The sequence below is a fragment of the Papaver somniferum genome, chromosome 1, assembly GCF_003573695.1.
Source record: "Papaver somniferum cultivar HN1 chromosome 1, ASM357369v1, whole genome shotgun sequence".
In the NCBI taxonomy this organism is placed as follows: Eukaryota; Viridiplantae; Streptophyta; class Magnoliopsida; order Ranunculales; family Papaveraceae; genus Papaver; species Papaver somniferum.
In genome coordinates, this window is record NC_039358.1 from 14,076,910 (window position 1) to 14,148,998 (window position 72,089).

General features: G+C 39.0%; 2 protein-coding genes and 1 non-coding gene across 9 annotated transcripts; 2 read left to right on the plus strand and 1 right to left on the minus strand.

Annotated features, from left to right (window-relative positions):
• Nucleotides 1–4,385: 4,385 nt before the first annotated feature.
• LOC113279496 (auxin response factor 6-like) lies at nt 4,386–10,771 on the plus strand. 3 transcript variants are annotated; one of them, XM_026528203.1, is made up of 16 exons: nt 4,386–4,647; nt 4,999–5,464; nt 5,678–5,790; nt 5,995–6,093; nt 6,178–6,234; nt 6,320–6,475; nt 6,588–6,672; nt 6,942–7,032; nt 7,172–7,336; nt 7,434–7,556; nt 8,002–8,077; nt 8,199–8,346; nt 8,492–9,702; nt 9,849–10,039; nt 10,140–10,197; nt 10,288–10,771. In XM_026528203.1, exons 2-16 carry the CDS (start codon nt 5,416–5,418, stop codon nt 10,300–10,302), a joined length of 2,637 nt encoding a protein of 878 aa, XP_026383988.1. In that variant the 5' UTR covers nt 4,386–4,647; nt 4,999–5,415; the 3' UTR covers nt 10,303–10,771. The 3 variants fall into 3 exon arrangements, with proteins under 3 accessions (XP_026383988.1, XP_026383978.1, XP_026383983.1); XM_026528193.1 differs by lacking the exon at nt 10,140–10,197 and having other exon boundaries at nt 4,441–4,647; nt 10,288–10,769; XM_026528198.1 differs by lacking the exons at nt 4,386–4,647; nt 10,140–10,197 and adding an exon at nt 4,662–4,891 and having other exon boundaries at nt 10,288–10,769.
• A 21,546-nt stretch (nt 10,772–32,317) lies between these two features.
• LOC113279513 (putative hydrolase C777.06c) lies at nt 32,318–38,081 on the minus strand. 5 transcript variants are annotated; one of them, XR_003325666.1, is made up of 10 exons: nt 37,813–38,081; nt 36,777–36,912; nt 35,619–35,746; nt 35,260–35,407; nt 35,056–35,161; nt 34,696–34,754; nt 33,657–33,692; nt 33,461–33,570; nt 32,974–33,081; nt 32,318–32,823 (listed from the first exon to the last, which is right to left on the minus strand). XR_003325666.1 is itself a non-coding variant. In XM_026528210.1 (9 exons), the coding sequence occupies exons 1-9, from the start codon at nt 38,001–38,003 to the stop codon at nt 33,024–33,026; spliced, it is 972 nt and encodes a 323-aa protein (XP_026383995.1). In that variant the 5' UTR covers nt 38,004–38,081; the 3' UTR covers nt 32,318–33,023. The 5 variants fall into 5 exon arrangements, 1 of the variants encoding a protein (XP_026383995.1); XR_003325664.1 differs by having other exon boundaries at nt 32,318–32,827; XR_003325667.1 differs by having other exon boundaries at nt 32,945–33,081.
• An 11,044-nt stretch (nt 38,082–49,125) lies between these two features.
• On the plus strand, nt 49,126–49,229 carry LOC113341779. The gene has a single exon (XR_003356131.1). It is a non-coding gene; the product is annotated as a small nucleolar RNA R71 (small nucleolar RNA).
• The last annotated feature ends 22,860 nt before the right edge of the window (nt 49,230–72,089 follow it).

Below are 72,089 nucleotides of genomic sequence, written 5' to 3' on the forward strand. Positions count from 1 at the left end.
ATGATATGTTTCATGGGATATCTCTTCATAAACCCTCACGAGACATAAATCGTCCAATATGGTCGCCTATTGGTTTAAATTCTTGTTACACGTGCTCAGTGTAATCATTAATCATAACAAAATGAAAATAACTAATATCAATTATAGTAAAAAGCACATTACATCATGTTCTTCAAATTTAAACTCTTAAACTAAAAACAACAACACAGACTAATTATTAAAAAACACATTACATCAATTCATATTCAAACTCTTGATTAAACTAAAACATACAAACTCTTGATTAAACTAAAACATAACAACACCTATTTAGCCAATTCCATCGTTTGACATACAAGGCATTTCCAGTAACATTTTCCATATGTTTCTTTCCTACAAACTGGTGCATTTCCATAAAGAAATTATAACCGTTGGGCAAGAGTTATAAGAAATACATCATTTGCGCGCGCATTCTAAGAAATATAGATGTTGCACGCGTATTCTAAGAAATATAGCCGTTGGGAACGAGTTCTAAGAAAAATAGTCGTTAAGTGCAAAATAGAGGTTGGATTTTTTTCATATATAAGGAAGATAACCCAATGTTGTGTACAACCGAAATGTTTGAGGTGAAAATAAAAGGTAAACAATGATTCAATGACAACTTCATCATCAACTACAAATTCAATCGAAGAGATTCTTAGAAGATGCAAGCGAACAACCAAATCAATTTCTGGAATGGAAGAAGAGATATACAAAAGAAGCGGACAAGCAACTAAAAACACAACTACGTCTTCATCACTTACCAAATATATTAATGTGATGGATGAAGTGTTAAGCAAACAAAAAACTACAAAAGAAACCATATCATCGTCATCGGCTGCAACAAAATATGAAGAGAAACTCAAGCCAAAGAAACGAGGTCAAGAACAATTCCAATTGAGGGAAAGATTAAAGGATGTTGAGGAATATACCAAATGGGTTAGAAATTATTACATTGTGAAGGACCTTCCTGAATATCAACAAAATGCGAGTATATTTTGGATTCAAGTTGGTCGGGGTCCTTTCGTTAAACAGACGTAAGTCCAAGCAGCCATGCTATAGTTATGAACCAACCCATGTTTGTTCAGGGGAGATTCATGTTATGAATTTATGCCTCATGTACAATGATTTTCTCGCTAGACACAAAGGGGACAGGTTCGCGACACATGATGTATATACAACTTGAAAGGAGAGTTGTTTTATCATTTCGAAGCGGCATTAATCGTTGAATCTCGCACCAGGAAAAATAATAACATGTGATGTGTTCAGACCTATCGTCCACGATGTTAAGATGATTGGGCAAGGCATTACACGCTTTAATCGAATGATCAGTTGTAATTTATATTTTAAGTTATTAATGAACATTAATTTAATTAAAAAAAATATTAATTATAAACTGCTACTATTACATTAAACCACAACACAATATAGGTGATAAACACTTTAATATAATATTTTATTATAACAAATATCGAATTGTACTAACTACAGGGATTCTAATACCAAACATTCCACTAGCCTCAAAATGGTTGAACAAATATCCTCTTATTTGGATAAATTCATTCATCGCGGCCTCTCCGTCGTTATTGTTATTTTGTAAACACCTCCTGAATGTCTTGCAATTGTAATTGTCTGTGCTCGTCCTCGTAAACTCGGATACATTCTACTATTATTATTATTTATTACCGTTAAAACGCAATACGAACATTCTCCATATATGTGAGTAAAAACGATTCCCAGTTTCTATTAAGGTTGTTTGACGAATCCTCACAACTCTGCAAAGACTACTACCGAATACGTATCCTCTTTTAGTGTGTACGGTGGGTTTGGTGGAGGCATGGTTAGATTTTTAGAAGGAAGGAAGAAATATAAGAAGGATTGGTTTTATATTTTATAGAAAATGAATACAAAGTCTTTATATAGACAAAAAATGTAAAGACTCTAATATTTTATTAGTTTGAAAATTAAACAGTTGGTTACTCGAAATTCAAACCTTTTATTAATTCAAACAACAATTAAATTAATTTAAACAACACTTTTTTAATTAAGTTAACAACTATACTAACTAGAAATTTAGGACAACACTTTTAATTTAAACCTAGACTAAAAATTAAAAAACTGAACTTAATAAAAGAGAAAGCAATTTAAAATGAATTACATCATCATCTTCTGAATCTTCAACACTGATTATATGCATCCTCTTCAGAATATCCTTTTGCATGCGTCGATAATATTTTTTTTCATTGGGAGCTAACTTACTAAGGTCCATGGACATTATTGCATTATCTTGATCTAAATGCATTTGATAAGTCTGTTGTTGGAGCTTTTGCAAATTGAGTTGTTCTTCCACTCGATGACTCGGTTGTTGAATAGAAGCGCAAATTGTTTGGTATTGGGATTCTTGTACCACTTTCATTTCTTCCTTCCTTGATCGTGTTTCCTTAAAATACTCCAAAATATTTGCACTATGTTGATAGATCTTATTTTCTTCCATCTTAATCGAATATGTTACCTCATCACCTTCTCTAAATATACCTTTCTCGCGATCCTTCTTCTGTCTGGCTTGCATTTTGGCTTTTTTTGTTCCTATACGGCGAGCATTATACTTGTAATTCCAACGAGTCTCTCCGTTAGGCAGAACATATGTACCATCTTCGACTGATACAAAGTTTTGATGATTATCAAACAACTCACTATTTTGGGCAACAATGAGTTCATAATTAAATCCAGGGACCTTTTCTCTGAACATTTCAAACATCCATTATACTTGAATGTTTGTTCTATTTGTTCCTGAAATTGCTCCCGACCTTATTTTTTCTAAAATATTATGTAAGAAAATTTTTGTTTATTACTATTATCACCAAGTATATGGAAAAAGTTAACAAATTAATAGAACTTACCAAATCTTCGTGTGACACACCGCTCTTGGTTTGCCGATATATATCGTTAAGAATGGACACGAATTCTCTGACATCTTTTTTGATTGATTTCATCTTTGTTTTTAAGGCACCCCAATCTCTTACATTAGGACTGCCGTTGCGTTGGACAAAAATTTGGTGAATACATATCCAATATATAGATGTTTTTTGTTGCGCACCTACAATTTCATCACAACTCACATAAATATATACAACAGTAAGATCAATCTCTTCCCGCTGCACAAAATTATTAACCATTTTGAATCAAAATAAAATATAAGAAATTGAGCAGTAAAAGATAAAGGTAAAAATCAAAGAAGTATAGTAAGAACAAGAGAAATAAGAAATCAATTTATTTGGGGTGATTTGATTAGAGAATTAGAATTATATTTATAGAGGATTTTGAAAAAATGGTTGTTGGGATCCGACGGTGGAGAAGATAGAGATGTTATGAATGATGGATGGTTAGGATCGGGTATTAGAGAGGTATAAAAGAAAAAAGTTCAAACAAATTCTTTTACGTAAACGGAAACTCGGTTACCATGTAAAATATCACGGAAACTGAGTGTCCGCTTCAACTGCCAAACGAATACTCAGTTTCCGTTAAGCAAAATTTGACACGGAAACTCATTTCCTACTACCTGGTTCAGATCTGATCCAGTTTGAGTAGTAGGAAAGAAATATCCCTACAAAAATAGGGATATGAGAGACCACGCTAATTGGCAAATGATATTTTTCCATACATATGAGAAATAGGGAAGTAAAGAGGGCAGGGAAGCACAGACACAAACACGGGACATGGACACGACACAGATACAGGGGTCGGCAAAAATCTAAAATCATCAGGACACGGACAAATCTATATATAAATTAATAAAATGGTTTTATATACTAAGATCATTGTGTTACAGTATATCAAATACATTAATCACGCAAATATATGAAAAAGATTCAATTTCATGTTGTTAGGTTAGCTCACATATAAAAAAACTAACTATTATACTAATTTTCTTGACACACTAGATTACCAAACTACTAAAATGGAATGTAGATTTCTACACTTGTGTCGTGTCGGTGTCCTACACGCATCGTGTGTCCGTCACGCATCTGACGCGGACATGACATCAATACTGGTTATTGATGTTTCACTGAAAGAGGACACCATAATGCTTGGTCTTACCGTTTTTACGGTATAATATTTCACCAAATCATGTAAAAAGGCCACGTAAGAAAGGGTATAAAAATACTCTTACGGTTACCAGGCCATTTGGTCGTTCAAACCGAGTCAAAACTGGCCTTCTGATACCCTTCCGCAGGGCCGCCCTAAAAGTTTTGACGTAAACGAAGACACAACTTTGACTGACCACGTTTCCCCAAGCACATCCTCTATATTTCCTCCTCACATAATTTTGAATTTCGTACTCAAAAAATTAATTGTTATAATTACAAAGTACAGAAACTCGAAAAAAAAAATACAAAATGAAAAGAAAATTGAAACCCATGTTTTTGATTATAAAAACTGAAAAAGAAAGAGAGAAAAATAAGCTGCAAATAATAATAATAATGGTGGTTGATCTTTTGAGGGAGTAGAAGAAGAAGAGTGTGTGATAGAGAAAGAGACAGCAACAGCAGCTACAAATACAATCAATCATCTTACTACTGCTGTTACTATTCCTATAATAGAAAGCAGCTAACTTTAAGAAAAGATCAGGTTTGTGTTGAGATTTTTCTTTTCTTCTTCCTCCTCCTCAAAGTTTTCATTTTTAAGAAGAGGTTTAGTGTCAGAACTCAGAAATAAAGATCTGCAAATCAGAAATTTATTACTAGTATTTTGTTTTGCTTTAAAGTTTATTCTCCCTTCCTTCTTCTTCTTCTGTACATTTCTTTCTAGGATTAGGGTTTTTGCATTTCTGCCCTTCATCAATGTCTTGTTCTTTTTTTCAGTGTTAAGAAATGTAAGCTGAGATCCATATATTTATAGTTAAAAGATTCTCTCTGTCTCTCCCTCTTACATCATCATCACTCTCTTTTTAAGTTCTGGATTTTATTTTCTTTTCTTCAGGTGAAAGGGATTTTGATGTATGAAGAAGATTTAGGGGTTTTGTGAGTTGGAATGTGTGGGTTTTGAAGTGATTAATTAAAGGGTTTGGGTCTGGGTTTAAGAAGATCTGCTTATAAATGAGGTTAAAAACCATAATTTCGTCTAGTAGTACAGGTTTTGGTTGAAGATTGGTTTTTGAGAAGGGGGGGTTTTAGCTGCGGATGAAGGTTTTGGTGGAATCATTATCTGTATTCTTCTATTCTCTTGTGGATTGGTGGCGGTGATAAGTATCCATTTCACAAGATTAAACAAAAAAAAAGAAAGGAATTATTATTTAAGGGTGGAGGGAAAAATGGGTCTTTTACCTGATGGGGTTTTCTGATTAGCAAGTTTTTGGTGTTTGTTATTTATCTTGTTGAAAAGGGTTATACTCATCAAATGAGGATGTCGTCATCTGGTTTCGGTCAGCAGCAGACACAGGAAGGAGGTAAAGCAATTGATTAGCTTCCCAACATTTGGCATACTTGAAAATTCTTCACTGGGTATCTTTATCTTCCGGAATTTTGTACATAACTTGAAATAATTTGCTTCTTATGAAGTCTTAGAGACGGAAAAAAGGGTCACTGCAATATCCATGTCATAGTTCTTCTTTGTTTTGGATTTTTTTATTGCTATTTTTCACAATTGATCTTCATTTCAGGGGAGAAGAGATGTCTGAATTCTGAACTATGGCATGCATGCGCCGGGCCTCTTGTATCTTTACCTGCTCTTGGAAGCCGCGTGGTTTACTTCCCCCAGGGACATAGTGAGCAGGTTTGTGTGCACTTGTCGGTGATGTGGTGTAATTGATAAGCCTTTGTTCTTGACATGATTTCCTACTGGAGAATTATGTATTGGTATAAGTTGTAATATGCCTGTACAAGGACTCCCGACTTGTCAATTACGTCAAGTTATCTTATGGCTGAAGTGGATCTAACAAGATAGTTCTGCTAATTAATGTTTGTTGCTCTTGTGTAGGTTGCAGCATCAACCAACAAGGAAATTGAGTCTCATATCCCTAACTACCCAAGTTTACCTCCACAACTGATCTGTCAGCTTCACAATGTCACTATGCATGTAATGTTCAACCTAATTAATCCTCGTCTGGTCTTTCTTTTCCTTTGTTAAAGTTCCTAAGTATTGATTTTTAACAAAGTTCAGGCGGACGTGGAGACCGACGAAGTTTATGCACAAATGACCTTGCAACCGTTGAGCACGGTAATTTTGATTTCCTTAAATGTAGTTCTTAAGTTTACTGCTCGTGTGTGATTAACTCCCTCTGATTCTATCAACCTTTCTGCAGCAAGAGCAAAATGACTCATTTTTACCTGTAGAGTTGGGTTGCCCAAGCAAGCAGCCAACCAATTATTTCTGTAAAACATTGACTGCAAGTGACACGAGCACTCATGGAGGGTTTTCTGTTCCTCGTCGAGCAGCTGAAAAAGTCTTTCCTCCTTTGGTAGGTCATGCTAATCAGTAGCTTCACCCTCCACGTGCTTCACGTGATGTGTTCTTGTATGGCTGTGTGGTATAGCTTCTTACTTTTCTTCTTTTTTTTTTTCCTTCTCTAGGACTTCTCCCAGCAGCCTCCTGCCCAAGAATTGATTGCTAGAGACCTTCATGGTAATGACTGGAAATTCAGGCACATTTTCCGGGGTATGTATATCTTTTACTTTCTTCATTGTTTTGGTATTTTTGACTTATGTACCTGCCTCTCTCCCTCGCTCTAGTGTTTTTATGTAGATTTCTATTGTCCTATATTATCAAATAGGTCCGATCTTTTAACACTGAATCATCTAAAGATGCCAAAGATATTCAGGGATCAATTTTGCATGGAGAATGTTCCTTTACTTGTGATCAGCCACAAGGATACATTGTCACTATGAGTAGTAAGTTCTGATTTGTTTATTCCGTGCTGATTGCAGGTCAACCCAAGAGGCATCTTCTAACCACTGGGTGGAGTGTCTTTGTAAGTGCAAAAAGACTTGTCGCAGGGGATTCAGTACTTTTTATCTGGTAGGAAGATTTAGAATCCTGGTCTCCTTATGGATTACCCTGTTTCTTTTATTCCTTCTCACAAGGACTGGGGCAAGTTTTACCAAATTTTAAGTCAGTACTTGTTCACCTCAGATCAACCTTTTTATTCTTGCAACAGGAATGAAAAAAACCAGTTGCTTCTTGGGATCCGCCGTGCCAGTCGACCACAAACGGTGATGCCCTCATCTGTTTTATCAAGTGACAGTATGCACATTGGTCTTCTTGCTGCGGCAGCTCATGCGGCTGCGACTAACAGTCGCTTTACTATATTTTATAACCCCAGGTAGAAAGTTGTATCAGAGATTGATATCTATTTTCTTTCTTGAGTTTGTGATATATAGAACAGAGTCGTACTCATTATGAAAGTTATTTTCTTTCAGGGCTAGTCCAACCGAGTTTGTTATTCCTCTGACCAAGTATGCCAAAGCAGTATATCACACCCGCGTTTCTGTTGGTATGCGCTTCCGGATGCTATTTGAGACGGAGGAATCCAGTGTTCGTCGGTAAGTCCTGCTTGTTTGTCGCATGAGTTCAAATGTGTTCTTTGGGTATAAGACCGAGGCTTGATTTGGGTGGAACACCCATTCTGCTGCTTCTACATAGGATCAGTGTATCAGTGTAGTTATAAATTAGTTTTGGACCGATAACTGCTGCACATCTGCAATTTCTTTCAGACTTTCAAGAAAAGCTGTAGGTGACAAAATCTAAACTTGTAATCTAGCCATCATTTTACCATTGAGGTTTTCCCCGAACGGATATCTTTTGAAAGGTTAAAACATTCTTATGCTACTCCTCTCAGTATCAAGCTCAAGCTGACCACATACTTGTGGATATGGTGTGTGGGGGTACAAGCATTGTGTTTAAGTTGTAAGGGGTCTGTGGTTTTCTGTAAGTTTGTCGTCTTATGCACAGATCAGCACTCTAATCCCGCGGTTACTTTACGAACAGGTATATGGGCACAATTACTGGAATAAGTGACTTAGACCCCACTCGATGGCCGAATTCCCATTGGCGGTCTGTAAAGGTCTGTAGACACCCTTATGTATGTTCAGGGCATCCACCGGGATTTTGCTATGTGGATAACCGGATTCTAATCTGTATAAGAAAACTTATATCTTCTTAAAATTTCACTTCTGCCAATGTAGGTTGGTTGGGATGAGTCAACTGCAGGGGAGAGGCAACCTAGAGTATCACTGTGGGAGATTGAACCTTTAACAACGTTCCCTATGTATCCGTCGTCATTCCCGCTCAGACTTAAGCGTCCTTGGCCGGCAGGTCTACCTAATCCTCTTGGTATGCTTGTTTTTTGTGTGTTGGAGGCTTGAAAATCAACTACATCACTGTTGTTGTCCAATTCTGGGATTGTTATTAACTTGGCAAGAGAATGTGACATAATTTTGGGACTGTTATTCCCCATGACATAATTTTATTTTCGCAGGTGGTAGAGATGACAACGTGGGACTTAATTCTCCACTTATGTGGTACAGAGGAGACACTGGAGACAAGGGAATGGAATCTTTGAATTTCCAAGGGATTGGTGTGACACCATGGATACAGCCAAGACTTGATGCTTCCCTTTTGGGTCTGCAACCCGACGTTTACCAAGCAATGGCTGCTGCTGCCCTTCAGGAAATGAGAACAATGGATCCCTCTAAACAGGTTGATGAATCTCTTATGCAATTCTCACAATCCCAGAATGTCCCTGGATCTGCTTTAATGCAGAGGCAGATGTTGCAACCATCTCAAGCGTTTGTCCAAGGAATTCAGGAAAACCAGTTCCATACTCAGGCTCAGATGCAAGCCCTACTTCAGCAACAACTACTTCAGAGCCGCTCATTTAATGATCAGCAGCAGCAGCAACAACAACAACAGCAGCAACAACAGCAGCAGCAACAACAACAGCAGCAACAGCAACAGCAACTTCAGCAGCCACATCAGCAGCAGCAACAACAGTATCCTTCCCCACAACAACAGATCCCTAATGTTGTGTCTTCCCTGTCTCATCTAGTCTCGTCTCCTCAATCTCAGGCATCTATGCAGACCATCCGTTCAGTTAGCCAACAGCCAAATTATTCAGGGTTCGCTGGGAATCTGATAGCCACATCCAGTTTATCTCCCCTACACAGTCTTTTGGGTTCATTCTCCCAAACCGAAGCATCGCAACTTCTTAACATGCCAATTTCTAACCCTTTACCCCCTTCTGCTGCTACTTGGTTGCTGAGACAAGCTTCTGCTGACTCTTTGGTCCGTTCTGGAGCGGCAACTCAGTGTGATTTACCCCAGGTGGATCAGTTAGGAACACAGCAGGGGAACGCCTTGCACCATACACTCTCGTTGCCACCATTCTCTGATAGAGATAGTTCGGTGGACCAAGAAGGAAGTACAGATCCCCAAAACAATCTTCTGTTTGGAGTTAATATAGATTCGTCGTCTCTCCTTGCGCATAATGGGATGTCAAGCCTCAGAGGAGTTGGTAGTGAGTGTGAATCGACTAATGTGCCTTTTGCTTCTGCCAATTTTCTGAACACGACAAACACAGATTACCCTCTTAATCCGGATATGACTCCGTCCAGCTGTATAGATGAATCGGATTTTCTTCCTTCTCCAGAGAATGGGGACCAAGGGAACCCCCCGAGAACTTTTGTTAAGGTAAGCTGATTATAATGGTTTATCATAAAATGTCACTGTGAAGTGCCAACCGACTGAGTGATTCTGAATCATACTGGCTGGCAGGATCAAGATCAGCTCTTTTAATTGCCTCAATTAATTTTAGTTATTCTTTCTGATGTGTACAGGTTCATAAGTCGGGGTCCTTTGGGAGGTCGTTGGACATTACGAGGTTCAGCAGCTACTATGAGTTGCGAAGTGAACTTGCGTCCATGTTCGGCCTTGAAGGCCAGTTAGAGGACCCCCTGAGATCAGGCTGGCAGCTTGTATTTGTTGACCGGGAGAACGATGTTCTTCTGCTTGGCGATGACCCGTGGCAGTAAGTATTCTCTTCACCTTTTCCTTCAGGTTTTTGTGTCTGTTCTTATTCACCTTTTTGTTTACACATGAGCATTATAGCTTCTAGGAATTCTTTGTAGAGAACTGCGGATCCTACAGTTGCTCATTTTATCTTTAATGGTGCTAGAGCATTTCTGGGTAAGCTCTTGCTTGCATTGTAAGCTAAGAGTGAGTGCATGCCTGAATCCCGGTAACATGTGCTTAATTCCGCTTTTTTATTACTTCCAGGGAATTCGTAGATAGTGTTTGGTGTATCAAGATACTCTCGCCACAAGAGGTTCACCAGTTGGGCAGACAAGGCCTTGAAGTTCTGAACTTAGCCCAGAACTCGGTCCAGAAGCTAACCAGTGGTAATTGCGATGATCACGTAAGCCAACAGGATCCTAGAAATACTGGCAGCGGGATTACAGCTGTCGGATCATTAGACTACTAGAAGAAAAAGAGCTCCCAACAAGATTTACCCGTAATGATATGTCCAATACAAGCCTATTCTCCTCTGTATTAGTTAGGATGTCGTCCCAAACCCACTCTGCAGAATGGCAGGAGTATGAAGTAAGTCTTGCTTAATGCTTTTATATATAAGCTATATTTACTGTAATTATGATATCCGAGAACCACTGTTAACATCTGTATACAAATGACATATCATCTTAGGACTGTTTGTACCCGCTCAACTTATTTAATGTTTAGTTTTATATGTTATGTTATCTTATATCTTCCGACAGTGATCTGATGGATACAAGATCTTAGTTGTTTTCGTAGCAGACTTAGCAGAGAACCATCAGGTCCATATTCCATTCCTCGCAATATTACTTTAGTTCCACTGTGAAGTCATCTATCTAGTCTTCAAATCTGTAATTTCCTTCTCATGAGCTGTTGCCAATAAACACTTTGGGACCCAATTAGGTCCTTTGGATTAGTTAACTTTAAATACCATGTGAAAGAACATGGTTGCTAACGGGGGACCAGAATTACCAGGGTTATCGAGGATATAACTTTTTTGTATCATATGAAACTATACCCCCGGTAAGTACCCCTGGTAATTTCGATCCCCCATTAGCAGCCATGTGAAAGGAAAGGAGGTGGCATTATGATTTTTTGTTTGGTTAGCACTTATTAGATATCACTTGTAAGGATATATCTTACTTGAGGTCAAGTCTCTGCCTGCCTGTAGCTGTATGGAAGAATGTTAGGTGCTCACCAAACGTATTTCCATATTTGCATGAAATGTGATCTTGCTTTATTTCTCTTTTTTAACTTGTATATTGAGTGAGATATCTCTCCATATCTATGTGTCGTTTTCTTCCAATCAACTTTCTTTTTCAATCTATGAAATACAATTATTCTGTCGGTCCCAACTCCCAACGCACATGGAAATGGAAGTAAGATGGACCGGCAAGTCATGTTTTTCTTCCCTCATTTTTGTTTTGTTTTGTTTTGTTTTGGCCATTTATAGGTTATTTCCCCCAGCTATTTTATCCGCGAAGTAATTTTTACCATGAATTAAGTTGTAAATATTTTTGTGGGAGCCAGTGCTGTGCTTAGGAAGACCCCCCTCTGTTCTATACTTTTTCTAAGGTTGAAGAGGGCATTCAGCTGCCAGAAGTAAGAAGAGCACCGGTGTTTCTAGCTCGTGTTCTAAACTTCGCTTTATGACATTTGAGTCATTTGACCCCCCAAATTTTACCTATAATTCCAAATGTTGCATCGGGAACAAGAATTTGACAATTGATACAGAAAATACTTTGTGTCCTACCAAAATGATTTATGATATGCAAAAAGTGTAAATGGGCCTTTATATTGGAACTCAAAATTGCACATTGACTTGGTATTTTTCGAAGGCTGATTTAGGGCATACATGAATCTTTTAGGGCATACTGAATGAAGACAAAATAGGGATGTAAATATCAAATGCAATAACCTCTTAACCAAATAGTTTTTGTAATGGCAAATCTGCCCTTTTAGGATTAGTGTTAACTAATGATTAGTTATAATAATTTTGATTAGTGAGTAATGATTAATGATTAGTGATTAAGATATCAAATGCAATAACCTCTTAACCAAATATTTTTTGTAATGGCAAATCTGCCCTTTTAGGATTAGTGTTAACTAATGATTAGTTATAATAATTCTGATTAGTGAGTAATGATTAATGATTAGTGATTAAGATAATTTAGTTATATATGTTTGAGTAGATGAAATTTTTTGAAGAAGAAAATAAAAGTTTTTTTTTTTTGGAAGGGGAAGGGGAAAGTGAGAAAAAAGTTTGTATTTTGATTCAATGGATGAGGAAGGTCAATCTTCACCAAAAAAACCTAGGAAAATACACATCAACTACAACAATGATTCTCAAATGGCTTATTTCTTAGATTATGAGAATGATTTTTACACAAACTCAAGCTCAAACACAAACTCAAAATCAAAATGATGATTTTTATGAGCCAAATCCAGTTGACGAGTACATATATGAGGAACCCAATGCTTCTAATACACAGGTACACTTCTATGTCATGGTCAATCTCACTTCTATAGCTCCAAATTATCAAAAGTTTGGATTTTTGCTTCATGGTTCGGCGAACCAGGATCAGGTTCGGCTGACTTCTATCAGCCGAATCCACCAAATGATGAACGGTTCGGCTCATTATTTGGTTACAGCATGCGCCGAACCCAAATGATGAACGTTTCGGCTCACTGAATCTGTTTACAGCATGCGCCGAACCTATAATTTTCAATTCCAACCCTTTTGTTAGATCGTAGTTTGGCTTATATGAAAGTTTCATAGTAAGCCGAACAACATCCTAAACAGCCTGGAATGAAAATTATTATAGGTTCGACTTATATATTCAAAATCTTATAAGCCGAACATGATCTTGTAAATTTTTGGGTTAAAGTAATGTTATTGGTTCGGCATATATGGAGAACTTCTTATAAGCCGAAACCTCCTAATGTTCAAGGTTCGGCACATAATTTTGTTATCGTATGAGCCGATCATTAATTTGTTATTTGTTGGGTTAAAATTTTGTTCCATGTTCGTTATATATTGAGAATGTCGTATGCGCCGAAACCTTTAAATGTTCATGGTTCGACACAGAATATGATTGTCGAATGAGCCGAACATTTCTATTAAATTCCTTTTCTAGTATTTAACCTTGTGATATTCTTTGTAGATCGTGCTTTCCGGACCCGTAACCATGGAAAATCAACCTGTTCCAGTAGAGATAATTCACGAGGATACCAAGGATCACTTCCAAAATGATTTGGTACGTAAGAACTTGGTGTTTACCTTAATGTTGTAGGAATATTCCGAAGTTTTTCTTACTAATTATTTGTTTTTGAATGAATGTAGAGATGGAAAATTAAATCCGAAGCAGTGGCTTGGGCTGAGGAACACGCGATGAAGATAAATTGCGTACTAGTTAAAGGACGACAAAGCCGAGTGGATCGGTTTGAATTGATTTGTGAGCGAAGTGGAACTGGCGATAACAAGGCTAAAAAGGGTGATGTATATGTTGGGAAGACCGGGAGAAAGAATAGTACAAAAAAGACGAAGAAAACAAGTACCCTTTCAAGATCGTTTTCAACCTCAAGAACAAGAATAAGTCTTTGAACGAAGATGATGAATATTGGGTTATGAATAAAGAAATGGATTGTCGTCATAACCACCCACGTCCACGTGATCTTCATGGACATGCAAAAGTAGCGCTACTCAAACCCATCGAGATTCTAGAAGTGGATAAAATGACACAAGCACGTTTGCCACCGTCTAGGATTCTTAGTAAATTGAAGGAGGACGACAAGAATAACAAGTCGACCATGCAACTATCTACAATGCAAGAAATAAGATTAGAAGACTCAATTTTCAAGGTAGGATGGTGATGCAACAAGTGATGTGGTTAGGGGTGAAGCATAACTATGCTTGCCAAAAGAATTTGGATGAGTTTGTTCAAGTCACACACCTTTTTCTTGCCCACCCGGAATGCGTCCAATTGGCTCTATGCTTCCCACAAGTTCTTATATTGGATTGCACGTATAAGACTAACAAATATGAGATGCCGTTGTTGAACATTGTGGGGCATACGTCGACAAAGGCACCGTTCACCGTGGCTTTTTGTTTCATGAAAGACGAAAAGAAAGAAAGTTATGTTTGGGGGCTAGAACAATTGAAGTTAATCTTCGCGGAGGGTTCTCTTCCTAAAGTGTTTGTTTCCGATCAAGATTCATCGTTGATGTATGCTATTAACAAGGTATTTCCGGAAGCATTCAACTTTCTTTGTACGTTTCATATATGGTGCAATGTTAGGAAAAAATGCCAACCGTTAATTCAACCAATTAAGATGAAAGAATTAGAGATTATTGCTAAACTACCGGTGGAGATACGAGTAAAGAAAAAGAAGGAATTCTTGGAACAATATGAACATAATGAGATGTTGTGGGCTTCTTTCCAAGGCGAATGGGACGGTTTGGTATGGTCAATCACTGAGGATGTTTACGAAGAAAATGTAAAAATGCTTATTAACCATTGGAGGACCGACTACCCTGACGTCATTACTTACTTGCTGAAAGATGTGTTGGAACCTAGTTAAGAAAGGTTTGTGTCTTGTTTCACAAATCGACACAAACACTTCGACAACCAAGCCACTAGTACGGTAGAGTCGGCTCATTATCGGTTGAAGAAGAACCTTTTTGGATGTGTTGACACGTTTGCCACGGTATTTAATGCAATTGATGAATATTTCAAAAGTGATCTTGTTAGAATTAAAGCGGATTTCGAACATAACCTTATGTTCAAACACAAGAATTATAATAGTAAATGGATATGGGGATTAAGTCATAGAGTCTCCCATCTATGCATTGACAAATTGATGAAAGACGTAGAGTTGATTGAGATGTTAGGCGCCAACTTGAAGGAAGAATGTGTTTGTAAAATGAAAACATCTGTGGGACTTCCATGCCGCCACGACATACTTCGGAACAAGGATGGTATTATACCATTTGAGGATATTGATCATTTTTGGAAACAATTAAGCTTCGATGCCCTCCCAACCGAAGACAACGAGGATGATCTAGAAATTTGGGACACGACAAATGGGAAAAAGTTGGCGGAGATGTATAGGAAGATGTTCCGAGGTCAAAAACAAATCTTTTGGTACAACATGATGCCGGTCATGTATCCTTTCACCCAAGAAAATATTTTGGAACCGGAGAAGTGTGAACCGAAAGGTAGGAAGAATAAGAAAATGAATAATTTTCAAACTAGACAAGCCAACAAGAAACTATTGGCTACTCATAGGGATCCATACGGCGTTGACTACCATGATGCAAGATATGAGAAGGCAAAGAAGGAAATTGAGAAGGTGATGAAGGAGGAAGTAGTGAAAGTTCCAAAAAAACGTGGTCGTCCGAGTATTCCAAAAGCCGAAACAAGTAACAAAGAGGTCGATGAGAATGATTGTTCGTCACAAGCAAAGGATATTAAAGAGGATGTCAAGGGCGTAAGATTTATCCTTCACAAACTAACATAAAGGATAAAAGGACCGTACATGAAATTGGTAGGATGAGAGGGCCAAGAAGAGATAAGTCCAGTAACTATTTGAGGCCTATCAATTTTATATACGATAACTACTTGGAAGATCTATCGCCAATAATTCATGAGCATATTGTAACAATGGACGACGTAAACGGTGATGATAATTGTGGATATTACGTCACGGAGGAACAACTTGGTCCTTTTAAGGAAGGGAACAATCTGGTGCCCCATGAAAATGAAGTCAAGTATATTAGGCAACGATTTTTACAAACGCTACTCCGAAACAAAGATTTCTACAAGACAATGATGAGAGGAGGTCCAAGAGGAGATGCAGGGGTGGCAGCAGAATACATTACATTCGAACGTCGTATACATGGGGATTTCATAATCACCAAAGAACATTGGATGATGATTCCTGTTTGTGGGTTTTTAATAGCGGAGGCATTCGATTGCGTCGTACATTGTTTCGGGTGGACGGGTAGTAGTTTTACTTACGCGCCTCCAACAAGACCTTTCCATGATGGTGTAAAATATATAAGACTTGTTATTGGATATGTTCAAAGTTGTCATTTTATCGGCCTCAAACTTAGACCCGGTTTCCCATTACCACCCTTGATGAGTGAAGCATTTTGGCCTGGATTTGAAAAACATTATGCGATGGATTGGTGTGCAAATTATGCGACGGAAATGGATCTTTGGAATTCTTTGAATGTGCATCCCCCAAGTGGACAAGTAATTATGTTTTCAAGTGGTGAGGATGATAGCAAAGAGGTCAGTGACGAGGATGAGAAAGAGGTCAGTGAAGAGGATGAGGTTCGTTTAGGATCGTATATAACACAACCACTGGAATAAAACAATGGCCCATGATACGTATCTACCGGCATATCCTCATCCTGAACAACTTCATCTTCTTCATCTTCCTCCTCATATGGTTGAAAAACAACATCATCAACACCCAATGTGTCTAACCTCTCTCTCAAATTTGCCACTAGATGTGTTTTGTTCCTTTTCTTCGAGTCCTCGTACAAGTACCGTGCTGCAGTTGGCATTGTATCAACATAATGGACATCTTTCTCAAACACTTTGGCCAAGTTCAAAATTGGAAAATGGTCATATATCCACACATACATCCAAAGAACCACATTCAAAAATTAAAGGAATTGAAGTGATAGTAACAATTTTTACTTGGAAACATCAAAGAAAGAACAAAGTTCGCAAACTCAAAGAAAGGTTCGGCTTATATGGATCAAGTATTATAAGCCGAATCATATAAATAACAAGTTCGGCTTATACGATATTATGGTTATAAGCCGAACCATACTCTGAACTCCCAAAAGTTACCTGGAGCAAAGTGAAGTTTCCTCCGATGTTTGTACTTGTCAACCTAGACGCGGTTGCAAGTTGGTCCAGCAGGTAAGAGAGCGTAGCCGTTCCCCAAGCATACCTGTTAAAAGTTTCAAGATTTTTGACCAATTGGAGATAGTTCACATTTACCTTGTTTCCCGTAAGGTCGGGAAAGATGTCTCTACCAAGAGTGTAGAGCAAGTATGCAGTTCCAGTTTTCCTTACTTTGACGGGATCCATTACCAAGGAACCTTCCCGTACTCTCTCCTTTGTGTTCTCAAATTCCTTTTTCAAGTTAGTCAACTTGATCTTCTTGTTCTTCTTGTTTCTTCCACCGTCTATGAAAACGGAATCGACATCTCTAACGAATCGACAAAACTCCAACTCAGTTTTGTATGCATCCCAACCAAGAAATTCCCAGTACAAATTGTAGAGCTCATCCCAGCTCATGTCATAAAAATCATCCTTCACACTTCTACCCCTTGCTTTAAGGCCTGTAATCTTACTAGCCTCATCAAGAGTGATTGTCATCTCTCCAAAAGGTAACTGAAATGTGTAGTTTTCTGGACAGAATCTCTCGGGTAAAGGCAGAGGCCGACAAACTATCATATTCCTTGTGTCCATGCTTTATGGAAGGCCATAAAGCACTGGCTTGGACGTAAGCAATCACCTCAGGAACCTCTTCTTGAAGACTCCATTCCGCTGCCCTATGGTGTCTTAATACTCAGACTGCATGGTTGTGATCAGGAGTCTCGTATATTCTCTTCACCCAAGATTTGGCATAACCAATCAAAACATTTCCTCCGTATTCCGGAAGACCATGAGACAAACCATCTGATCGAGGTCTAATTACGTCATCTTCGACAGGAATGTGAAAACCAGTGACCCGTCGATCATCATCATCCTTTCTTTCTGGGGTTCTGCCACCTTCTTACCCTTCCTGTCTTTCTTAGGATTTGCCTGGGGTTGTGTTTCTTCTTGATGAACTTCTTGACGTTCAGCTTCTTCTTGTCTTCCAATTCTAACTTGTTCTGCTTCTTCTTCTAAGATGCCTCCTCTACCCCCCGCTCCCAATATTTTCTTACCACCTCCTCGAGGATTGGGAGTTTTTGAAGTAGAAGGTGTTACCTCCATCCTCTTCCTCCTATTAGCTGCATTAGTCCTGAAACAAGTATGAAAGTTATAAGTATGCTTCGAACAACAAAGGGATACAAACTATATGAAATATGGATTTCAAATGCCAAAAACTTGTCAACAAATAAGAAGGTTCGGCTTACCCTAAATAACACATATGAGCCGAACCAGGTCTTCAAATGTTCATTCTCTTACACAGAGAATGGTTCGGCTCATACTACAAAATAGTTAAGAGCCGAACCCGGTCTTCAAATTTTCATTCTCTTACACAGAGAATGGTTCGGCTCATAATACAAAATAGTTACGAGCCGAACCAAAATATTCGGCGCAACCCTAATACCATCGAATAAGCCGAATCTAGACTTATGAATAAGGAGTTGATCCAGAATATTTTCTCAAAGAAAGTCATCCCAGAAGGTGGGAGATATTCTTTTATGGATCATCCAACAGCTGGGGCAGAGGCATAGGAATCGTATTCACTTCGCTAGGAGAAGCAAAAGTGATTTATTGTTTTCGGTTACAAGTGATTGAGACTAGCCATATATATGAAATTGGAATATGTAAGGATAACAAGTGATTCTAAGATGGTGGTTAGGAATATTGAGGGAATATATAACGCAAGTGACCCCACAATGAATAAGTACCTGCAGCTCGTGAATGAGTATTCCCTCTGAATACCAAGTATAATCTGGAGACACATTTGCAGGAGAAACAATAGGCATGATGATGCAGCATTTATATCATCCATGATTGAAGACCCAAACGTCAAGTATGTCTGACTAGAACGCCTAATGCAACCTTCTATAAGCAAAGGAGATGAAGATATGAACGTAATGATCCTTGATGATGACGAAGAAAGGGGTGAATCCAGCAGCGAGGATTGGCGGACATCACTTCATAAATATTTGGAGAAAGGAGACTTGCCACGTGACAGATTTGAGGAACACAAGGTAAAAAGAAAAGCAACAAACTATGAGCTACGAGAAGGTGTGCTATATTAGAGATCTTACTTGGGTCCTCTGTTAAGGTGTTTGTCACAAAAGGAATGTGTTGAGACACTAGTAATCATAGTGGAACCTGATCATTAGCGCATAAATCTAAGGCACATGGTATTCTTGGCCAGGTATGCACGAAGACGTGAATAATATCACCACCAGATGCGAAGCATGTCAAAGATTCGGAAAATAAATTCACACACCTTCCACAAAATTAAATTCCATACTAAATGTATGGCCATTTGCAATGTGGGGTGTTGATATCGTGGGACCTTTCACCTGGTTCGAATCAGCGAAGATATCTAATCATAGCAACAGACTATTTGACCAAGTAGGTTGAGGCAAAAGCTCTGCAACCATTCGTGATAGTGATGTTTTTGACTTTATCTTCGAGTACATAATATGCAGATTTAGAGTTCAGGTGAAAATCATTTATGATAATAGGAAACAGTTCGAAGGGGAGAATATGGCAATGTTATTTTATACATTCAAGATACAGTCTTGAAAGTCGACTCCGCTTTACCCACCAAGGAATGGGAAGTCGGAGGCCACGAATAAAACCACAACCACTACCTTGAAGAAGAAATTGGACGGACATCATAAGGCATGGTGTGAGCAGATCCCAAATTTTTTGTGGTCATACAGAACTACCAAACGAGATGCTACAGGAATGTCACCTTTTTTCTTAACCTATGGAATGAAGGCAGTACTTCCCACTGAAGTGATTATCCTTACAACCAAACGAGAAGCATGGGTAAAGTAACTGAACTCTGACTTAATTCTCGCGAAGTTGGATGACCTGGAGGAGAACCAAGAAACTGCACTACAACACATGACAAACTATCATCAAAGTTTATCTCAGGAATACAACAGAAGGGTGAAGGAGCGAAATTTTGAACCAGGTGAATTGGTACTGCGAGAGATCCCACCTTATCAAAATGGGACAAGAGGAAATTGGAGCCTACATGGGAAGGTCCTTATGTGGTGAAACGGGTGGTGGGAAACAGAACTTACGAACTCGTAAACTGCGAAGGAAAGAGAACTGATAATGAAGGCAACCCAAATACCCAATATATGGAGAAGCACCGAGGCAAGATCGCAGATTAGACCACCCTTGGGATCCAGTTTATATAAAGAAGTATTACCCCTGAATAAATATTGCAGTTTGGAAAAAATAAATAATGAGGAGATGTAATCGAAAGTACTTAATGAAATATTTTCTCTCAAATATCCAAGAGAAAATTGCGTCATGAAACTCAAAACAAATAAACAATCAACTGAGCGAAATAAGACCTCTTCAACAGGCGAGTAAGGCCCCACTAGGAGGATGATAAGACCCACAAAATAAAATAAAACTTTGAAAACCTCTGCTAGAGAGGCTAGGTACCCGACAGATGGCGTGCACCTTATTTTGTACAAATTACAAGAGTCACACCTACGTAAAACGTAACGCACGTCACCTCGAGAAAACCCTAGAGATATTAAATAGGGGTAACGATAAGACCTATCCGCTGGGGGTTCCATAAATTATGGTGACCTTCGGTAAGGGGTGCAGAGTATAACCAGTACATCGACGTATTCAGTTGAGCTACGGGTTTCTGGGGCGTTTGAAGCGTTACCGGAAATTACCGTTTGGTAAGTCTTGGATACGATGCACTCGGTCCCAAAGAAACCCCACTGAGGGTGTGATCCCGTAACCGTGAGCCATATCGGCGAAGGGACAAGGGATCACGAAAACAACTGATTGTTGCATAACCGGATGGGAAGTGCTCAACATGCATGTTAGGGGTAACTTCCTTGAAGGGGATTTCAGGGGGAATATAAAAGGACGGCACCTTGCAGATTATGGAGTTGCGTGACCATAAAGAAGATAATATCATGAGTCTACTATTCACGGGAATAGTTAGGCTTGTCGTATTATCACAAATAGAAACCCGACGAGGAAAAGTACGAAGGATAAGGCGAGGTTGAGGGATCATCATTCGTAAGAGTGATGAGCACCAAAAACTTCGTCGAAAAGAACTAATACTCTGAGGCAAATAAAGTCTTATAAAACAGGGTGGGGTTAAATAAGACCTTAACTAGGAGGCACGGTAAGACCTCCTTAAGAAAACACATAACAAAATAACGAAAGGGAATAACAACAGTGGCATAAAAGGAATGGAGTAAAACATATAATGCACAAAATTATAACTAACATTGCAGGGAATGACAGGGAAGTAAACTAAGGCAAGGATATGTGGTGACGAAGAAGATTTGGCGAGGTAATACATGGTTGACGAACAAACAAAGATGATGGGGATGAACCCAAACGACAAATTGACTAGTAAGTAATAGATGAGGAGGTACAGGTATGCTTTGGAACTACTCAAAAGAATAGAGGCAAGTATGTACTTGAAATTTTTGTATTCTTTCAAGCACTTCCTCCACGTGAAATCTCATTACTCGCAAGCAAAAAACAGAGGCAAGTATATACTAGAGATAGATGTGATATTTTTTTCTTCCAAGAATGATCTTAACCTTACGAATGATAAAATATTAGTACCCATGAGTTACCCTGCACGCTATATTAGCTCTAAATTAGCTTTAGAGGAAAAACCTTAGGTAAGTAAATTCTAAGGCAAAATTAGGAACACCTGTACGAGTTACAGTAAACCTAACGTGTTAGACGCTAAGGACTTTGAAACGGGTTATGCGAAATTTATGCTCTAACCATATTAATTCCACTATCTCGTGTGCATGGTAGACAACCGAAAGAAGTGAAATTAAAGAAAACTAAATGAGTAAAATTGAAGCGCCAAAGATCCAAAATATTTTCCCCCAAGCTTGGGAGCGCCCAGTTTAAAGTATAAAAGAACAAAGCATCGCAACTAAGGACTCAAGATAATATCAACAAAGACAAGGAAAAGATGATAAAGATGGAGGAACCAGCTGCTGCAAAGGAACATCATCATTAGCTTCATCTTCGTCAACATTGGCATCTTAAGTTTCCGAGGAGGACTTGCAGCAGGAGGAAGTTGTTTTTGAGTCAATTCCCCAGAAGAAGAAGGCGTATCCTTCGGAGCTTCATCCTTAGCTACCTCTTCATCGAAAGCTCCTTCGTCATCTTCATCCTATCCATCCTCCGCATTTGTCACTGTTTTCTCATCATCCGTAGGCTCATCTTCGGAGAATTCCTCGAGCTCAAGAGGTATGCGTGGGAGACCTCGGCTATCTCAGAATTCGTCGAGGAGCTTTTGCTTAGAAGCTTCATCATTACGCCTAACCATCTTCGCACCCTTCTTTGCATTTATCATCATTTTGTCCAAGTCCTCGTTCAAGTACTTGACTTCGTCCTTAAGCTCGAGTTTTTCTTGACGAGGTCAGTTTTTTCCCGAGAAAGATGAAGGATCTGATTCTGCAAGCTAAGTTCAGAGTCTTCAGACGCTGCAAAGAAAAGAGATCAGTGAGAAGCTGAAAAACCCAAAACACTAAGTAAAATGCAAACATCAAAATGACTACCTTCCTTCTGAAGAATGGTAAAATTTAGCGTTTGTTGAATGTTCATATGCAAGTAATCTAGTCTCCAAATCTCGAGATTAGCAGCTTCCAGTTAGGAACATATCTCGGAATACGACTCGTCTCATCCTTTACCATGGCCAGACAGAGAAAAATCTTCATCAGTTACCCTTGCTAGGTTTTATCTGCTTCGTACTCGAGGGAGCATTAACTAATTTTTTCTGTTGAAAATTCTCCAAACGAGAAAAAAGGAATTTTACTTCTTCGTCTAAATTATATTTGGCTTTCTTCAACACATCCACTTCTTCGCGAGCTTTGCGAAGTTTGTCCTCGGTTTTATCATTTCTCTTAATTATCCGATTGTTATCCTCTTTCAGATGAGCAACCATATTCTTTGATCTAGAGTAGAGCCTCCTTAAAGATTTAATAACACGCTCATATTTCCTATACTCGAATCTCAAACCTTCGTTCTCGTCGTGTAACTGAAGGTCCAATCCCTCAGTATTCGTTAAGTTAAAGGTCAGCCGATCCATCTGCGAGCATAAAGACTCAATCTTCTCCTTCAAAATCTCATTCTCAGTGCCTAGGCTATCAAGATGGGTAGTTAAGTTTAGGTTCTCTGCTTGTATTTCTTCGACTAAATTCTTAGCTTCTTCGGCATCCATTTGTCGCTTTATACCACGAACTTGACGAAGAATACAGTAGAAAATAATGAAAAGAAAGAATTCAAGAAAAGGAAAAAATTGGGCAAGAAATCTTACAACGAATTTCTCCCGTCTTCGCCTCCAACTTGACGGAGTGACTCTTCTCATCAGCGAGTTCCTTTTCGATCTCTTGAATACGAGCTGTAGCACTAGCCATCCTCTCACGATAAGCCCTGGTCTCCACCATGTTGGCGAAGTGACGGTTGAATTCCTACGAAGAATACGAAGTAAAGGTGAGGAAAATTACAACACGAAGGAAAATATAGAAGAAAGCCCATAAGTTACCTGGGACATCATCGCCACATGCTGACGAATAGAAAGAGACAGGGAAGCGTTCTCCATAAAAGACCGACTGGCGCTAACGAAGGAGTCAGAGCTGAAGGAAACCAGTGAATCCAAATAAGGGGAATCGACAGCCTTATTCTGCTGAGAAGCAGTGTATGCATCCTTCAAAAAACCGAGATCGGGTTCATAAGCAGGATCCTCCGCCTCGAAGAGCTTTTTCTTGCCCTTCTTCTTATCTTTCTCTTTATCCTCCTATTTCTCATTCTCCTTCGGATCTTCCACACGAGGTTCAACGGGAGACTTCTCGCGAGATTTCACCACTTCGTCGACAGGAGGTATAACCGAAGAAGTAGTAGCGTCTTTCACGAAAGGCTCCTGGATCAAGTTCGCAGATGGCACAGACGAAAAGGGAGCGGGTTTAAGAGAAGGAACCCTAGTTTCCTTGACATTGTCCAGCTCATTCAAGTTCAACACCTTATGCTGACGCTTCGGAGGAGGTTGAACAGCAGAAGAACCAGCAGGAGCATTCTACGAAGAAAAGGTTCGAAAATGATACGAAAAAAAAGGGGGGGAATGAAGGCTAGCAAAATTACCGGAGTAGCGGCTGTAGGATCGGGAACGTCTCACGCTTCTTCGGGCAAGACTTTATTAACCCAGGAGTATGGGTGGGATACTGCAAACAAAGAAACATGATTATAACCTTATAATAACGAAATGAAAAGATTCAAGAAGGTGACGAATATTACCCTGAGAGGCATTTCGGACCAAACTAGTCTCCAAGGTTCGTAGGCATCTAAGTAACTATGCTTCGGAAGAGGACCGGTACGAGGCCGACCTTTGGAAACTAAGACCCAAACCCACGGACCTTCGATAACTAGTGGGAACATCATCCAGTCTTCGTCATTAGATCCACGAAGACGATCATTCTTCGAGTACCCGCTAGGATCTAAATCCACGAGTAAAGTTTTTGACTCCTCCACAGTGTTTCGAATAAAGAGGATGGCCCACTCTTGGTACTTCCATGTGGACAGGGTTTTGACCTATGTAGTCGATTTCGGCGGAGGATTTCGGTTCAAGAAAACACGATTTTGATAATTTCGGTCGGACAGTCTTTGCAAAAATTTCTGCCGGAAGCGTGTTTTTCGGTCGGAATTGGTTTATTTCGGCAGAAATTTTTCTTTTTCTTTTTATAAATTGAGTGGACTAATCTCACGTACAAAAATTAAACAGATTCATTCACTCACCAGTATTATTGTTTGTTGTTGTGTTTGAATTTCTCGACTTAAAATTATTATTTGGTGTTGATGATGAGGAAGGTGAACAACCAGATTTACTAATACCATGTTTCTTTTAAGTGATTATCGATACGAGGATATAAAATATGAAACCGAGATTTTAAAACAGAATTTCCCCGAGACAAAGTTATACCAGTATCTCGGTCTCGACCGAGACAATCGAAAATCCGAAATTGACTACCTTGGTTTTGACACTATAATTCTCCTCGAAAGAGTCGACAGTGTAATTAGCATGGTCATACGGCTTCGCGAACTGAGAACTAAGGACCGACCTTCGCCCTTGGAGCGACGAACGAATTCGCTTAGAATGCGAATGGGATTCCCACTCAGTTGGAAAACCCCACAATTAATTCTCTCCATGGCTTCGTGAAAGAAAGGGTTCTCAGGATCGTATAGAGGAGAAGTTAACCCAGCCCTCATTTGCCCGAGTGTGATAATAACCCTTGAAGATGACCAAGTTTCCATGGAGATCCATCTGTAGTTTAGCTCCATATTCTTTTCAGCTGTGATTGGGTGCTCGACAGAAAAATCTACCACCGGAGAAAGTGTGAGCCCTATTCTACTCAGTTCACTTTGGAATTCCTCAAAACTCCATGATGCAGATGGTGAAGGGTTTCTTTTTGGAGCCATAATGATCGTAAAATGAAGATACTATGAAAGGAGAATAAGATGGAGGAAGTGATGTTTCTGTGAGAAGCTGAGGAAGAAAAGATGTTAGCAGAGAAGAATAAAATTTTAGCAGAAGGAAGATGAAAAAGATGAGAAACTTACAGGGGGTTAGTCCTCGAGTGATTTCGGGGGAGTTGAGTGTATTTTAAATCTCAGGGATTTTGAGAGAGTTTGAGAGAGTGTAGGGAGTTTGAGAGAGTTTTGTGTTTTTGAGTTCAGGGAGTTTGGGGGAGTGTAGGGAGTTTGAGAGAGTTTATTAGAGGGAGTTTGGGGGAGTTTGAGAGAGTTCACTCCTAACTCATTCTCTTTTAAGAAACAATAAACCCTTATTTGCAAATAACATTGATCTTTAATCAAAAGAAAAAAATAAATGAAAGTGATCATATCTCTGTATCAATAGTATGTTATTTTGTGCAACGAGATAATTTTTTTTCCCTTCAATTTAACGGTCTCCATACAATTCTAACTCCCTTTGTTCACGAACATTTTCCCACATATCATCCGCTATACTCTTTCTCCATGCATTATCTTCTTGACGTTGTTGTTCTTGAGTTTGTTGTGTCAAAATTTCATCGTCATTTTCAAGCGTTGATGGATGGCTATCTTCCTCTTCCTCTTCCTCGACCGGAAACTCATCTAAACGGCATTCTTTTCGTAAGAAGTTGTGTAGGCATGCACAAGCTGTCATTATCTCCGCTTGCACCTGATACGGAAATGGAGGTTGAGACTTAAAGATCAAGAAACGAGACTTCACAACACCGAAAAATCTTTCAACTACATTCCTCAAAGAAGCATGACGCATGTTAAATAATTTTTCAGCCTTTTTCGCATGATTACCCGTACCAGAAAATTCTTTCAAATGATAACGTTGGCCACGAAATGGTGTTAAACAATATCTTCGGGTTTGCAAACCCACCATCCCCCAAGTAATATTTACCTGAATAAAACACAAAAAGAAAACTTCGTCAAGTAGAACCCAATATAACTTAACCAAAAAACTCAGAACTTCAGTCCATTTCTTTTTGTCATTGCGTCGTTAAGTATTTTCGAATCATGAGAAGACCCTTCCCATCCACTGAGCACGTATATGAACTCCAAGTCGAAGTTGCAAACCGCTAACACATTTTGAGATGTAATTCCATGTCGATTCCGATAAACGGCTGCATTTTTTTTCTCTACCATTGCTGAGATATGTGTACCGTCCATAGCTCCAATGCAATCCTTAAAGTAAGGATAAAATCGTGTACTCTCACGAATTTTAAATGGAGTTGCACTTGTTGGCTTAGCCATCATCCTCGGAGCTATAGAAATTAAAGTTCGCAACATCCTGTTGAAGATTTTACTAACTGTCCACCGAGAGCGACCAAATGTGTCACGTATTGTGCAATATCGTGTACTTTGGCCAACAACGAGTAAAAATGTACCAAGCATTTCTTCAATAGAAACCCATCTTGTATCACATAATGATGTAGTTTCTCTAATGATACAACATAGTTTTAGAAAAATATCAGGGTACATACTATAACTTCTTCGAAAGTCTTCTGGTTCTTGACGCAAAACTCTCCTTATATAGTTATATCCAAACAAAGTAACTGGGTGTCTCATTGGTCTTTCAATACGTTGACTTTGTATGTGTTGCAATTGCTTGATTATATCCATCATCCATGAATGCACCGCTGAAAGTATATTCAAAAATATGGATAGTTCAAATTCATTATTGCTGCTTACCTCTTCATCATCACTGCTTTCTTCTTCTGTATCAAAGGCTTCATCTTCACTATCAGTAGATAAATCCAAATCATACATGTTCACCTAAAAAGATGATAAAAGTACTTTTTTTTTATTAAAATCATCATTATTTCAAAAGCATAAAAGTATATGTATATAGAAAATAATCATATAGAATATAAAGTTCATAAATTCAATCATAATAACCATAAAGATGTCAACCCATAAAAATTAGTAGCAATCAATCCATAACAATAAGTTCTCAACTAGGAGAAAAGAAAAATTAAATACTAATAGTTATGAAGAAAAACGATCAAATGTTGTAACTCTAAAAGCCCATTAAACCTAATAGAAACTTGCAAAGATGACAGGTTTATGCTTTTAACTTTGAACCAATCCACAACTTTCTCTCTTCAGGAGTAAAACGTATGAATAAGTTCTTCTTGTGATTGTTGTCCAGCATTTCAATTACTTTCAGCTTATCTTCCAAAGAAATTTCATTCATGCCATAAACAAGATCCCATACTTGGTTATATTTCTTATCCTTATCAATTCTGCGCATTTCTTTTTCAATTTTGCGGTCTTCTTTCTCTTTCGCAATAAGAGCATGCATTGAATCAATAGAAGAAGCAATCGATGAACTGTTGGCAATCAATTTCTCTAGATAATCAGACTGCCTAGTAGGATTAGTTGATGTATAAGAGTCACCAATGTCACACCTTGGTCTTTTCTTTGGTGCCGTTTTTCTGCCAGAAATTTTCTTTGTGTTCATATCTTGAGTTTCATCTTTATCTTGTTCATCACTTTCCTCTAAGCCATATCCCACGTATGATACGTTAAAAGCATTATCATACTGCTCTCGTTGAGTATAATCAACATCGAAGTAATCATCTTGTTCATCTTCCTTATCACAGGTTCTAACACTTGCACCCTCATGGGTAAGATCAACTGTAACTTTTCCAGAAGCACATTTATTCCCAAAAACAATAAGCAAGTCACCATAGTCTTTACCATTATCTTCCCTTAAGTTAGTTTGGTTTGGATGGCTCTGTTAACATACAAAAAATAAATAAAGGATAAAGCATGAATTAGAACTCTGCACAAAATAGAAGAAAAAAATATCAAATTCAGTTTTCAGTAAGTAACACACACATACCTCAAAGTAATTGTTCCACATCTCGTCGGATCCAGTAATCATCTTGTTAGCATCATCCCAACCGAATTCAGAAGTACAAGATTTAAACAAATCCTGGTATTGACCAAATCTAGTCTTCAGCCATCTATGTTTCCCTTTATAGTTCTCAAAAGATTTGTCACAACCACATGCTTGGTTAAGTTTTGGAAGTATCTCCTCTTCCACTATTCTCTTAGTAAAACATCCACTAGTGTCTTTCTTCTTCTCAAGTGTAGCTTCTACCAACAGTTCCAATAATTTCTCAGTCTCTCGAGTTGTCCATTGTTTGTAATTCGTAGTTACTTCCGTTTCCGGTTCCGTATACTTATTCTTCCTAACATTCTTTTTCTTCTTGTTGTTTTCAGCAGGTTGGCTGGATTTTTCCATTCTATGGTGTGACATGTTAGCTACATTAGTACTTAGACTAATACTACAACTTAACAAAGCAAGGATAGTAATAACACCAAACAGTCTAATGTAAATATGATAAAAAAATGTGATACTAGATTACACAGTACTAAGATGCAGAGCTACTTAGCCAAATTGTTAATCAAAGAAAATCCCTTAGCAACTCCTTGCAACAAAAGCACCGTATGAATTGGCTAAAACACGCCAATACGGAATGAAGTACGCCACTGTATTGAACTTTGGCATATAGAATAGAATAGAAGTATGTGTCTAAATAAGAGGACTTAACAAGTGATAGTGATTCTCAATGACACCCATGCAAATTACCAAGCCAATTAATGCATGATGACATAACAAATTATGAAGATAGTTGTAGAGGAATTTTGTTTCACCGAAACACAGTTTCAGATTGTCCAATCTTTGCAGTACTAATACTTACCTGATCCTCTTGAAATTTTTACGGTACACTTACAACTCAATATTCCACAACATACTCAAAAATCATAGCATTCCAACGGTTCATTAAAGAGATACATTACTCAGAACCCGACTACTTTCAATACGTGCATACAGAATTCAGTTCCGGATTTCTCACACTTTGGTGTACCTAAAGTGATCAGAACTTCATGAAATTTCTAAAATAGGAAACCTTAATATATACAAACATCATACTAAAATTTAAGCTTTGTCCGATAAGCGGAGAATGAGATAACAACAAACGTGACCTGATCCGCGTGAAAATTTTACTGTACTTCTATAACAAGGTAAAATACTACATACTCAAATTTCATCATATTCCAACGGTTGAATTTAAAGATATCATTATAACAAAAGCACCGTATGAATTGGCTAAAACACGCCAATACGGAATGAAGTACGCCACTGTATTGAACTTTGGCATATAGAATATAAGAGAATTATGTGTCTAAATAAGATGACTTAACAAGTGATAGTGATTCTCAATGACATCCATGCAAAGTACCAAGCCAATTAATGCATGATGACATAACAAATTATGAAGATAGCTGTAAAAGAATTCTGTTTCACCGAAATACAGTTTCAGATTGTCCAATCTTTGCAGTACTAATACTTACCTGATCCTCTTTAAATTTTTATGGTACACTTACAACTCAATATTCCACAACACACTCAAAAATCATAGCATTCCAACGGTTCATTAAAGAGATACATTACTCAGAACCCGACTACTTTTAATACGTGCATACAAAATTCAGTTCCGGATTTCTCACACTTTGGTGTACTTATAGTGATCATAACTTCATGAAATTTCTACAGTAGGTAACCTTCATATATACAAACATCATACTAAAATTTCAGCTTTGTCCGATAAGCGGAGAATGAGATAAATAGGAATCAGTCCCCTATTCGGGATTTAAACTCAGCAGACCATAGTCATATATTGTGCAAGCTTTGAAGTAGCAAACGTGACCTGATCCGAGTGACAATTTTACTGTACTTCTATAACAAGGTCAACTACGACATACTCAAATTTCATCATATTCCAACGGTTGAATTTAAAGATATCATTATAATCAAATCATGCAATTTCTTACCAAGATCTTTTGAACCACAAATTAGGGTTTTGACAGAGAGAGAGTACCCACAAAAAAAAAGCTATACACACAATCAAAATAAACAATCATGGAGATCAAAGATATGAAAAACAATCAAAATAGTACACAAATCAAACTATTATAAACAATCATGGAGATCAAAGAAGAAAAAAAAACATACCTGGAAAAAAACGTTTCCTCTTCTTTCTCCTATGGTTTTCTACGCACCAAACTCCTTCCCAAATCTCTACTCTTTTGAGAGATTTGTTGTGAGACCAAAATACACTAAAAACTCCTTCGAACTCCCCAAAGCAACCAACTCCCTATTATTGTAGGATTTTATGACTAACAGGGAGTTCAAGAGCTTTTTTTAAACTCCCCAGCGACTAACAGGTGTTTTCTAGAGAGTTTAGGAGACTCCTCTATACTCCCCCACGACTAACGGAGATTTGGAGAGACTCCCTCAAACTCCCTCAGGACTAACAGGAGAAAACCTAAATACATTAAAATCTCTCGAACTCTCCCACGACTAACCCCCTGTTAGGTTGTTTCTCTTCCCCTTCGGTGATTATTTATAGCACTCAGAAGAACGACCGGCTGAGACAAGTGGGAAGAATTAGAACCGGTGGTAGCCAGCTATAGAAAGAAGAAAAGAGTACGTGGATAAAAGGAAGACGAGAATTACGGAAATGTGGCGGTTAGAAACCCTTTCAAATTCTCTTTTACCTCTCTTCCTTCCAGAGAAAAGATAAAAGGCAAAATGTAGCAGCGGAAAATACACTCCTTCCACGTGTATCCACGTTGAGCCATGAAATCGACGAAATGTATCTCGAAGATATTATCACCAACTTAGGAGATAAAGCATTTATTAGGAGTTAAATCAACTATTAGAAAAACTTTAACAAAAATTAGATATGCGAAGTAAAGAAAAGGATCGTGAAATCAGATATGCGAAGATATATCTAGAGGAAAGTCCGCGAAAAATAGGTAAGAAGTACGTAAAGATCCGGTGAAGGAGTTGATTCGTCAGTCCCGACGAAGAAGAGATGGCGAATACGAAGTAAGATGAAATAAGGGGCGAAGATAAATTGTTGAGCAAGAAAACTGGACAGTTGTACCGAAAAGTCACCGGAATCATCGGTGAAAGAGAAGGAAGTGCTTTTTCCAATATTGGATTGACGAAGATCACATGCAACACATGACTATCCACGAAATAAAATGAGTTATATCCCACTTTTTTATTTGCCTATAAAAGGAGACCTCAGGACAACTTAAAGGGGTTGAGTTATTTTGTATTGTGAGGAGATATATTATCTAAGTGTTACAGAATTCATATTAGGGTTTGAACTTTAGCTTTGTATCACTTCAATTCCTTTCATAATAATAAGAATTCTGGTTTATTTTGATGTCTTAATTATTTCCATATTACTTTATGGAGTGTACTGTGGGATTTTTTGCAGTTACATCCTCAAAGTCTGTCTCGTTACCAGAATTTTCTATGTGACGAAGAATGTGCATTGTGATCTGAAATCTACCTGATGATTTTCTAAACCACGTTGTGATCCAAAATTAGTATCGTATCCCCAAAATTAGCCAGATTTAACTTGCATATTTTCCAATGAGTCCGAAGTATGCTTACTGACCTCACTTAGCTAAATTTTGGCCTCGTGATTCTATGTTTGACTTACCCGCTCGGAATATCATGTGGCCCAAACCTATATACGGTAAAACTGTTCTAAAATAATACTCGTCAAAATAATAATACTCGTCAAAATAATAATATCTCCAAAGTAATAAAATTCTTTAGTCCCAACTACGCTTGCACAAACTAAATTTTTTTTCGGTTAAAATAATAATTTTTCTAAAGTAATAATTTTTCTTGTTCTCAAACTATTATTTTAGAAATATTTTACTGTATAATGAGTCAAAAAATTTACCTCACGATAAAATTTTTGTTATGTGATACAAAAGGTTAGAGTTCAGTTAGACTCATAAATGAATGAGTAGTGTCTATACAAAATGAACAGAGAAGAGAGTAGAAAATCCATCTCTTAGCCCGACTCCGAATGATTCCAAATGTATTAACCAGGGCACAACTAGACTTGTTTATAGGAGAGAATTATAGAACACAAGGTATACCCTTTAAAATGTTACAGATATTTGGTGATTCTGATTTTTCTCTTCCTCGTTGGACAACTGAATGAAAAAGTAATTCAGTTCCTCTGAATTTAGACAGTTCAAGTTCAAAACTCTGGCTCTTCTCATACTGGTGTCATGAACCTTTCCCTAGCGGCTTTTAACAGATTATGTATGGTTTATAATGTTCAAATAATGTGAATACAACAATGATAGTATTGGTAAATGGCATAACTTCTCCGCTCCGGACAGAATGAATACTGCATCTGAAGACTCAACTAGAATTTCCACATCTGCCTACAAACACAATATTAAACAAAAGTTAATGTTGAATTTCTTATGCACATGTTTTTTTGCATGCGCCATTGTAATAATTTGTCAAAAGTAGCAGGTCCAGTTGTCATTGCTCTTAACCCAAACAGACTGTGTAGAAAAACGATAACCTCAAGAAGGGGTATATATTTGATACTTCAGAACCATTCCACTTAACACACTACAGCTGAATAGGTACTCTGAGACCATCATGAGCAAGCTGGACTGGTATCCCTTCCCTACACACAACCAGTTGACAAAAAAAATCACTTTGCATGAATTGACAAATTACTAACAATATTTTTGGATTTTCCCCTGCTGAGTTGCTTATCAAGAATTTAACTAAAGAAACAAACAGGAGCTCCTATTCATGGGTCCACCTTATCATGTAGTAAAAGTTATATGGAAACTAGCCCTTGGCAAGAAGCAGGGGTGGGGTCCAAGGATGTTAAGGATACTGCAGTCGTTGGTAGTGATGAAGTAGGCTGGTTTATGATCAAGGATTCTCGTGAAAGTCCAGTTATTAAAAGATATTGAGTCAATCAAGCAAACATAGTACACTTGTATTGTTTAGCATCAACTAGTGAGGATTAAAAAAACTGGATTTCATTGCTGTACCTTCTAGACCATTCAGCAAGAAACTCATTGTCCTTGTGATGATCAAACTCGTGGGTCATTCCAACTAACAGAGCTTGTTTTGGGCATATCCTCTTTATAGCTTCTAGTGTCTGAGAAAAGAAAGATATAAGAACTTAGCAAAACATTAAGTCTCCAACAAAGTAATTCACTGAAAGCTAAGTTTTGAAATATTAACCTGCGGGAAGCAAAAGTGTGTATTATGTGATCCGGTCTGCAAAGAACAAAAGAAGTTAGGTACAATTCCAAAGGCTGAAGAAAACAAGTCTAACAAGCAAAAACACAAAAGATACTCGATGTACAGTAAATGCAAGAAATTGTTCGTTTCACAGAGGAAATCTACAATCCTAGTAATATTTACGAATACAAGACGTAGTTATCCTTTCCTAGATCCAGGATAGTTGCTCAATACAGAACAAGTTGACATTGTCCTGCTTGCTTTATTATCATCTTCTATCAGCCAATTTTTCCATTATTTTATTCTATCGAAAATAAACTTAAGCAATATTTCCCTCATGCATTAATTTCGAAAGAACCAATGCCTTAGGAAGTTTAATATAGACAAAAGTCAAACACCCAGATCCTTAAAATCTTTGTCTGAACCACTAAATGATGAGTGATCATATATGCGAGCATTAAACACTTGCACTGAAAAGCTTCAGGTTTAGCCACTTGAGTTAAGTTCTAAACTATAGTTTCTACTTTTACTGCAGAAGGAAATTTTAGTCTTAGCTTGTCCCCGTGTACTGAAGGTATGTCCACTTCCATATAAATACACAATGACATTCAGGAATGCATTCTACTTAAACATCCACTACATCAACCAAACTATGTGAAAGTCAGAAGTAAGCCACGTGCCATCTATGGTTCCGGATCATTTTCAACCAGGCACTCACTAACTTTTTTATTGTTCAAATCTTGAGTGTATTATGCTGGATGTAAAGTTCATATCTGGAAGTACTTTTTTTGGCAACTACATTTATATTATGGTCATCTCATGGATATTGGCTGGTTTGATTTTGAAAGTTGTGTTTCTCAAGTTTGTGGAATGAGCAACACCATCACGAAGTACTCATTTACCTAAGAATTTGGAGCATAAGAATTGGTCTGGCTGCAGATAGTGTGGTGAAGAAAGACTTAGTACCACCTAAGTGCCTTGAAGCTTAGTTATTCTAGTGTGGAAATAAGAGACCATGTTGTAAGTTATGCCTTCTTACCCTGTACAAAGTGTCCAGAATAAGTAGATCCAACTGTCCAGCTCCAGACTTTGAGATAACTGCAAAAACAATTTCTTTAAGTAAAAGGAGGAGAACTCAAAAGATATAAACTGATAGAAATCTAACCACCTAGACAGTCAAATGCTTTGATATTCATAAGGACATACTAATATGTATTCATTTTCACCACTTATTCCTCACTACATTGAGGAAAACTTTGAATATCTCCGCGAGCTTTCTTTTAATCCAAACTCAACTTATGCTACATAACATGCCCTATGAAGGCTATGCTATTGCCATGGGAATTAAAATAGTGCAGCTGAAAGAAATGAATTAGATAAAGAAAAAGAGAGAACCAACCGTGTTCTGTGCTTGGCAGGAACCGTGAAACATCAGATATATATGCAACTCTAGACTTTTCACCAAAAAGAAAACCCAAGGACACATAGTCCTCTCCATGCATCACCTAAATTCAAACAAATTAATTAAGAAATTACAAAACACAGGCAATTTGGGAAGAAGAAAAAACGTCAACATTGAAGAGAGAGAATTGGGATAAGTAACTGGTAAAGGAATAAACTGTAGGCCTGATGTGACAAATGTTTCCTCACAATCCTCTTTAATAGTTTTCCATTCGAGCTGCGCAACCCGCCTTACTTCTTGGCCCTCTTTAAGCTTTTTCTGAACCAGGTAGGGAAATTTAACTTCTATGCTGTTTCAAAGTATAAAGTACAATGTCAAAGGTGGATATACTAAAAAAATGGAAACTAGTTGGGTTGATGTGAAGATAAAACGAGTTGACATTACTTTTAAGCGGCCATTATCATAATGCTTGACTTTTATTCTCAACGGCTAGATTTTTTAAATGCTAAGTGAATACACAATCTACGGTCTAGACAATGCATATCAACTACTTTAAGTACCTCTCCATTGCATACTGGCTTAGGTAAATGGAAGTTGGAGCAATATCATTTGTAGGACTAAATGGTTGGATTGCACGTATATCGTCCAGGCCAAGAACTGCATCAGCATGCTCATGGGTCAAAATTATCTGCAATTGGAAATTAATTCATCAAGTTGAAGCTATTGCAATATAACAGGTCAAACTAATAACAGCAGAGCCTAATTAACTAAATTGTAATACTATCGCCCCAAAAGAAAGTATTACAAAAAACAAAGTCCACTATATACTCTGGACAAAGATCTGGCTCAACATTACTGGAAAGCAATTTACTTAGACATAATTGATGGAGGTAAATTTTAATATGGGTTAGGGTTTAAATATGACAATCTAACTAGCGAAAAGACATTCACCCAGGAATCAGATCTTGAATCGTTTCCACAGTGCGCTCCACCAGCCGTGAGAACTTCAGGTCATCCCGATGAAAAAAGTGCCTTGTTCAACATCAATATACCAAGTGTGTGAACAGTGTAATGCACGATCCAGAGACTCCATGGATAATCACACACCATACTTAGCTACTTCGAAGATTGAAATAAGGGGAAAATCACAATAACATCTGCTAAATTTGTACTCAATAACGTGATCGATAATAAAAATTACCAAGACAGGAATAAGACATCGAGCAACACGTGAGTTATATGTTTTACATAAAAAACACGTCTTGGTAATAGAACTACAGAAGTTCTGATCTTGATCAACGTAACAAAGAAATCTTACTATTAGAAATAAAGAAAGTGTTTCTAATCGTTTAGATGGCTAATTCAGCCTCACTGAAGAGGCTGGTGGTAATGTTATGTTAATGGGGACACTTGTGCTTCAAGTTTGCCTAGAAGAAATGTGTGGCTAACCTGAAGACCACATGGTTATAATGAAGTTACTCAACAGAAGGGGCATCCCAAATATTATGATAGCAGCCAACTTTTGAGAATTATCATCAAAAAAAATCATTTTGTTTCCCAAGCGAGTTGCACGCGAATATAAGAACGGAAACTCGTTTTTTTTTTCTTTTTCTTTTTCTAATGAATAAAGCAGGCTCATACTTAGCTAACACTTATAAGTGGAATTTTCAGAAAAATGTAAAAACATGTGTGAACCACATACAGAGATGTAAACTCACAGAATTCACACGAGGAATCTTATGGTGAGTGAACCACCGAAGTACTTGCTCCCTAAATGTTTTTCCAACATCAATCAATATATACTTGTGTTCACCATCTCCATTGCAATAATCTATAAGAAGAGACGTGTTGCATCTGTAAAGATAGAAATGATGATGAGTTTCAAACGATCAAATGGTAACTTAAAAGTATTAAAAATGAAAAATGCAAGAACATAAAAAAATAAGATTTAAATTTGTTCGGTATATGTATAATTTTGAGCTCAATAAGCAGATGCAGTAACACCTAAGAAAGTAGATAGACCAGAGTTCTGTGAGCATGTGGTAAGTGGAGACTTCCTTAAAACTCAAAACTCAAAAGCCATGGGAAAGTAAAAGGCAACCCAATACAACACCGGCTAAAAGAGAAAACAAAACCAAAATATATTTAGTAGATTTTCCGTTTGGTTTGCCAAGTATACAATGTATTGATATAAAGGCAGGATTACTAGTAATAATAGTACATGAACAGACCCCATTTGTGAAGTTCTCAAGAATTTGTTTTCTTCATTTTGATCGTTACATCCTCTGTTTGTCGTTTGAATCTAACAAATGAAAAATTAGATCCAACGCCCCATAAACAAGTCCATAAAACAAAACTAATATCCCCTCTCAATCATCTTGTGCCTTGGGGATTCACATCGCATTAGAGTAAGTATCAGGTTAAAATTGTTGCAACTCTGATTTTGGTTTAGTTTCATAGATTCTACTTCCTTAACATCAGTTATACTTCTCAAAACATCAAAATCCAACAACATCAGACAACCAGTTTTTATAGAATCCAAACTCTGCTTCTTATGAAACTAAAGTAAAGATTAACTAGCATCAAACTAAATTACCAGCAATAAACAAAACAGATGCCGATTCTTAATCAAATTAATAATGCAAAAAAGAAAAAATAGATCCAGTAATTTAACAGATCCGCAAATAAATTGAGCGAGATAAAATGAGAAGTTGAAACCCTAAAAAAATGAATAGAATGGAGAGCAAAAGAAACCTGTAATTAGGATTAAGCTCAGGAGGGATTGAAAGTGATTGAGAACAAACGGCGCAAGGTGGATTTGAAGGTTGAATCAAACACATACAATTTGGAACTGCACTTGAACAACCAGTTCCCAGAAATATCAATGAACTATGATGATCATGATCAATTTCGTATGAATTTCCATTTTCTCTTGGAATCTCCATTTTTATGCCTTAAAAAGGTTTGAATCGTTTTCAGTCAGGACTGGAGGTATAAAAATGGAGAAAACGAACGATCCAAATATTAAATTGGTAGTTATAATAAAGTGGAACCCGACACATGGAATAATCAACGGTTTATTCAATTGTCGATATTTATAGTTTTATACGTGAGAATTATGGGCAGTTTGTTGTTTCGGGTGTTGCCTTGGCTTTAGGTTTAGCGGCATTACCTGGAGTAGTTCTACATCGCTGGGGCTACGATCCGGCCTCTCCAATCGATAAATTTGCTTTTAGTAAAAATTCCAACCAACCAGATTAGGAGAATCCACCAGTTCTTCCTTTCTGTCCATAGGCACCAACCCGAAGGTACTCAACTAAGAAATCAGAGGGCCTATCTCCAAACCAATGCTAAAAACACGGACAAGGATTAGTAGCAGACAGTCATTCCACTTATGGTTAATTCTCGAAGTCCTAGCATCCGGGTTCACTACTGGTTCGACTTAAGAAGCCGACGATTCCATCTCTAAAGTGCATATACTCAAGTGTAGGGGTTAAAAAAAAGGATTGGTTGATGAGCGGGTAGCACCCGGTGTTAGCTTGCTTTTGGAATATGGCATACAGAAAGTGAACTCATCCGTTGTCTATTCTACAACCTCCTTCTTGAAATGAGCTCGGGCATCGAGACTCTCAATCAAGGTAATACAGAGGGAAGAGAAAGACCACTTCACCCTTAATTTAGCTAGGGCAATTCCACACCTTTGCTTTCAGGGAAGATAAGGTTTTGAAAGATCGTAGTAAGTGTTGAACGAAGTTTCCTCGCTCGTTAGAGGAAGTCAACGGTTGTTGTAAGAAGGAAGAAAAAATCAATAGCAGCTTTAAAAGCTTAGAGCACTCTTCCCTTCCAGATTTGAGGATTGTTGCTTGAAATGAAAGGGAACTCATGCAAAGGATTGAATACAGTTTTGAACTAAGAAATGGTACCTTAAAATCTAAGAATAGTTCGCTTGATAACTTTTTTACAATCTCGTTTGCTAACAGCAGGAGCTGGATAAAGCGTGAATCTTTGGGGTGTTAGGTTCTCGGGTTCCTCTCCTTTCAGTCGAGTCTCTAAAGAGACTCGGCTTAGCTAGTTACTGGGTACGGGAATTCCCATAGAGAACGTGAAACTGTATCGGTTACTAGTGAAGCAACTACGTCAAATGGGTCAGTTAGTTAAGAAAGTGAAACTAGATCGAGTGATCGTGGAAGTAGGTTCCCTGTCTCGGGATAATAGAAAAAAAAGCAGTAGTTTACAGTTAGCAAATGAGATTGTAAATAATTGATTGATTGGTGCTCCCTTCGATTGAGTTAAAGTAATAGGTGAGCTCTTAGTATATTTAGATTACCTATCCCAATTGAATAGGCTGGTATATCATCCTTAGCTTCTCTTTACTCTGTAGGCGGGAATACCATAATCCTGGTAACCAGGGAACCCAACTGATAGCAATGGGAGATCAAGTTTGAGTCTTAATCCCTGACGGGAAGTCCGGATAGAGGATTCCTTTAAGCGGTCTGCCCGCAGATGTAGGAAGGCTGAAATTTAAGCCTCTCGAACTGCGTACCAAAAGCAACTCTATTGTCGGAAAAATAGGCTTGATCAGAGCCCTGCCAGTTCGAGTCTGGCGAGTTGCTGAAAAGAATGAAAGCAAGCAAGATATAAAGATCTAGTTAGACTTGCCAGGTAAAACCTAAAAATTGCTGGAGAATCATTGCTAATCCTCAATCCTCATCTAATCCAACTCAAGCACCAGCAAAGGTAAGAAAGGCAATTGGCCTACTCGAGACATTGAATAGTGTCAATTTATGTCATGAGTTCCTTTTCAAGCAGCAAGAGGGCTTTCTAACAAAGAGAACGGCGCATTCGAGAACATCTGTGCGGGGATATCGTAACTATTGGATTCACCGCAAAGAGAGCAGCTCCTTCTCTTGCATTTGAACCCTCGGACCCGGATAAGCAAGGGGATTCTAGTTCTGATTCAATTGCAAAGAGCGCTAGGCACCTCGAGCTTCAGTCAACACAGTCCTATCAACTTCCGTCGGATTGTAAAATAAAAGAATGCCTACATTAGTAACTAGCAACCTTCACTATGCGAAATTGAAGAGCTAGCAAGCAAGACACTAAAGCAGTAAAGCAAGAAAGCAAGCATACATTCCTCAACTACTGATCTATCTGTTTATGAGTGGAGTGGATTGGTAGACGAAGATCAAAATCCTGCCCTTTAACTGGATCTCCAGTTTGTACTTTTCTTTTAATATAATGGGGCACGAAACCTAAGCTAAGTCAGACCGCTATCGCTTTCTAACCGTTGTTGGCTCTCCTTGCTTTCTTTCATTTCTCAAGTTCAGACGTTAGCAAGATAAAAGAAGGTCAGAGTCGTGAACAGGAAAAGCGAAAACCGATTATGTTGAGAGGACAGGGAAAGGAACGATAAGTAGGTGGGGGAAGCTACTCAATCACAGAAGTCTTGGCCCAGTCAACCTCTAGACCCTTTTAGAGACAGGGTGCCCCAAGACAAAACCCTCTTTCCAGTAGTTAGTAATCCAGAGTTGATACAGAAGAAGAATCTCATAAAGTAAGTTAAAGCAGCTAAAGCCTCGTACCCCCTAGTATACTCTGTTATACCACACACGTGCTATCGGTTCTAGAATCAAGAATGCCCAGGCAAGTAAGACAACAAGCAAATAAGCATGCCTTAACCCATGGAGTCTTTCCTTCTAGTGCGTCAGTTGAGGAAGAATAAAATACATAGAAAAGAACTAAGGCTAGTGGGATCAATCCCAGACTAAGGAGTGTAGCATTTTGGCTTGAACTGCTTTGACTTACTTAAAAGATAGGGAACTCGACAGGCCGACATAGAGAAAGAAAGCCTATTGAAGCAAGATCGGTGAAGCAAGATCGGACGTTGTGCTTTGCTTGCCAGTCAGTTTTGCGTATCAGTTCCTTGCTTTCCTTCCCCAGCGCAGATGAAAGAGCCAACATGGCGTTCAATGCATGCACCCTACAAAGGGAAGAGCTCCTTCTCAATCCCATTCGTACCATGTCTACTTCTTTACTATGGATCATGTCTTCGGAGGTTAATGTCGGTGAATTTGGAATATGACATAGATCGGAGAATCGTAAAATGCTTCTTTGGGACCTTGCCAACCGCTTCAACTTTCGACTAGTTTCACTACCTCTTGCAACAACTCTCCCGAACAGCCCAGATCTGATTCACGGACAGAACCTCTTTTTTTTCATGTGCACTAATTGCGGATTCTTTTTCCTATTCAACTATATGAAACCTAAGCAGCTACTTCTGATTCAGTAGCGGAAGAAAATCCTTCTCTATTCTACGATCTGATCTCGTCTGTTGAAAATCGTCAACAATCGGAGTTCTCCCTCACAACTCCTTCTGGGCATCTGACTTCTTGATTAAACTAACTGATATAGCTTTTACAATCTCATTTGCTAACTGTAAAAAGCTATCTCTGTCTTTATAGCTAAAAGGAGCAATAAAAGAGCCATTACAAATATTATCGGATCAGAAGTCTAATCTCTGACTTCTCTGGAAAACCCCTATTTCTTAGTTCAAAACAGGATTCAATCCTTCTGGTGGATCTATTTCAGACCTTGCTTAATTCGGAACTGTTAGAGATGCTCAAACTTATTTGAAAGTGAAAACGCCAGTTTATTTAAGTAAACTTCTTTATTAAAACTCTGTTTATGAAGCATTTTGTGGTGCATTTGATGGAATGACTCTGCAAGGCTTGGCAAACTTAGTTGGTGATCTTGGTTCAGTTGGTAACATGTCTGGATCAACGCTTGGTAAATAAGTTGAATCCTTTGGAAGATCGCTTAGCTGGTTCCTCAATATCAGTTAGTTATCTTGAAAGGGCAGATTTCCACCTCGTCGAAAGAATATCTCATTCATCTGCTGTTGATATTGACGCGAGTAAGGCGATGAAGTCAAGGTGTCAGACGGATATAGACAGCTTACTTAACCTTGATGAGTCGATGGAACCCTAAAAGGGTGGACTTCCTCGAGAAAGGCTTTCTGCAACTATAAACTTTTCTGGGGGATGAAAAAGCGATTTCACGCTTAAAGATCGGTCATGTCGAGAAAGTTAGCAATGCTAGGATAAGATAACCAAAGCGGGCATAGTTTCATGTAGTGAATTCTAGTAGTTTTTATTACAACTTCTATTGAAACCACTCCCTTTTTTGCTCTTTCGCCTAGCTATATATAAATATGCAATTCAAAGCAGCATTTCCGCATAGGCGAATGCTAAAAGATAAGCATACACAGAAGCAGAAAGAACGGATTTACCCTCTACCAGAATATGATCTCTAGGTTTACCAAATCCTTCTCAACCAAATGTCTTGTGAAAAAAGGGCATTAAGTCAGGAATCTTGAACAGAAAGAGGTGGGATCGAACGGTAACTCCGTTGTTCAATAATGATGGACGTATGATACCTAAAATAGTGATTTGTAATCATATCAAAGATCAAATATAAAATGTCTGTATATCTTAATACTATGCCACTGATGAAGATTCATAGCTGGGGAAAAGACCTAAAATCCTACCTTCCGGCATTGCGAGAAAGTGTTGACAAAGCCGAATGAAAGGAACCACATCGAGAGAGAGGGACGGGGAAAGACCTGGACATTAAGAGGCGGACAACGAGGTTATATCGCTCTAAAACAGGTACTGATAACGACGCGCAAGCCCCTATCTCTCACCCATCGTCCTGATCTTGGCTTGAAGTATCCAAGCTAAAACGAAAAAGCGAACTCTTGGAATTCTTAGGCTTAGCCCTCTTTTACACCAACTCAAAAACAAGCGCCGAATAAGGATAAAAGAAAGAACATTATTCAAATCCATTTTGGAAGCATTCAACCATTCATATTACGTTACGGCAATCCTACACGCCTACAAGTAGCCTTTTCCATCGTCTTTCGCTGAGCCTAGTGTTAACTTTTTCCTGCCTTCTTACCCAAGAGCTCTGATTCCGCTAACAGCTGCCCTTCGTGTAGGAGCGACGCAGCTCGACTTCAAGGATAGGAGCGAAGCCACTCAATTTAATCATAGAAGAGGGATTATAATGGGATTTCTTGCGATAAACCTATCCACGCTGCAGTTTCCTATTCTGTAGTTGCCGCTGTATAACGCCGATGGATAAGCCGTAGTCATGGAAAGAGGACTCTGGTTAAGGCATTTGATTGCCCCTAATAATAGTAGTCATTCTTATCAGCCATTTTCCGTTACGGGAAACAAAGACCTCGGTTCTGATATGTCGCAGGATTTAATCCTAAATCCATTGGTGAGTCCCTTCCTTTGCTTTGTGTGCTCTTTTGGTGCAGTCACTTCGTTAGGAAATTGGGAAAAAGCGAACTATTGATCATAGTCTTTCTAGCAAGAGTTGAACACATTGAGCTATCATGTTGAGCTTGCTCTTCCTACTTTAGGGCATAAACCACTCCTATCTTTCTTTCTCTCAATATGCTGAAAGGTGAGAATGTCTTGTGGCGAGCAGCTCTTGGATACTTTCTTCGTAAAAAACATAGATATGTTGTTGCTTTTTTCACTACCAATGAATAGGCAGCTTTGGAGGCTTATGGAGATATGGCTTTGGTAAAGATCTGCTTAGCGTGTGTCGGGCGCTACTTAGAATAGAGATAGTAAGACTAGGAGAATGTTTTATAGCGCTGCGACATTCTGATCGACCCGCTTGGCTACTCACGTAGGAAGCTCAGTTATTAGGCGCATTCCTCTTCACGTTTGGGAGATCTTCCTATCCCTTTGCTCTTACCAAGGCCTAACAAATAGAATACATAGTTCTTCTCTCTTCCTATGCTCTAACAAAGAAAGACTAAAGCTAGGTAACATAACGGTAATGAAAGGAAGAAGAATGGAGTTGAACTCCTAAGCTTAGCCTTGGATGACCACTTCCCATATTCATATGATCCAACCTAGCTAAGAAGCTAAAGATATGGTATAGAGGATGAATTTTATGTCCGCCTTGTTACTTCCTTTGGTTCTCTTTATGCCTTAGCTATACATCTTTCTTACAAGATCCTATTAGCCTCTTCCTGGTAGAGGAGAGAAGAGGTGAAGACTCTTCATTCTTAAGCTTATGTTTCATCTTATGTTAAGTGAATTGGAAGATTTACGTGTTGTTCCTTTATGCCTTGACTGATCTTTCTTTCTTGGGCTATCTACTGGTGGTCTATGGCCGGGATCTTCCATTCTTTGCTAGATCGACATAGAGGGCCTAATGGAAATGGAGGATGAAGTTATCTGGGCTTAAGAAGTGAATCTGGTGCATCGTTCAAGTATGTTCTTCCCAAGACTTCCTCTGGTCTCCTTCATGTTCCCGGTCTTGGTTGTTCATATCGGGATCGCCTCTTCCACTTCTTGGTGTGGTTAGAAAAGACACACAAAAGACTTGCAAGTATACAAGGCCAAGTTTTAGTATAAGAGATAAGAAAGGGATCAGTCCACAGGGAGTGGGAGCATACAAGAAATTTTCCTAAGCTAGCAATGGAGACAAGGCACTATGGCAGTGAGCAAGGCAAAGTAATATGGCAATTGCAAAGAACCAAAACAGTTAACAAAGCAAAGATGACAAAACAGCATGGAACCAAGGCTGTAAGCCAAGGGCAGGGGGAGTTTGTGCACTGATTTCAGTGCACAACAGCTTCAAAATGCAAGAAAAACAGTGAAGGAAAGTAAATTTAGCAGGGAACAAAATAGAACTGAAATTATAAGTGATTGTAAAGGATTTGTGGTTAATCCAAGGCTTAGAATCCACCTTGTGTCCTAATCAAACAACATATTTCTAGGTTGAGTTGAACATCCTATGCATACATTAGAATGGGAGGAAAATCAGCTTGCTCACTGATATGCCCCTAGTATTGACTGTCTTTTGACAGCACAGTCAATCACAGGCATACCAGAGCACTGATTTCTTCCCATTGCACAAGCAAAACAGGCATCAAGATAACTATCCTAGCAATACATCATTCAACAGTGCACTAGGCTTCATCTGAGCCCTAACTGAAGAAGTAGAACATGTTGACAGTAATTAAAAACATGATAAACATAATTAACATTTGAAATTGAAATTAACTGAATTAAGAACTATAATTAAAATTCACAGAACATGGATAATTGAGGGCACTGGCTAGTCCAGGCCTCTGAGGTGGTGCTCTGGCTAATCCAGGCATACCCATTACACACACCACAGTCCCCTTTTTATACCCAGACACCCAAATTAGGGTTTACAAAAAAAATTCCCCCAAATCCCCAAATTGAACAGTGACAAAATTAGGGTTTCTCACCTAATTCGACTAATTTAATCATACCCATGTTGCCACTGTTCTTCCTCATGCTCTCCCTAGCAGTAATTAGGGTTTTCTCAAACAAACCCTAAATGGACAGAAAAATTAGGGTTAGGGATTTTTCTTACCAAACCTGCGATTTGACGCTTCCCTCTTCAACCCATTCCTCTCCTCGTTCACCAGCTCCATTCCCATGCCTTCAATTGCTTTTCTAGCTTCACTAATTCGTCAACCACTCACCTAGGGTTTCGGCAGGGGAGAAATTGACGAATTAGGGGGCTATAAAGATGGGTAATAGCTGTAGGAAGGTAGGGGTGATGATGGTGGAGGTGTGGTGGTGGTAGAGGAGTTGGTAGCGGTGGCAGTGGAGTGGGTAGTGGTGATGATGGAGAAGGTGGTTCTGTTGCAGAGAGGGGGGGAAGAGAAGAAGTCGATGGAGAAGAAGGAGGGGGCGTTTGGTTAGGGTATAGGTATAGGGTACTAGTGTGTTGAGCGGTTTCATCAAGTCTCGATGATTCGCAAAGATGAGCCGTGGGATGCGGAAATGATAGATTGATCTAACGGCTACAAGTGAAGAGACTGGTATCGACCGTCGGATTTCTGATACAACGAAACTGACGGCTCAAGATGGAGTTAGGTGCTGTAGTGTTAGACAGGAGCTTCAGACTTTGATGTACTGGCGATACTGCGACCGTAGGATGCTGAGATGATCCAATATGACGGCTAAAAAGGGAAACGGGTATGGATATATGAAATGGATTTGGGTGAGGGTTTTGGGCCTTGGGTATGCCAAGCCCATATCTTTTTAAGAACAATTCTTCCTCTTCGAGCCCACTTCTAGCCTTTTGGTCTTGTGCACAACATTCTTCGCGGCTTCCTTGTGTAATTCCTCCCGGCTTTTCACTACTTTTCTGCTCTTTTCGTTCCGCAATTCATCCAAACTTTATTTACAACCTAAAAATGCAAAATTAATTAATAAAAATATTTATTCTTGAAAACAATGAAAATACAGAATATGGGATAAAATGTAGAATTAATGCACAAAAAATGAGTTAAATGGCAACAAAAATATATAGAAATATGCACTTTTTAGCACTCATCAAATACCCCCAAACCTGAATTTTACTTGTCCTCAAGTAAAACAAAACTAAGGAAATCCTACCTATACCACTGTCGCTGGTCTCTCGAATGCATTTAGCGTATGCACTAAGCCTTTTAAACCACTAAGTGTCCCTAGTGGACGAGTGAAGTCTCGTGAAGGTTTGCTTAGAACGTACCTACAAAGTTCTAGGTCAAAATATAAGCTCAGATTCCATCAAATGTGACATGTGCAAGTCAGTTTAAGCTCACAGCAAAATGGAGATGTCAATCTAGCTATCAAAGGCACAATCCTAGCACTGATAACAAATAAAGACATGTGATAAGAGTGTAAAGTGTATCTACACATGTTTCTAGAATGACCTGAAGTTATGACTACTAATCACCAAGAGATAGTTTTTAGGCTAAGAACCGAATTATAAGCCAAGCTAGTTGTCCGGCTTTACGAGAATTGTGAATGTTCACCCAATGAGTTGGTGATATTTCAGTTTACCCGCGTTATACATCGATGGCTGCACCCTCCTTGCTTATTACAAGACTATTTACAAAAAAATGACTCTTTACATGACTCTTATTTACATTGACTACTCTCTTTTATTTTTGGAACAAGAGAGAATATTTTCTTTAACATGACAAAACATGGAATAAATATTTTTTTTTTTTTGATTTTTCTGAATTTTTCTGATTTTTTTTTTTTTTTTGATTGAAAAAATAACTTTGATCTTTACAACATAGTGACACTTTTGATACATGAACAAAAAGAAAAACATAATTACATGACTCTTAGCAAGAGGTGGCCCTTATCGAATGCATCCGGTCAAATTCTATGGTTGCTTTTCTTAACGTATTCTCCAACTTCTATCCCATCCAACCAAAGAACAAGCTAGTCAAGTCTCATTCAGTATTCTAAAGTGATTGGCAATCTAACTTCCTATCAAACACCTTGAAGATCGAGGCTATACATGTATTGGTAGATCGTGCGCGTGCAAGTTTCTTATCACTATGTGAATTGTGCTAGAATCAGGGTGCCTAAATATCTAGACTAAGACTCCTAAAAATTACATATATGCACAAGAGTCAACATTTCAAGGTAAATGAGCTCCATTTTTATGATTTTTTTTTTTTTAATCTTTTTGGAATTTTTAATTTTTTCAAAAAGGAAGAGTTCTATTTTTCGATTATAGCATGTTATCAAAGTATCTACTTTTCACCCCCAAACCTAAACTAAACATTGTCCTCAATGTTTCAAAAGATAAACATGATTATAACACATACCATGAGAACGATGCTAAGTGTAGAAAAAGGAAAGAGATTACCGGATATTGGCGAAAGCAAGTTTTGAACTCCATTATTCAAGGAAAAAATCCAACATATGTCAGCCGAGATCATATTGGATTAGCAAAATATATACAAAATGAACAAAAGGATTTTTAAAATTTTTATCTACTGGATTATATACAAAAAATTCACCGTACACTAACAATCTAAAGAGTTGAGGATCAACCCAAAAGACAAAGTGTAGAGGTTTCAACAGCTTCACACAATAATAATATGATAGGCATGCAAGTGAAGCTGTGAAACAAAATGAGCTACCCCCAAACCTGGATTTTTCAACAGATAAAATTTTGGATACAAAATCTCGCAGTTTTGGGGGTTCATCATGCACAAGGTCTAACTCAAAGTGAACTTTGCTAGGGACGGGCAAACATGCATATCCTAACTGTGGCTCCTCGAAAGTATTGTATTTAGATGCAAAATAGTCAAAGAGGACTTGAGAGGCACACGGTTCCAGGCCTAGATTAGGTATTCTCATGAAAATTGGTTTGACAATATTGTGACAAACTAAATCTAGGTAGGATGCAAGGGTATCAGATTGTGACTTAGGCAAGAAAGTGACATCTAAGCGTCTCACATGCATGAGATCAAGAGTATCAATATTATCAGTCACATCAGCATTATCTAAGTCACACTCAAGATGTGTAGCATGCTCATCATCACAAAAAATTTGCACAAGTCCTAATTCAGAATCATGGTTATCCGATATATTCAAATTATCATCAACAGAAGCAATATATTGTGGCTTAAGTATGGAATCAGACACATCAACTATGTTTTCATGCATAGGATCATTAGTGTCAACAGAAGATTTACCTAAGTCATGCTCTTCACAGGATAATTGCACAATATCTAAATCAGTATCAACATCACATGCATATGGAATATTAGAAGAAATATCATTCATGAAGGTCGGGGCAGAAAAGCCTAATGTAGGTTCCACAACATTTTCAGCATAGACATGTTCTTCTAACATAACATTATCATCATCATCATCATAGTAATATGCAAACTTGTCCCTATTAGCAGTTGTGGTGTCATTAGTCAACTCATGTTCCTCTAGATTAGGTTCATATTCAATATCATACACATGAGAAGGACTAGACATGCTATTTTCAAAGTTCAATTCATTACCACCTATATCATGTGATAGTGTCTCAGTTTCCCTAATGGATTCCCATTGACGGGTTTTGTCCGCAATCTCAGCTAAAAATTTCCATGCATCATCCACAGTTTTATCAAGAAATTCACCATTACACATACACTCAACCATGGATCGAGATTTAAAGTCTAGTCCCTCATAGAGGATAGCGACAAGTCTCCACTTCTCAAATCCATGGTGTGGACATTCGCTCAACAAATCATTAAAACGTTCAAAATAGTCAAAAACAGTTTCCTCATCCAACTGGACAAAACAATTGATATTTTGACGAATAGCGATGGTCCTATGATGTGGAAAAAATCTTTGGAAAAATTGATTAGTGAGTTGTTCCCAAGTGGTGATTGATTGTGGTCTCAAACCGTAAAACCATGTTTTGGCCCTTTCCTTTAGAGAAAATGTAAACAAACGCAATTTCAGAGAGTCTTCGGACATATGATCAGGTTGCATATTCCGACAAATTTGTTCAAACTCTCTTACATGAGTATAGGGGTTCTCAGAATCGAACCCTCGAAATAAAGGAAGTATTTGTATCATGCTTGCATTTATTTTAAAAGGGTTATTGGTTTGAGGTAAGACAACACATGATAATGGAATTTTTATTGTGGGATACATGTATTCATGGAGAGCATTAGGTTGGCCCATATTGAAAAGACACAAAGCCCACTATTTGGTTTTAAAGGGTTTTCAAAAATTTGTTTTTTTTTTTTTATGGGAAAATTTGGTTTTCGAAAATAGGAGCAATTTTTTTTTTTTTGTTTTTTTTTTAAATTTGGTTAAGTTTGGTTCACAAAAGAGGCAAGCCCAAAGTCCAAAAAGTTAAGTTTAGAGCAAGCCTACTATTAAGAAACTACAAGCCTAACAAACAACTAAATTACAAGCCCAAATAAAGAAAGAAATAAAAATAAAACTAATTATTACAAACCCACAAAAAAAAAAAAAAAAAAAAACTAAAATTATTACAATCCCAAATAAAAAAACAAAAAATAAAAGAAATAAAATAAAATTAAAATAATTATTACATGCCCAAAAAGATAATTACAATTACAAACCAAAAAATTACAAGCCCAAAAAATTTGGGTTTGGGTTTAGGCTTACCTTTTTGGAGGGAAGCCCAGTCGGGCTTTTATCCCTTTTCTTAAGTTGCACAAGCCCAGTTGGGCTTTGGGATCGTCCTAAGTAGCTCACGCCCAAGCCCAGCAACAGTTGGAGTTGGTTCAGCAACACGAGCCCAGGAGGATCAGCTGCGAAGCCCAGGAGCAGAAGATCACGAGCCCATCAACAGAAAAAGGCAGAGCCCAGCAGCAGCAGGTGGCTAAGCCCAGTTGCAAATTTGGCGAAGCCCAGCAGACCACCACCAGTGAAGCCCAGCAGTGAAACGCAGCTTCAGTTGGCAGCCCAGTTGCTTTGGCTTGGCAGCAGCAGGCTTGGTTCACCAGCTCCAGCAACAGCAGCAGCAGCTCAATTGGCCAGCAACACAGCTCTGCGGCAACTCAGTGGCACCTGCAATGATAGTGAAGAAGCTCAGACAACTCAGTGCAATGATTGCAGGTCAGGACAGCAAAGGAAATCAGCAGCAGCAAGCACCACTCCCCGGCAGCGGCGCCAAAAACTTGGTGTGGAGACACACAAAAGACTTGCAAGTATACAAGGCCAAGTTTTAGTATAAGAGATAAGAAAGGGATCAGTCCACAGGGAGTGGGAGCATACAAGAAATTTTCCTAAGCTAGCAATGGAGACAAGGAACTATGGCAGTGAGCAAGGCAAAGTAATATGGCAATTGCAAAGAACCAAAACAGTTAACAAAGCAAAGATGACAAAACAGCATGGAACCAAGGCTGTAAGCCAAGGGCAGGGGGAGTTTGTGCACTGATTTCAGTGCACAACAGCTTCAAAATGCAAGAAAAACAGTGAAGGAAAGTAAATTTAGTAGGGAACAAAATAGAACTGAAATTATAAGTGATTGTAAAGGATTTGTGGTTAAGCCAAGGCTTAGAATCCACCTTGTGTCCTAATAAAACAACATATTTCTAGGTTGAGTTGAACATCCTATGCATACATTAGAATGGGAGGAAAATCAGCTTGCTCACTGATATGCCCCTAGTATTGACTGTCTTTTGACAGCACAGTCAATCACAGGCATACCAGAGCACTGATTTCTTCCCATTGCACAAGCAAAACAGGCATCAAGATAACTATCCTAGAAATACATCATTCAACAGTGCACTAGGCTTCATCTGAGCCCTAACTGAAGAACTAGAACATGTTGACAGTAATTAAAAACATGATAAACATAATTAACATTTGAAATTGAAATTAACTGAATTAAGAACTATAATTGAAATTCAAAGAACATGGATAATTGAGGGCACTGGCTAGTCCAGGCCTCTGAGGTGGTGCTCTGGCTAATCCAGGCATACCCATTACACACACCACAGTCCCCTTTTTATACCCAGACACCCAAATTAGGGTTTACAAAAAAAATTCCCCCAAATCCCCAAATTGAACAGTGACAAAATTAGGGTTTCTCACCTAATTCGACTAATTTAATCATACCCATGTTGCCACTGTTCTTCCTCATGCTCTCCCTAGCAGTAATTAGGGTTTTCTCAAACAAACCCTAAATGGACAGAAAAATTAGGGTTAGGGATTTTTCTTACCAAACCTGCGATTTGACGCTTCCCTCTTCAACCCATTCCTCTCCTCGTTCACCAGCTCCATTCCCATGCCTTCAATTGCTTTTCTAGCTTCACTAATTCGTCAACCACTCACCTAGGGTTTCGGCAGGGGAGAAATTGACGAATTAGGGGGCTATAAAGATGGGTAATAGCTGTAGGAAGGTAGGGGTGATGATGGTGGAGGTGTGGTGGTGGTAGAGGAGTTGGTAGCGGTGGCAGTGGAGTGGGTAGTGGTGATGATGGAGAAGGTGGTTCTGTTGCAGAGAGGGGGGGAAGAGAAGAAGTCGATGGAGAAGAAGGAGGGGGCGTTTGGTTAGGGTATAGGTATAGGGTACTAGTGTGTTGAGCGGTTTCATCAAGTCTCGATGATTCGCAAAGATGAGCCGTGGGATGCGGAAATGATAGATTGATCTAACGGCTACAAGTGAAGAGACTGGTATCGACCGTCGGATTTCTGATACAACGAAACTGACGGCTCAAGATGGAGTTAGGTGCTGTAGTGTTAGACAGGAGCTTCAGACTTTGATGTACTGGCGATACTGCGACCGTAGGATGCTGAGATGATCCAATATGACGGCTAAAAAGGGAAACGGGTATGGATATATGAAATGGATTTGGGTGAGGGTTTTGGGCCTTGGGTATGCCAAGCCCATATCTTTTTAAGAACAATTCTTCCTCTTCGAGCCCACTTCTAGCCTTTTGGTCTTGTGCACAACATTCTTCGCGGCTTCCTTGTGTAATTCCTCCCGGCTTTTCACTACTTTTCTGCTCTTTTCGTTCCGCAATTCATCCAAACTTTATTTACAACCTAAAAATGCAAAATTAATTAATAAAAATATTTATTCTTGAAAACAATGAAAATACAGAATATGGGATAAAATGTAGAATTAATGCACAAAAGATGAGTTAAATGCCAACAAAAATATATAGAAATATGCACTTTTTAGCACTCATCACTTCTCGTATACCGGTTCTTTCACAAGCAGTTAGGTGGAAGATGCGGTAAAGAGAAAGGTATGATGTTAGACCCACGAACCCTATCTTGGATTTACTTAGAATCCTTTTCTATACCTCTCTTTCCCAATGCTATGACTTCCCAGAGAAGGTAAGGTTCAGTGCATGCGCCTAAGATCAAGTACTTCGGTTCTTTCTTTAGCTTGGTTGGTCTTTCATTAGGCTCTCCTTCTCTGGCAAACTTCATACCAAGACGGACTACTCATATCCCTGACTTAGATGTTCTTCTACATATCCGATTGATAGACCGTGCTACTTATGCCATTCTCTTCCTTGGGGTTGGGCGCCGTACTCCTTCTCTTCTAAAGCTTACATTTGTATGGGAACTTCTTTTCTGAACTCATTCCTGAATAGATGGTCTAAATTAGTACGGGTAAAATCAAATAAAATAAACTTTAAAAAATCAAAAGTTCTGCTAGGTTCTTAGTAGCGCTACCTTCTTCTTTACTTCATTTAGTTTTTAGTCTCCTTTCTACTTTATTTAGTTTTTAGTCTCCTTTTTTTATCTGTCCTCCCTTCAAGAAGAGGTTCATATTTCTCATAGCCTCTAAAACTCTTTTGCTCATCCTTGTATGTAATAGAAACATAATAACATCCGGGAAAGAGAAGTTTTGCATGAAGCATTTCAATGCATTTGATCAACCGATCCCATAAAAGAGATATTGTTATAGGCCAAAGCTTAAAAGACGACTAACAGAGATAGATTGACACCAATGCGGATTCCCAGATTGTTGACTTTAACTTTTAGAGTCTATATCTAGTACCAGCCAGAGCGTATTGACGCAGCTGAAACAAGCAGACAGTAGAATCAGATACTCCATTTAGGGGGGCACTACATACCATTTAACCTATAGATCCTCTTTACCCACATACTAAACAAGAAAATGCGCATCTAATCGAATATCCACACTCGCAAATACGCTACTAGCATAAAGGGTCTCCCTATTTCCATCATCGATATGGCCAAACAAGAAAAACACAGAAGGGAAGTCAAACCAAGAGACGGATTCATCGGGTCAGAGGCCTAGCCCCCTTCGTGATGTTTTACAAAGCAGATGCTGATTGGTGCTTTCTTGGCGGTCGATAGCTGCGCCTAAGCTTAGATGGCGGGTAGACCTTCTCTCTGTTAGTATTGTCGAATCCTAGTTTTTGTTTCTTCGATTATAGCTCTGTTCATCGGGTTTACTCCCGAAGTAAGGTAGGCGTGGTCCAATACTCCCTGTAAAAGAATCTGGTGATCCTGAATGGATGTATGTAGAGTATGGTATTATTCATTGAACAAGGCTGACTTCCCGTTAGAGAATAGTTCGATCCTTGATTGCATATGTCTCTTTTTGCTTCTAATTGTAAGGAACATAAGCCCATCATATAAGCAAGCGGATCCCACAGAGTATAAAGAACCCAATCCTGACAGAATATAAGATTAGCTGAGGCATTAGTTTGCCTGAGGAAAGATGCCAATGTTTGATTTTCTCTGATATTCATGAATCTTGGTAATAATTGAAGCGTTCCACTTGGAAAGTATGTTCCAGATTTTTATTTTAGCATTGTAAAGAAGTCAAACTTGGTAAAGAAATCATAGCATTCAGTTTTAGAGTTTACCAAATCAGAGGTGGTAAACAGCGCTTAAAAGCTGCTATAAGCGGCTTCTCAATCAACTATGACAAAGAAATGGACCTAACTTTGATAGAAACTTTGGTACTTTAAGTACTCGACAAGAGAGAAAGGGACTGTAAAGCTAACGCTTCTTTGTTCCTGAAATCTCCTTCCTCACCAACAAAGCCCCCAGCTATCTCAGTTTCTTTTCCGCCTATTGAATCTGACAACAAATCCAGTGTGTTATATTTGCCAGTAGTGCCGATTCTAGTGCCTGGCCCTAAAGTTCTGTCCGTTGAGTTGGGACTAAAGAATCGAGAACGTCTGCGGCTCTAAGCAAGAGGCAACTTTCAAATGTAGTAACATGCAATCCTTTATATATTAGCGTGAATAGCAACCCTTTATTTCAGATTAGATTATAAACATAGTCATGAAAAACAGTATAATTCTCCTACAGTAAGTCTTCATTTTTCAAAGAAAGAAAGGAGATGAAGATCTACAAGATCAATTAGGTATCCTCCAATCTAAGGCAATGCGATAAATGCAATCATTTGCAGCAAGTTCACATGAATCGCCCTATGGATATTGACCGCTAAGCGTTTGCTTCAGTCCGTCATTTCTGGTAAGAAGGGAGCCATTGCTAGGTGTCTGCGTTGTCTGTTGTCGTATCAGGATATGTGAAGAAGGCAAGCATTGCTTGTAGGACGAGGGTTGAGACTGATTTTCCATGGGGCATAGTAATATGCTATGAGAAAGTATGCTTCAGATGTTAACATATATTATCGAAGTCGCGATTACGCTAATAGTTACAGCGAGGATGCCTTATTTATTTTCTCTGACATGCATTAATATTCCAAAGAATTGAATCTTGAGCCTAGGTCCGGTATTCTCCTTTTGCAGTGTGAAGTATTTGAGCTAGTTAAAGTGAGGCATCTGATGGATTAGCATAGTTGGCTTCCCTATTGGATGAACTAATATTGTAGTAAGAATCTAAAGTAGTTCCTTAGAACCAAGAACAGAAATGGGGGTGTCATGAATCTTTCTTTGACTAACAAGTCTTCGATCTCATAAGTAAGGTTCACAAGAACAAGTCATTAAAGGTCGATATGTGTCCGCGTTGTTTTGAGTCTAAGAAGTCCCGACAACTCTTTTTCTTATATTTCAACCAACACTCAGTATCAGAATTTCCGCCAGCTGGTTAGACTCTTACATTAGCTGCTCTGAACATTGTTTGCCGAGTCAGCTTCAATGTCTAATGGAATGGAAGCAGAGATGCTCTCTTTGTCGTCAACGGAAAGCAAGTCCATTTCACTTCAGTCTACTTCCAATCAAGACTATGTTATCCTTTCTCAGGCCGGTAAGCTAGTGAGTCAGATGGACCAGCAACAACTGGGACAAATCCTTCTTTCTCTCTTCCTATCGATGAACACAATGATGTAGTACTATCACCAAACCACCACCCTCTTCTGTGGGGCAACACACCCATCTCATCTGGGACATGCGGATCAAAGGCAATGAAATAGCAATCCGAATCTGGTCCGCTGGTACAACACAATACAGAGTTTCCATTAGAGATTCCATCGGTAGGGCATCCTCCTACGGGTCCCTCATATAGACATATGAGTTCTTTCATCCCTTTTCTTTTCTTTGCTGATTACGATCAATGAAAATTTCCCATGTTGCACTAAGTTACTGACGGATGTATGCATGCGGTCCGAGAACACTTGGGGTGAACACCCATCCGAACAACTCCAACAATAAAAGGTATAAAGATTGAAACTTCTTCCCATTTGGATCGGAGAATTTATGGAGGAAGGAAAGGGTTTTAAATTTCCAGAAACCACACGATTATATAGCCAAAGGGAATAGGCCGCGCCTAAAATCATTCCAAGCGCTGCTAATGTGGCTTCTAAGCTATTTCTTTGGAAAGCTCCTACTAAGATGGGAAATTCCCCGATAAAGCTGCTAGTACCTGGTGAACTCATATTGTCCAAAGTGGAAGATAAAAAAATGATAGAGAGATTCGACATGGTGCTCACTGAACCTCCGTAATATCTAACAAGTCGAGTCTTATGTCAGTCATATAAAACACCAACACATAGAAAAAGGGATGGAGGAACCGGTCCATGACTTGACATCGGTGGAATGATACCTCCAATTCCTTGTATGTTCGGACTAAACATACCAATAGTCACCAGATTCATATGAGCTACAGGGGAGTAGGCAATAATCTTCTTAAGATCGATCTGTCTTGAAATGGTCGAGGAAGTATATATTATAGCAATCGCACTTGGAGTATAAATGAAAGGAGTGGAACAAAGTGTCGCTTCGGGAAACATGGGTATTGAGAATCTTAAAAAGCCGTAGGTTCCCAATTTTAAAAGAATTCATGCCAAGATAACGGATCCTTCCGTAGGTGCCTCTACATGAGCTTCAGGTGACCAAATATGAACTGGTACCATAGGCACTTTGACGGCGAAAGAGGCGAAAGAAGAAATCCATAGAAAGATTTGGCGCCGCTCACTAAATTATGTGGTTAATGAGATTTGTAAATCGGTGGTTCCTGTTTGGAGAAGAATCAACGGAAAAAGCTAAAGCATAAAAAAGATCCCAGTGAAGTATATAGGAAAAAACTGATATGCTTCCTTGATCTTTCTTTGTCTCGAACCCCAGACCCCTATAATAATGGTAGAGTAAGGGCTGGCCCCAGGAATTGACCGGTGGTGTGGTTGGTCGAAGCTCCAGTAGGTAGCCACTCCCTTCTCAGGGAACCGTACGTGAGACTTTCGCATCATACGGCTCCGTCCCGAGCTTCTGTCGTCGGCCCTTGTCATGAGACCACTATCTATGCATGTCTTTTCCGCCTGGACTCTCAATCTTTTGCTTCTCGGGAATGCTGATTTCGGGAGATGCCCGCCCGAAATACCATGGACGATCACCGAAATACTGTGAATGATGCCCGGAAAGAACCATGAACTATACTATAGAGGAACCCACTTTCATTAGTAAGGCGAGCTCCACCTGCTGCGTCTTTCTTCGGAATTCTACTGAAACGGGTCAATTCTACCGGCAACTTATCCTAAGGTCTCCTCGCCAAGACCGGCGACGACAGAGGAAGCAACCCGTCTGCTGTGGCGGGGCTTTTTTCTTTCACAATAAGACCTGGACGATTATCCCTACCCTAGGTAGCTTACGAGTTTACGTCCATCCCTGGTCGGAGTTTCCTTTCGATTCCTCCTCCCTTGTAGCCGTTACCCGAATTCGCGCAAGTGTGTCCACACCCCCCAAACTGAATAACTACAGAATCCTTTCTCGCGAACAAACACACCCCCTACACACACCTAGGAGCACCCCCTTCCTGCATATCCATACAAGACCCGAGTAGGCGGGTCGAGGTCCTACGAGGTACCCACTATTCGGAGTACCCTCCCAAAAAAGATGTGTCTGTCAGGTTCGGTTCTTCTTAGTTGGGTTGGTCGGGTTCGACCAGAAATGCTATGCTTACGCACAAGACTACCCCTCTTCCCGAAAGCTTCGCGGGGACTACTTTACGACGACGGACGACCGCCCGGAGGGGGTTTACTGCACAAGGCCCCTGCAGAGGAAATTCTCCCTGCGAATAGAAGATACTCAGCTCCGCACAACATAGGGATTGACACGCTTTCGGAAAGAACATAGAATAGTAGAGGATCCAGCATGCAGAAGACGGCGATCATTAGAAATTCTAGAATGAGGGATGCTGTAATATACTCTTTCCCATAACTTCTCATACTAGACCAACCCACTGAAATGCAAATAGGGATCAGAAATGTGGTCAATATCACGAAGAATAAAGAGAGACCGTCTATACCCATATACAATTGATGTTTTCATAAGGTAGCCATCGAAGGCTTTCTACAAATTGAGATTTGGCCGTAGAAGGATCGAATTGTATCCGAGGAACAGGGGGATACAAAAAAGTAATAAGAGAAGCGCACAGTCCAATCAATCTCGTATCGGTCGTATTCTTGAATTAGGAATGAAAAGAGGAGTAATGCTCCTAGCACGGGACAAAATAGAACTAGGACACTTAGATCGGAATAGAATTCATATAAATGTTCTAACATAGAATCGAAGATTTGAGAGATTAGTTGACAGCAGTCAAAAGATGAGCGCCCATTTCCAATACAATAGGGTCTCTACTACTGAATACCGTGATTGATGAGTGGGTAGGTGTGACGTTCTTCTACCTGAGTTGGAACGTGACATAATTTCGCGATTCAGATATGTGCGAAAGAAAAGTACATTACCTAAGTCAATTCTCATTGCTCTTTCTCATCTTTTCCTGCTTAGAAGTGTAGAAGCCTGCTTTTTCAACTGAGGCGTTTTTCCGGTTCTCAAGCTTTCTTTACCCTACCATAATTCCCCAGAGTCTATGCAGTACAACTACTTCTGCGCGAAGCCATCTTTGAATTCGGTATAAATGTGTCCTCCTCAACTTGATGGTATAATATGGTTCACCCGAGCCACCTTCTTCTGTGAACTCTTCTGCTCTTGAAGCCCTACCATCATTGTGAAATTCCAGAAAGTGAGCTGGTCCCTTTCGACTCATAAGGATTCCCGGGACTGTCCTTGCCCCGGATCTTTCAGACTTTTAAAGAGAAAAGATTTGCCTGGCTGGTCCCACAAGAGAGGGGTCTTTTCGCTAAGAGACGGGAGTTTCAATAGAAGGCTGGATGCATAAGGGGTCTCCCGTCAGATTTACCAGTAGAATCGGTTAGTACTCGGCCTTATTCCCATATATTAGAGATACCCTCTATATTAAGTAGGCAAGGAAGGTCTTCAAGCTAGATTAGAGAAAGGAGGCTCCCCGGATCCACTTCTTCAGTAATCTATCCATGCGCCTGCTTGTGGTTACCCGTTACTGACTGGCTAGATCACGAAAAGAAGATTCGCTCGAAAAATCCAGTTTACAACCTATCACTAGGGTGGGTCGCTAAGATTGAATCCACGGTAATACCTTTTACGGAGTAAATGACTGAACTAAACGAGGCTAAATCCTTTGAATGCATTGTCCTCTCAATAGATACGGGGCGCCTGGCAGCTAATCGACTTGGTTTAAATCTAAAGGTAGTAGCATTCCCATCCCTTTTACCTAAGCCATTGGAGTCTAATCCGAGTAATAAATGAAATGATAATATCTACCCATTCTTTAAAAGCTGGAAGTGAAATCCCCGGGCTATCCCCTTATCGACCATTGAATCTTTACGTGATTCCTTTGATCAATAGACTTATTAAAGTGAAGCAAGAGCTATACCATTCAGATTGGACCCAGTCCCCTTCTCCGTATCAGAGCTCCTTTCAATGTCAGAGTTCCCCGAACTTGACAAATCTGTATCTAGGAAAGAGGCCCGCTGCTCTTACGACCAAGTACATTCTTCAATGGACTTTACCTGCCATGACCTTCGAATTGCCAGCTTCTGTAAATTCTAGAATTCCAGTGGATGCTCTTCCTAATAATGGCAAGGCCTTACATCTATAGTATGGCCGTTCTCGCCTCAACTCTTTCTCTCGAGCCTACCCCACCTGGAGATTCAATATCAAAGGTTTTGGCCATACGCATCCTAAAGTTTTTGCAAATGAACAGCTGCTCCGCTAATAAAACAGGGTTTCTCACTTTGGCCCCTACGTAGACTGAAAATTCTTAGAATCAAGGTCCTAGAGGCAAGCGCTTTCATTGAATGGGTATGACTCCCAATTGAAGAAGTATTCATTATCCTCCCTATGGCCAAAGTAAAGAATGAGATTTGAGCTAATTGTTTCGAAGAGAAGAAAATTTCAAATAGTGATTGTAGTAGTGGTAAAAACTGGGTCTTTTCAGACTTGTGAAGGTAACAAAATTTCTAGATTTAAATAAAATTTAGGAAAAATAGCAAACTGAAGTAAAAATTTATGGAGAAATAGGGGTTAAGATTCCACCAATCAACAATACTTATGTGATCTAATATTTTTTTACTATGCAATTTAAATAATTGGGTTGATTCTAAAAATTGCCAAGAGCAGATTTTCCAAAATATCAAATGTTAATCACAAGTATAATGCATCAAGAGTCTAAAACTAAGCATGCATTATCAAGGGAAAACACAGTTGATTAATAAAAACCATTTAAATCATTTTTATCAATGCAATTAATCATATAAAAATATTGCATGAATTAATAAAATAGAGATTACCACATAATTATTGTGAGAATGGCTTCCTCTGTCACCCCTTGGATTGGGTTTAGCTCCTCATCCCAAAAACATGATCATAAGATGTATTCATGGCTTAATAATGTGTTTTTATTGATGAAAATGGTGTAAAAAGAAGTTTGCAACGCTGTATAAATGTTACAGCGTCACTATTACAAAGTGGAAGGGTCTTAAAAACAACGATAGTAGCACCAACTGCTGTAAAACAACGACAGTTGGTTTTGAAATAAGACTGCTGAAGAACGACGGACTCTGCGAGTCTGTTCTTCGTGTTCTTCAGGTTCTTCAATGGCAGCAGCAGCAGCAGCACCAATTCTCTGTAACTTCCTCTACTCGTCTCTAAACTCCTCCTAACTCTCTCCTAAGGGTTTCTAACCCCTTTAATGACTTGAAACAACTCTTATATATCCCACAGACCCCAAATATCTCGTATAAATTCCGACTTTTTCTTTCTTTTTCTTCTCTGCGCTGTTGAGAGAATAATCGCTTCTGTTGAGCTTTTTCACGTGCTGTTAGCTATAAAATAGCTACCAAACTCTTTCCTAGACTTGAATAAGACCATGTACATGTTAATCCAGCGTCAAAGTCCTCCAGAAATCTCTCAAAATCTCCTGAACTCGAAACAGAACACGTCTCTCTGTTGAGACTTTGAAACTCTCTCTCGGCCATTCCAGCCCAATTGGTTGGGTCCAATTGATTGTATCAGGCCTGTTTAGTCATGCAGAGTCCATACGTACCAAATACAGCAATTGAATCTCTTAAAATCACGTCCAAATTCGATCTTCAAATCTGCCAGACGCTGCATGCATTTTCCCGCCAAAATTTGCTTTTAAATTTGAGAAGTTGACCTCCCCTTATCTGTGGATGGTCTCCCTTTAGCAGATGCCTGGAAATGGGTCACCCCTTAGTAATTAGGTTACCCCTTATCCAAAATCAAGGGTCCGTATAGCAAGTGTCCTCTGGGGCATTTTCCGCACTTTTTTCGGGGTTCCTCCGGGTATTTCTGGGATACTTCCGGTACACTTCTGAGGCGCTTCCGGTACGTTATCAACGGAGGTCCAAATGCCACATTTTTAGCCAAATTCGCCGCAAGAGATTATTTTCCAAAAACACCTACAAATACATAAATAACCAAATAAGTACAATATCGAGTACTAACAATATATACAAATGAGCTATATTAGACACATAAATGCGTCTATCAAATACCCCCAAACTTATTATTTGCTAGTCCCGAGCAAATCAAAACTACAAAATAAAATCCTAACTCACTGTCGCAGCATCGTCGATTGCATTTAGCGTATGCAATAAGCCTTTAAACCCCTAGGTGGCCCTAGTGGCCGAGTTATAGTCTCGGGAGGGCTTACCAGAGATATACCCACAAAACCTGTACTCCAGACCTTAGCTATCTACGCAGAACCTTGGAAGGCACTAAAGAATCTCCTTGGTTGGCATACTTATTGACTACAGGAAGAAGTACCCTGATGCGAAATTCCAATTGCTGTACACGAGTTTGCACTCAAGCATACTAAAATTCATATAAAGTGACAGAGCTCTACTCAGATAGTTGCACTATGGACATCATATTCGGAGTCAAAACTAATCACATGGATAGATCAAGAAGATGGATATAGAAAAACATAGATGGTTTTGATGTTTACTAAGTGAACGGCGTTTCCCATATCTGTCTGAGGCCTCCGCCAAAATGAACCTATCCTAATGGATTGAGATAATAGTCTGACTAATATCAACACATTGGCATATACAAAGGTACCAGTGGTCGATAACCTAACTCTAGGTCAACACAACTGGCATATACAAGGGTACCAGTGGTCGACTTTATTGAATTTATTCCTTTTGGTCAAATGGTCTGGTCTCAATTTCTTTCTTCTTTCTTCTTTTTTTTTTTTTTTTTTTTTTTTTTTTTTTTTTTTTTTTTTTTGGTAACTACCATTTTTTTTTCATCTTTTTTTTTTTTCATCTCTTTTCTTTTTTTCTATTTTTTTTTTTTTTCATGGTATCTCAATCACTCTAATTCACCCTAGCATTGGTAACAACTTGAATCGTGGGCCCCACCTATCACTTAGAGAAACATAGTTTAAAAACAAAATAAAATAAAAATAGAAGTGAAAAGGACTCAACGAGATATGGTGAAACTATCATGTTATTTCTAACACCTGAGCTCTGTGCTTTTATGAATAGACTCTTTAGATGTTTCCATCTATCAGATTGGTTCCTCAAACTCCTACAATCAAAATGCTTCCATCCACTTAGATTAGTTAGTGCAATCCTCAATAGGCATAAATTTCTAGGCTCTGGAGTTTATTTATTGCAAAAATGTGACAAAAAGTGTTTCTTCCCCACCCCCAAACTTAAATCTAACATTGTCCTCAATGTTCTAAAGATGAAATTAAAAGCATGAACAAGGAGAAACTATTACCACTAGAGGAAAAAGAAATAAGGAAGGATATTACCGTATCACATGAACGCGGGAGCCTCCCAGTAAATGCTAAATTTATAGTCATTAGCTAGACATCAAATACCTCAAAAAGAATTGTCACCTTCCAAAGTCGTATACCAATAGTCGAAACAATTGTTGGTCCATAAGACCAAATAGAACTGCCACGAATAGGAGACAAATGCTCAAGATTAGAAAAATGAGCAGATAGAACACAACCTGATCTAAAGTTTCTCGCAAGACAACTGGATTTATCTCGGGTGACCACTTGGGCTTCATATGAGTGTCTCGGCAAACAGCTTCATCCGAAAAACGGGTCTCTAATATATGGATTTTTTCCTGGACATTATCAGGAGGATCGGGTTGTGGAGTCTGAATAGACTCATGGAATACCTCACTAGGCTCGAGTCCCAAGTTAGGGACTTCTAATAGGGATAATTGACGGTCACAAGAATCATTACTAGCCCCAAACTTAGGGTTTTCACTACTCTCACACAAACCTCTCATTATTGCTTGAATTTCCGGATCTTCCCAGTCCTTAAAATACTCAAGAGATTCTTCTAGTTTCTCTACCCCAAACTTAGAATTTTGTGTGCCTCTACAATGACTAGTCACAATGTTCCTAATTTCTAGACCATCAGGTTCTTGAAAAAGGTCAATTGCTTTTCTAAGTCATAATCAGGTGGTTCATCCTCAGCTTGCTTCATATCTTCTATGGTCCACTCTAAGGCTTCCTTATTTTCTTGAAGCACGGTCTCTGGCCTACTTTCCTGAACACTATCCAAATCGGAAGCTATAATCACAGGGAAAGACTCGGGTGGGCCTAAAAATGTATAATTAGACTCCAACTCAGGAGGCTCTTTTAAATACGGTATTAAGATAGACTCAGAAGCTAGTAATGGTTCGAACCTAGTTTTCCATATATCAATATCTAACATAGGAACAGAATCCAACAAAGCATTAACTTGTTCAATGTTACTATTATCATCGAAATCCAGGCTAAAATGGGATAAACAACTCTCCAATGTATTTTCCGATACGATGTTTGGTAATGACTCCTGAACTAAGGTTCCTATCATGTTCACCTCTTCAATACATGTGTTATCTAGCTCAGAATGTAGCTTGTTTACATTAAAAATATTCAGCTCAATAGTCATATTACCAAAAGACAGATTCATAATACCATTTCGACAGTTTATGATCGCATTAGACGTAGCTAAGAATGGGCGACCTAAAATCACAGGTATTTGGTTCTCTGGGTCGGGGACAGGTTGGGTATCTAGGACCACGAAATCCACTGGATAAATAAACTTGTCGACCTCAATAAGAACATCCTCGATCACACCACGAGGGATTTTAACGGACCTATCAGCTAACTGGAGTGTTATCTGGGTAGGTTTCATCTCACCAAGTCCTAGCTTAAGGTACACATGGTATGGCAGTAAGTTCACACTGGCTCCTAAGTCAAGCAACGCTTTCTCAACACGGTACTTACCTATTGTACAAGCAATGGTAGGGGACCCTGGGTCTTTATACTTAGGAGTAGTGGTATTCTGAATAATAGAACTCACATGACTAGCTATGAAGGCTTTCTTCTGGACACTGAGCTTACGCTTTCGCGTACACAAGTCCTTAAGGAACTTGGCATAAGAGGGAATCTGCCTAATTGCATCTAATAATGGAAGGTTGATATTAACCTGCTTAAAAACCTCCAATATATCATTAAAGTTGGACTCCCTCTTAGTCGGAACTAGCAGCTGGGGAAACGGGGCTCTGGGAACAAAGTGAGGCTCAACAGGACCCTCATTGGTCTCTTTGGAGACTCTATCAGTCTCCTCATTTTCTGGCTCAGCAGGGTGAACTACAGCATGTTCACTATCAGGCATGGCGACCTTGTTGTCAACTTTCTTTCCACTCCTTAGGGTTGTGACAGCATTCACATGATTGTACGATTTCTCTCCTTTTGGGTTGGGATCAGTACGACTAGGGAACCTTCCATCTTCTCTCTCACTTATGAACTTAGCTATTTGTCCTACTTGAAGTTCTAACTTGGCAAGACTCTGGGAAGTATTCTTCAATTCTTGCCTAGTTTCTTGTTGAAAGCTCATGTGGTTCTTTGTTAGCATTTCATGGTTATTTGCTAACATAGTGAGAGTATCCTCTAAGGTAGAGATCTTTTTCTCGGAAGTGTTCTGAAACTGGGTTTGACCTGAAGAGTTCTTAAAACCAAAACCTGGGGGAGGCTGAGAATTGCTAGACTGGCCTTGACTCTGGCCCTTAGACCAAGAGAAATTAGGGTGGTTTCTCCAACCAGGGTTGTAGGTTTCTGAGTATGGGTCAAACTTCTGACGGTTCTCAAACCTAGAGTTGTTATAGACAGCATGGGCTTGCTCTTCACTAACCTGACCTTCCCAAAACGAATTATCTGGCTCTATTCCACAACTAGAGACTTGAGAGGCTCTATTAGGTTCAACAAGGGACCTATTTTTAGTCTGACCCATTTCTAAAGCTTCTAACCTTCTGGATAAAGCAGCAAACTTAGCATCTGACGCAAAACTCGTATCTACCATATTGGTGCTACTTCTATTGACCAAGAGTCTTTTAGGGGGTTCAACACAAGATTCCCACTGTTGGGATTTTTCAGCGATAGCTCCTAAGAAGGCAAAAGCATCATCAGCATTTTTACTAGTGAACTCACCAGCGCACATAGACTCAACCATGGCTTTGGTCGAATAGTCTAAACCATCATAAATAATCTGTACAAGTTTCATATTATCAAATCCATGGTGAGGACACTGAGATAGGAGATCATTGAATCGCTCTAAAAACCTATACAGAGACTCTCCCTCTTGTTGCACACTAGCACTAATTTTCTGCCTAACAGCTGCAGTTTTATGCTTAGGGTAGAATTTCATATAGAAGGCAGCGATAAGTTCCTGCCATGTTTCTATGGATTCAGACGGTAGGTTATTAAGCCAGGTCTTGGCTTTATCTCTCAAGGAAAAGGGAAACATTTTAAGTTTCAAGACTTCATCAGTAAGGTCCTTTATCCTAATTGTCCCACAGATTTCCTCAAAGTCCCTAATATGAAAATAAGGGTTCTCATCATCTTTTCCTAAGAATATAGGGATCATTTGAAGAATACTAGGTTTTATCTCGAAATTAGCCGTAGTGGCTGGCAATTTAATGCATGAAGCTCGGTTGGTCCTAGTTGGGAACATGTAATCTTTCAAAGTTGCCATCGCTGGCACAACTGGAGTACTAGGGGTACTTTCCTCACAAAGAGACAGATTCTCAAAACTGAAGTTTCCAAAAACAGGGCTCTCAAAAGAAGAATCTTCGAGCTCCCTGCTTAAATCAGAAGAACTACTAGGTTTTTCGCTAATCAATCGACCTAGAGTATCTCTTTTCCAAGCCCTAACAAAATCGGGCATACACTAAAAAGAATTCAAAAAGAAAAAAAAATCCTAACAGGAAGGTTCTAGCAAACACAAGCAGGCTGACTCGATTTACCACAGCAAACCTAAAGATTTCTAGCAAACAACAAGCATGATGGCTCCACTTAGATTGTTTCTAGACCAGCTTCTAATCCTTCGAAAGGGAATTCGTTACAATTTGAGCAAACCCCTCTGGAATCAATCCGAGTTAAAGCAAGTTGAATCGAGGCGAGGGAAGCTCAGTGGAGCTTTGATACCCAAAACCTCACCGATCCAATGCGGCGCAGTCACGCATTCAACTCGCAGTAACCGTCAAGAACTTCAAGGTGTGCTTAAAAGAGTAACCAATATTTTTCGAATGATTGTCCTGTTAAGCTCGATACCCTATAGGTCTCTTTCTAGTCCAAATTTTAGGCTTAGGTTCGCTTTAGGTTTCGTTTTCCTAAGGCGGGCAAGAAGGGAGCGGTGATGAAATCCGAACCCTTATCTTATATGGTCCAGTCCTTGCCCTTTACTAGGAATTTAAAAACAGTCCATATTCAAGTCCTCAGCATATATTCACCTTAAGGAGTCCAGTAACCCGCTTGCAGGAGATTCGCGGGTGTTTAGAATTTTACCTCCCGTACCAGACGGGCGAAGAACCGCTGAAGTCGACTCGGGCCACGACTCCTATGCCGTGTGCGAACCCGAGGGGCCGAGACGATTCGTAATCGTCGTCCTTCCCTGCAAACAGTTTATATTTAAGGGTACCCTTCCGTAGGGTTTAAAAATAAAAATAAAAATGTCCCAAAATTAATGTCCAAAGTCCATAAAAAAAAATACAAAAGAAAAGAAAGAAAGTCTAAAAAAAATTACAAAAAAAAATGTCTCTTTTTTTTTTCTCTCTTTTTAAAAAAATAAATAAAATTCTTCTTCTTTCGCTCCTTTAGCTTTGCTTTTCGCTCCCAAACTTTAAGTAAATCACCACAAGCTTTGGCAAAATTGTCTTTCGCTCCAACTTCAAAAATCTGCAAGGAAACAAAAAAAAACCAAAAACGTAAAGAAGAACAAAATAATAAAAAAAAAAAATCTAAAAAAAATGCTAACTAAACACACCCCGGCGCGGCGCCAAAAATTTGATGGTTTTCAAATAGTGATTGTAGTAGTGGTAAAAACTGGGTCTTTTCAGACTTGTGAAGGTAACAAAATTTCTAGATTTAAATAAAATTTAGGAAAAATAGCAAACTGAAGTAAAATTTATGGAGAAATAGGGGTTAAGATTCCACCAATCAACAATACTTATGTGATCTAATATTTTTTTACTATGCAATTTAAATAATTGGGTTGATTCTAAAAATTGCCAAGAGCAGATTTTCCAAAATATCAAATGTTAATCACAAGTATAATGCATCAAGAGTCTAAAACTAAGCATGCATTATCAAGGGAAAACACAGTTGATTAATAAAAACCATTTAAATCATTTTTATCAATGCAATTAATCATATAAAAATATTGCATAAATTAATAAAATAGAGATTACCACATAATTATTGTGAGAATGGCTTCCTCTGTCACCCCTTGGATTGGGTTTAGCTCCTCATCCCAAAAACATGATCATAAGATGTATTCATGGCTTAATAATGTGTTTTTATTGATGAAAATGGTGTAAAAAGAAGTTTGCAACGCTGTATAAATGTTACAGCGTCACTGTTACAAAGTGGAAGGGTCTTAAAAACAACGATAGTAGCACCAACTGCTGTAAAACAACGACAGTTGGTTTTGAAATAAGACTGCTGAAGAACGACGGACTCTGCGAGTCTGTTCTTCGTGTTCTTCAGGTTCTTCAATGGCAGCAGCAGCAGCAGCACCAATTCTCTGTAACTTCCTCTACTCGTCTCTAAACTCCTCCTAACTCTCTCCTAAGGGTTTCTAACCCCTTTAATGACTTGAAACAACTCTTATATATCCCACAGACCCCAAATATCTCGTATAAATTCCGACTTTTTCTTTCTTTTTCTTCTCTGCGCTGTTGAGAGAATAATCGCTTCTGTTGAGCTTTTTCACGTGCTGTTAGCTATAAAATAGCTACCAAACTCTTTCCTAGACTTGAATAAGACCATGTACATGTTAATCCAGCGTCAAAGTCCTCCAGAAATCTCTCAAAAATCTCCTGAACTCGAAACAGAACACGTCTCTCTGTTGAGACTTTGAAACTCTCTCTCGGCCATTCCAGCCCAATTGGTTGGGTCCAATTGATTGTATCAGGCCTGTTTAGTCATGCAGAGTCCATACGTACCAAATACAGCAATTGAATCTCTTAAAATCACGTCCAAAATTCGATCTTCAAATCTGCCAGACGCTGCATGCATTTTCCCGCCAAAATTTGCTTTTAAATTTGAGAAGTTGACCTCCCCTTATCTGTGGCTGGTCTCCCTTTAGCAGATGCCTGGAAATGGGTCACCCCTTAGTAATTAGGTTACCCCTTATCCAAAATCAAGGGTCCGTATAGCAAGTGTCCTCTGGGGCATTTTCCACACTTTTTTCGGGGTTCCTCCGGGGTATTTCTGGGATACTTCCGGTACACTTCTGAGGCGCTTCCGGTACGTTATCAACGGAGGTCCAAATGCCACATTTTTAGCCAAATTCGCCGCAAGAGATTATTTTCCAAAAACACCTACAAATACATAAAATAACCAAATAAGTACAATATCGAGTACTAACAATATATACAAATGAGCTATATTAGACACATAAATGCGTCTATCACTCTTCCTAATAATGGCAAGGCCTTACATCTATAGTATGGCCGTTCTCGCCTCAACTCTTTCTCTCGAGCCTACCCCACCTGGAGATTCAATATCAAAGGTTTTGGCCATACGCATCCTAAAGTTTTTGCAAATGAACAGCTGCTCCGCTAATAAAACAGGGTTTCTCACTTTGGCCCCTACGTAGACTGAAAATTCTTAGAATCAAGGTCCTAGAGGCAAGCGCTTTCATTGAATGGGTATGACTCCCAATTGAAGAAGTATTCATTATCCTCCCTATGGCCAAAGTAAAGAATGAGATTTGAGCTAATTGTTTCGAAGAGAAGAAAATTTCAATCGTTGCTAAACAAGAAACCTTATCTTACTTCATGGGTTGTCTTTACCAAGAGCTGCTCCTACTTGATGTATTCCTGGTCGAGTCTACGTAAAGTAAAGGGCCGTTGGTGAGGGTCCACGTAATTTCACAAGTCTTGAAGCTTATAATCTTTAATCTCTAGATGTTGTTCGGGCTTTGGCTATAGATATCTGAAAGTATGCTATTGGACTAGCAAGCAATGTATGGAGGCGAAAGCTAGCACGCGCTGCTGTTGGTGGCCGGTCTTTTTTCAACTCCATTGTTAGACGCATGACAAGAGAAAAGAAAGGTAGGTGAGTTCGGATTTCAGTTTCTTCTATTTCATCTAAACGTTTAGTTTGAAATCTAGGAAACGGAGAGCAAGAACTAGAGACCTGGTCTAGTGTCTAGTCCATACGTCACTTGTCTTTAGAGCTACACATTTTCCTGTCTGACAAATGTAATTGAATTGGATATGAATTTGAAAGAATCCCCTCTCCTAGGGTTTGAACCTCTTACCTTAATTAAATTTGAATCACCGGATCGCATGAACAGTTTCAAGGATTTTCTTTTGACGTAATTTATCTTGATCCATTCTCATGACCTTTGAGACTAATATGGCTATTGGCCTAAGTTGTTTACTTACTTGTTAGAGTAAGGAACCGGCAAGCTTGTCAGAAAAGGAAAATTGGACGTATATGTGTTAAGCATAAGAAGAAAACTTGGGTTAGCTCTGCGTCTGGTAAGCTTGGAAGTCCTTCTTTAGGCGAGCACTATGATCCTAATGAGTCACAGTTCAATGCCTTAACCGCACATCCTTAGGGAGCCTTAGATCTTCCTAAATAGATACGATTCGAACCTATAGCCTTCAAGAAGAGTACGGCGATTGCTCCTACATATACTTCCATATTAGTCCAGCAGTGAAGCTAGCAACCCAGACCTAACAAGATGAGTAAGCCAAGAGGCATGTGCCGGCAGTAGTGGTAAGATTTCCTTGGTTTTTATCGCATACCTAACTGCTTGTGACAGCCTTCCTGATTACTCACATCTTCCTGCTTCTGGAGTCAAAGGAGAGTCAAGAATGAGAAGAACATGGTCAAGGAAAGCTCCAACGTCACTCCTAGCTTCGGATGGAAGTTTGCCTTAACGCGAGAGTCCTAGCTTCGGTGAACATGAAAGGCATAAAGAAGGAAGAGAACCTCGCACCACAAGATCAGTCCAATCCTTTCCTACTCGTTTACCAGATTCATACCTCTGATGCCAGTAGGGACTGCTATAATCTCGGCTATTTGAATGAAGACTTTCGTGGCTACCTTGAACGTATAACCATCAGACCCGAGATTGAACATGTAGAGGCGAGACTCAATGGCATGACCGGAATGTACATCTTAGGCGCATTCTCCTTCTCTTTAATGTGAGGATCACCTGGCTATCATGACGGGGTAAGAGATAGAATCATACCTAAGATACGAGATTAGCTCAACCCAGTCCAATGGTTCAAGGTATCCAAGAAGAGAGCGTAAGGGATCATGCCTTGCCGCTTGGCTATACACCCTTTCCTTGTGACTCCTCTCGCATACGCTCGAGTCTCTAAAGAGCCTTGACTTCACTTAGCTCTTCTAACCTTAACGTCAACTCTTAGAACTCAGATGCGGTCAACCTTTCGCACCAGGGGTCATGCCTAAAAGTTAAAGAAGAAGGTCCATAAGAATGGCATTATCCAGAGTTACCGTCCTATCTACTTCTGTATTCATGCTTCATCCCTTTTCTTTCTTAAGTATGCCTGGTAGTGCTTTGACTCTTCCTTTCTTCTTTGTTCATGACTCCATGGAAACTTCAATATTAATAAATGATTCAAGGAGCTCAAATCCGATACACGTCATCCACATGTGTCTCGCGTGGTGCATGCATAAATGGACTTACTACACTTACAGAGTATGCAATATCGGGACGAGTGTGAGACAAGTAAATCAGCCTTCCGACTAACCTTTGATACCTCTCTTTATCAACCGGGATGCCATCAGTATCTTCCCCCCAACTTCTGGTTTTGCTCAATTGGTGTGTCAATGGGCCTACAACCTAACATTTCTGTATCGGTATGATTTGCCTGACTTTAATGATATCCATATCTCAACTCTGGGTAAACCTACCAAACCAGATGAATAAGACTGAACAAAGGTGAATTTTACAGTTAGCAACTTGAGAAAACAGAGATAGGTTCACGACTAGAGCAGTCATCATTTGATATTTTTTGCTTGGATTGTTTTGCCAAGTGAGGCACATCCGAACGTTGAAAGGGGAAAAAGAGTAAGCCCTGCTTCTCGTAATTGTGTAAATAATAAAGCAACTAGTTAGTCAAAGCGTTAGTAAGGCACCTAGTTAAAGGCGCCCTTTTTTGAGTGATAGTTTCCTTTTTGAAGCTTAGCTTTATTCTCTGAAAAGCCTCTCTGAAAGAAGGAAAAGACCGTCTTAGCTTGGATTTCAAGGATCTTAATTTAGATTTTGAACAGCTTCTCTTCTTTTTCGAATTGCGGAAACTTACCTGGGAACAGAACTAGGCCCTACGCTTCCAGACCTGAGAATATCTTAGCTAGGCACCCTAGTAAATGAACTAGCAACTGAAGGAACTGTCCTAGGACCCTACC

Excerpts from the sequence above, each read along its gene's own strand:
- LOC113279513 (XM_026528210.1), bottom strand. The coding sequence starts at position 38,003 with ATGGAGATTCCAAGAGAAAATGGAAATTCATACGAAATTGATCATGAT. Across the intron at positions 36,913-37,812 it reads GAGCTTAATCCTAATTACAG|ATGCAACACGTCTCTTCTTA; the intron begins GTTTCTTTTGCT and ends CTATCTTTACAG. Across the intron at positions 34,755-35,055 it reads CCTGCCAAGCACAGAACACG|TTATCTCAAAGTCTGGAGCT; the intron begins GTTGGTTCTCTC and ends TTGTTTTTGCAG.
- LOC113279496 (XM_026528193.1), top strand. The coding sequence starts at position 5,416 with ATGAGGATGTCGTCATCTGGTTTCGGTCAGCAGCAGACACAGGAAGGA. Across the intron at positions 5,791-5,994 it reads CCCAGGGACATAGTGAGCAG|GTTGCAGCATCAACCAACAA; the intron begins GTTTGTGTGCAC and ends GCTCTTGTGTAG. Across the intron at positions 7,033-7,171 it reads GATTCAGTACTTTTTATCTG|GAATGAAAAAAACCAGTTGC; the intron begins GTAGGAAGATTT and ends TTCTTGCAACAG.